The sequence below is a fragment of the Humulus lupulus genome, chromosome 1 (assembly GCF_963169125.1).
Source record: "Humulus lupulus chromosome 1, drHumLupu1.1, whole genome shotgun sequence".
In the NCBI taxonomy this organism is placed as follows: domain Eukaryota; kingdom Viridiplantae; phylum Streptophyta; class Magnoliopsida; order Rosales; family Cannabaceae; genus Humulus; species Humulus lupulus.
In genome coordinates this window covers 289,869,629-289,941,717 of record NC_084793.1, presented here as the reverse complement: position 1 = coordinate 289,941,717, position 72,089 = coordinate 289,869,629, and the positions used below count along the sequence as shown (strand labels likewise).

The 72,089-nt window shown below is 37.2% G+C and overlaps 3 pseudogenes; all 3 read right to left on the bottom strand.

The window, feature by feature from the left end:
• Positions 1–38,579: 38,579 nt before the first annotated feature.
• LOC133778541 (ureide permease 1-like) lies at positions 38,580–39,969 on the bottom strand (annotated as a pseudogene).
• Positions 39,970–41,250: 1,281 nt separating this feature from the next.
• Positions 41,251–42,711, bottom strand: LOC133778860 (rac-like GTP-binding protein RHO1; annotated as a pseudogene).
• Positions 42,712–42,730: 19 nt separating this feature from the next.
• On the bottom strand, positions 42,731–47,694 carry LOC133778855 (monocopper oxidase-like protein SKU5; annotated as a pseudogene).
• Between the last annotated feature and the right edge of the window lie 24,395 nt (positions 47,695–72,089).

Genomic DNA, 72,089 nt, shown 5'->3' with positions numbered 1-72,089 from the left:
TAACTATTGATGTATATACACCCTTTTAAACAGTTGTTTGTAATATTTTGGGATCCCATGTATGTATGTAACTTTTAAATGAAAAGTCAATAGTTCTTTTGACCAAATTTTTTAACCCTAACCCTTGACGTTAACCTTAGTTACACGTTTATAACCAAATGACTTGATTAGCAAGCCTGACACTATCTAAAGTACACAGTGTAGTAGTCCTGGATTAGGAGGACGTTACAATAACCTAGTCAAAACCATAATATAGAATCCCATCAATAATGAGTGAGTAAAGCTTTCGGATCGAGTCCAAGCCTCCGTGACGTCGAATTCTACTAAACCAGGTAGTAGATTTGATCTCGAGCCCTTAGGTTTGAGTTCCCGCACTCAAAACTTTCCCAGGGCTCAAAAGCCATTAGAGTGTCGTGGCCCAAGGCCCAAGATCCACCACCTTCCTTAAGTTAGAGAGCCTAAAGGCTCTCCTATGGACCACACACGCCGCGATTCTCCCTGTAAGCACCGTGGCTCAAAATGGATGTTTAGCACCTCCTACTCCCTGTCGTTCATGAGAGTCGCGGCACCCCAAGAACAAGGTCGCGGCTTGACAAGAAAACCTAGAATTTTCCCCGTTTTCTTCAAGCCAAATCCCACCAAAATCCTATCTAAACATAGCTAAATCCCAAAAGTAAGGTTCACAATCAATTCAGCACCTTGATACACATAAAACCCAAGCTTAAACTTGGCTAAAACCTCATTAATTCTCCATATTCAGCTTGAGTTTCTAAAAATATAAAAACTCAGCTAAAATTAGGGAAATCACAGAGATTTAGGGCTAAAAATCGTTACCTTTGTTGCCCCAATCGATGCTAAGCTTTTCCCTAAGCAATCCCGAGCCTAAACTTACTTCAATCCCCCTTAGATCGTGAAGAATTCCCAAGGAATTAGGAGAGAGAGAGTATGATGAGAGAGAGAGAGTTGAGAGTGTTTAAACATTCTAAGTGTTTAGGTGTTTTCGAGGTTGCTTAGAGCTCAAATAACTCTAAGTAAATCCTGAGGCTCGAGGTACCAAAAACGTCCCCGAGGGTAAAATGGTCAAAATCCCCGAAATTTCCTCCTAATCTCACTAACTCCAAATATATCCTCAAATATTTACTCCCACTACCCAATATCTCGGTAATGTACTAAATACCCAAAATACCCCTTGACTCACCCCGAGTCGGGTATTGGTCCCGTTGTGACTTTCCCGCTAACTTGCTCCTTAGGATCGCCTCATGTCGAGTAACCCAAATATATCCACATAATAATATGGTCTCACACATATATCACATATTTGCACATATATTCCAAATATACCCGTAACGGACCAAATTATGAAAATTTCCTTTCAGATAAGAAACATGCCACATGCTTATTTCATACACCTAAACATGCAAATATAGTCATATTATAATATAACTCACGTAATCATATAATGATACACATAAACACATATTTCATAATTAAATCACATAATTTCCATAATTTACTATCCTAGCCCCCTAATCAAGACTTTAAGCCTTATTAGGAAATTTGGGACGTCTCACTTCCTTGGCATGAAAAGATTGAATTGCCCCTAGTCTAACCACTTGTTCTTTAAAGTTGTCTTTCTCCTCCATTTCTCATAAATCTTCAAATTCCCTCATAGTTTCCCAATTAATTATAATATCCCAAAATAATCACCAAATAAATTCTCATTACCCAATAAATCCCGATAATGTACTAAATCACCAAAATACCCCTGGGCTCATCCCAAGCCAGGTATATGACCCCGTTATGACTAAACTGCTAACTTGCTCACTAGAATCACCTCGTGTTTAATAACTAAAATATATCCACATAATAATGTGGTCTAACTCACAAGACAAATATTTGCAAATATGCCATCAACGGGTCAAAATTACGAAAATGCCATTCTAATAAGAAACGAGCCCACATGCATGCTTAATACATCCTAAACATGCAAATATAGTCATATCATAATATAACTCACATAATTTATATAATCATAATCGTAAACATGCACATAATATTCAATTATTGCCCTCCTGGCCCCCTAATCAAGGCACTATGTCTTATTAGGGAAATTGGGACGTTGCAGGGGTGGGCATAGTTCAGAGAGGACCATTACAGATGTGCATAATCAGTATGTTACTACTAAGTGTAAGGTGATTACATCAAGTGAAACATTCAAATTGAGTGACCAAATTGTGTAGGAAGTTGGTAAGATTTCTGTAGAAACCACTGACCTGCTTCAAAGGCTCATATTACTTATAAAGAGAAGGAGATGGCTAAGTGTGACACATCTAATGATAAAGGCCAAAATGCAGAGGGTATAACTAAGATTGGTGAGAAGAATGAAGACCCTACTCCCACGACTACAAATAAAAGTTGTATCGAAGAAGAAGTTGACACTTTGGATGTTGATGGACCTATTCTACAGTTGATCGAAGTGTGCAGGATATCAATCATGTCAGACGGGATCACATTTTATCACCAACATACCAAAAGTGGCATGAGAAATTTCTAAGCTCGAAGGGTAAAGCTGTGGGGCCTTTTTCTTTAAGTCGTAGAGCCAGCGAGGAAGATTTTTAATTATTCGCATTTGTGTATGGAGATACACTAGATAAATGGTACGATTTGATTCCTTCTTTCTCTATTTGTATTGTTATATATGTTTAGTAATAATTGATTGTTCTGGCAGGTGAACATTGGTGGGATTTAAGAAGCTTAAATTGTATCATGGAATTGTTTCGTTTCTTAAACCAATGACGAAGGTGCTTTATATGGTAGCGTCTCAGTATAATTTAATGTAGGGATTTTTTTATTATCCTCTATATGTATGTACCTTAAAATACTTAATTCTTGTGTAGGTTAGAAGCTGTTACTACTATATGCTGACCTTAAGGGAGCGTAGGAAGGCACCAAAAGGAGTTTGTACTCACTGGTTTATGCCATGTAGAATATTGGTAAGTGAATAATGTAGTTTAAATAATTTCAAAATTTGAAACACCCTAGTAATAGAGCAAATCCCTAAGTAATTTGTTATTTTTTTTTTCAAATTTGATGTTGTGGTTGATTATGCTACTTATACACTACATGTTTCTTTTTGCTTAGCACGCCAATTCTTGATTTTCAAAATCCTTAAGTAAGTTTGCCATGGAACAAGACTGGTCCAATCTATTCTATGCAGATTTGGCGACCACAGAACATGTAATTATCTTGTTTAACTTAAATTAAGATGTTTGGTTATACCTTGTTTATTTTACCTATCATAATATAGCTAAGATTGTACATGCAGATGCTTATTCTGGTGTTGAGCAAGTGTAGGGGAAACCACTGGTTTCTTGCCCATATAATGATGAAACTAGCTAAGGTTTTCGATGGGATTCCATGAAGAGTCCAGTGAGGAATAATACCATAATTATTGAGACAAAGGAAATGGTACCGTCGTATTGATTGTATTGTGTTTAGGTTTATTGGTAGCTATTAGTTTAACCATGTGATTTAAAAAATGTAGGTTATCACTCTTTACACAATTTGAGAGCATGCACATATATGTCTGTTTAGTCTATGGCTAATTTATTGAATAATGGCAGCTTATAACTCTTGATACACTATTGGGGCTCAACGTAAAGATGAAACTTGGAGTAGAATTCCAATTTTCTGCCATAGAGGTTGACTTTGCGAAAGACGTTCCGCAACAGGACAACAGTTATGACTGTGGAGTTTATGTGATGAAATTCATGGAAGCCTTTTCAAATAGAAAGGAAACAATGGAAGTGGTATACTCTTTCTTAATCATGATTTTTTATTTCCCTTTTATTTATTGTGCTTCCAATTGTCATGTGATAGTGTGTGTATCAATGTGATTAATTATTGGTAATTTTGGCAGTTTGATGCAAAACAAGCGAAGTTCAACACTGTCATGAAATTGATTCTTTATGACAGCAGCGAGGCCAGTTTATGTTAGGGGTGCACACGGGTCTGGTTTACGAGTTTCGGGTGCATCGGGTTCGGGTTTTGTGGGTTTCGGATTAAGATATGGTGTATTGAACCCGCCCCGAATTTTTTTTCTTTAGTTTTTTTGGCTAATTTTGGGTTTCGGGTTTGGTCAGGTCGGGTTCTGGGTGGGATTGGGCCAAAAATGGGTTTTGGGCCAAAAATTGGCCTTGGTAAAAAAAATTCAAAAATACCAATTTTTTGACACTTTTTTTTTTAATTTTTATTACTTTTCCCATGTTTTTTTAAACTTTGTTGTTAGTTTGGTTCAATTGATTTTTTACAAATTGGGCCTTGGTAAAATTTTTTTTGAAAGGGTAAGGGGTTAGGGTTTTTTTGTCATCAAATTTCAATTAAAATTAAAATAATTTTTTTTTATTTGTTCGGGTTTCGGGTCTATACCTGAACCCACGAAACCACACATTCAAAACCCAAACCTGACCTAGGCCATGTCGAGTTCAGACCAGATTTAACTCGAATTCGACGGGTTTTGTCAAAAACCAGGTTTTCGAGTTACAGGGCGGGCGGGTTTGCGGGTTTTGCAGGTCAAATATTCACCCTAGTTTCTGTAGTGAAAGATTTATATGATACTACCGAGGTAGCAACACTGGCCCCTGCCGTAACCTCTAACAAATCCCAATCCACACTAGTGAAATCGCCTTCTAAATCAAGGAGTGACTCAAGATATTTGACCAAGAAGAATAGAGCCAAGAACATGGCATCAAACTTATCCAAAGCATCAAGCAAACGCAGAAGTAGTGGAGTTGCTTTTACCATGTCTGACTTATTATAAATAACTACTTTACGAAGTATTATAACCCTATTCTATTTGTTTTGCTTTAGTGACAATAGTGTTGCTTTTATATGGACCTTGTTTAGCATTAACTAGGAGTTGGAACTGATGGTGCTTTTATGAACACTTATTTTCAACTAGCATACTAGAGACTTTGTTATTGACATGTTATAGTAATTTGACATGAACACTTAAAAACAAAAATTAATGTCCGTTCTTGCCATTGTTTCTTTAGTGTAACGCCCTAATTTCTCATAATATTATCGAGAACACAACGTTGGATCATAAACATAAATATTGTTCCTTTATTTAAGAAAATCATTATAAGCAAAGGGATCCCGTGTCTTTACAAAAATAAAATAAGGTTTGTAACAAATAAAATGAGCAACATTAAGATATAAAAATAAACAAAACTTAAAAGAAAATACTTTGTAACTAAGGTCATAGGCTCGTTGATCATTCCTCGACTATATGGTCCCCACGAATACATCTTTAAGCTCTTTAATCCCACTCCCCACCAACCTTTCTATCCTCAATTGTCTGCACAACAACATAATAAGGAGTTAGCTTCTAAGCCTAGTAAGGAAAACAAAACAAAAGTCATATAACAAGTAATCATAACAGACATATCATAAATCATACAAAAGTTCATAACAACGCTAATTTATACTAATCATACAAGATCATAATATATTCTAGGTCATAGCATAGATCATAAGCATAGGTCATAATATGTCATAATCATAGGTCATAATAGGTTATAATAACAGAACATGTATAAGAAAAAGATAAGTTCTTATACAGGGGTGGCAATGAAGCCCCAGACATAAGTCTGTCATACATTTTTGAGCACCTTAGGTCCAGCCAAACTTATCTTCTTTTCGTGCTTGAAAAGTTATGGTCATACATATCACGAGCTAGGTCATAAACTAAACTACCTAATTTTCCTTACCTTGAGTGTGGAATGAGAAGAAGAAAAAGAGAGATTGTTGTTTCTATAGAGAATCGCCCAAAACCTTATATATGACATAAAATTTTAAGATTAGAGACTTATAATCAAACTATACTTCCAAAAATTCTAAATCTTATAAAGTCACACCTTCACCCTTAAAACGAAATCTCAAGACCTCCAAAATCCTGAGCCTCCACAAAAAATGTCTATCCTCAACAACAATGTATAGAGTTGATCTTAGGGTAATTTCGGCTATATCAAGGGTTGAAAAGTTTAGAGTGTTTCAACTTATGTAGGGGTTGTGTAGTGGCTATGGAGTTTTAAGGCTGTATAGAAAGTAGAAGGAAGAGATGAGCAAGAGATGAAGCTTTTCGGAAGCTATGGATTTCGAAATTTAGAGAGGCTTTGATGCTCTGATTGTGTGTGAAAATTGAAGAACTCTAATGCTCTATTTACAGGCTCTAGGTCTCAACTCCTTTCCTTAGTTTTCTCCACTATCCTTCAACAAGTTTTTAAATTTCAAACCTTCCCTCCACCATATAGTTTTGTCCAACCCCATTTTCACTCATTCATAGTGCTACAAACACTCACTTAATGCCACACATACCCATCTATAACTATAAGTAATCAAGGTCTCATCTTGTTCCTCCAAAAACTCTCTCACGCCCACACATGTACTATTTTAAATTCAACCTCTTCAAATGGTTTCAACTATCACCAACTTAATCACCTAGTTAAAGCTTAGTATGACACCTATTACATAAATTCAAAATGAGTAAAAAATCTAGCCTATTTCTATGCTACACGCCTATGACTATGCTATGTCTTACTTGGTTCTTCAAAATAAATCTTATTACTTAATAAATAAATTCACAAAAATCCCACCTAATAATACCATAGGACAATTTGGCGATGCAGTTTATATTTAAATAATTAGGACTAAATTTAATGCCACATGTATACTTCTTAGACCACTAAATAATATGTGCATTATTCTTTAGTAAAACTATATTCTAATTTAATAAAAAACTTAAAACTATATAATAAAAAATATCTCATAAATTACTAGCTATAATAATTATAATTTATCTAAATTATAATTATTTCTAAGTCATGAGATCATACCTTAAAATAAATAATTTAAACTTAAAGTAATCTTTTTAATTTCCACCACTCAAACTAAACTATAAACTATAATAAAAACTAACATATAGTGATAATTAAGGAGAAAATAATAACCTTGGTTATTACAATCTTCCCTCCTTAAAGAAATTTCACCGTCGAAATTTTTACTTACCAAATACCTTGGGATACCATTCACTCATATCTTCCTCTAATTCCCATGTTGCCTCTCTTTCAGTGTTATTGTTCCACAAGATTTTAACTATAGGGATATTTTTGGACCTTAAGTCCTTAGTTCCCCGCTCTAGAATGCATACTAGTCGTTCTTCCTAACTGAAATCTTGTTTCAACTCTAGAGCCTTATAATCGAGCACATGAGATGGATTTGATACATACCTTCTCAACACAGATATATGGAAAACATTATGTGTTTCAGCTAATGATGATGGTATAGCCAACCGATAGGCTACTTGCCCTACTTTGTCCAATATCTCAAAAGGACTTATATACCTCGGGCTTAACTTTTATTTCTTTCCAAAACACATAATCCCCTTCATTGGAGATACTTTGAGAAAGACTTGATCGTCTACTGAAAACTCAATGTTTCGCCTCTTAGCGTCGGCATAGCTCTTTTGGTGACTTTGAGCGGCAATCATTCTTTGTCTTTATCTTTTCTACTGCTTCTGTTGCTTCTCTTACAACCTCGGGTCCTAAGTATCGTCTTTCACCAACCTCATCCCAATGAAGTGGTGATCGACACTTCCGTCCATATAGCATATCATAAGGCGCCATGTGTAATGCCCCAAAATCCCTAATGAGTTTAATGGTTGTATTAGTAGGCTGAGAGGGCCATAATTGATTTATTATGCCATTAAATGATTATATGAATGTTTATGTGAATTATATTATTATATGATGTTAAATGCATGCATGTGGGTCCACATTTCATTATAAGGGCATTTTGGTAATTTGGCCCATTGAGGGCATAATCGTGTATTTTCATGAATGTTGGTGATTTATGATGAGGCCACATTATAGTGTGGATTTGTACGAGCTATTTGGCATGAGACGATCTTTTAATGCAGGTTAGCAGTTTGGTCATAACAGGGTTGATTTCGGGGCTCAGGGTGAGTCTCAGGGTAATTTGGTGTAGAGTCCAAGAACTTTACTTAGCTAATTATTTAGTAGTATTATAGTATGTATAGTATTATCTTTGTAACTGTGGATTTTTGGTTCAGACCGGGAATTATTTGGACACTCATAGTAGTACTTATAGATTTTCTAAGTTTAACCTATAGTTTAAGAATATTAATGTTAACCTAAGGTTTGATTATATGACTGATATTAAGGATAATATTTATTATACTATAAGGTTTAGATAAGGACCAATAGGATTTTAAGCACATGTTATGAATGGGTGATTAAGGATTAAGTATTTTGAGGATTTAATTTAATAAGGGTAAAAGTTTGAATACTATAAGGTCAGTCAGCAGCTTTGAATACGTTGAGGGCTTAGTCAAGGCTGTTTACTCCATTCAAACTTAGCTAAAAATGTGTAATTTCGTGTTTAAATAATCAGCGAATGCCAATATATCGCAGCTATAGGGGGCGATATATCGCAGCACGTAGATACGGAAAACACGAAACGATGCACGGTCGCCTCGGGCATACTGGCCCAGACGATATATCGCCTCCTTCAGCATAATTCAAATGTTTTTGAATTCTTTTTCCTTTCAGCCATTCAACTTCTTCATAGGTCCAGCATCTTTTGAACGTGTCTTCAGCCTCTGCTGAACAATTATTCAAATTATTTTCACCTAAAAAGCTATTATTTTTATTCAAGTAAAATTAAGATTCCTTCATTCCCAAACTCTATAAATAGGACCTAGTACCCAGCCATTATTCACCTTTTACTCTAAGTTCAGAAGCTGCAAGTGCTAGGAGAGTGTGAGAGTTAAACACTTGGGTGGGGAAATCATAAGCTTAATCATCATAAGCTTATCAAACACTTTGGGAAGTAAGATTTCATAGTATTTCGGTTCGAGGGTTAGATTGATCTACAAGTCCTCAAGGTATTCAACACACTCTAGTTCATTGGTTTTATGTTATGTTTCCCTTTCTCTTAGTCTTCTACTCAGTCTTCTAACCTCATTCTTATTTTTGGTTAGGGAATCTAAGTTCTTGAGCACATAAGTTTTGGTAAGTATGACTTTCAATGGTTTAGTCTTTCCATTCCTTTCATTTCATCTCTTTTTCTTCATTAGACTCACCCTGTTATATATGGTTTTAGGAGTGTTCCAAAAAGTCCCAACGCTGTCCTCTTATCCCGGTAACTTTGGTAAGGAAAATAGGATAGAATCTATATGTTTTATGCTTATGTTATCTTATTTGTTATGTTATGAAATATGTTATAAATATGTTATGATTATGTATGTTTGTAGGCTTGGGCATATGACCCATATGACTAACAAGACCCCAAATGGGTTATGGGATGTAATGACCCACTAATCTAGACTATTTGGACCATTAACGAAACTATACATAAAACTTACATTTTTACGAAAATACCATAATTTTCTTGAGTAACTTGTAAAATAATAGTTACTTACAAATAAATAAAATACTAAGAAGGATATGGGATCCCATTGTCTTTAAAAACAAAACATGATTTAAAATAAAAGACATTACATAAATGGTGCGGAAAATACATGTAAAAAGACATAAAACAGAAACTACATCCTCGAATCGAATAACGCTCGGCCCCTTGACTCCATTCACCATCGATACACATCCTCTAAGCGTTACGAATCTTTCCGCCTCTAAAGCTTATTTTCCTGCACATAAACAGAAAGGAATGAGCCTAATGCCCAGCAAGGAAAAATCTAACACATAGTCATACAAATCAGTTTCATTATAACGTAAAGACATATCATAACACATAATACACTTATTATAATGGCCATTATTACTTGGGGTCCCATAGACTAAACAAGCTTATACCCATGAGATTAGTGGGGTCCTACCAGCTAAATAGGCATATGCCCACAATCTTTTTGGGGTCTTGTTAGTCAAATAGGGCATAAGCCCAAGCCTACAAACAAACACATTTATAACATATTCATAACATATCATAACATAAACATAAACATATAGATTCTAGCCTATTTTCCTTACCAAAGTTACCGGGATATAATGGACTGAGTTGGGACTTTTGGAACACTCCTAAAACCATAATGAACAAGAGTGAGTTGAAAGAAGGAAAGAGATGAAAAGGAAATGAGAAGACTAAACTATTTGAGAGACATGCTTACCGAAACTTATGTGCTCAAGAACTTAGATTCCCTAACCAAAATAGAGATTAAGGTTAGAGATTGAGTAGAAGACTATGAGAAAGAAAATAACATAATACAGAAACGAACTAGAGTTTTGGTTACCTCAAAGACTTGCAAGATCAATCTAACCACAACCGAAATACTAACGAACCTCACTTCCCAAAGTGTTTGATAAGCTTATGGTTTTCCCAAACCAGGTGTTTAAACTCTCACACTCACTTAACACTAGCAGCTTCTGAACTTAGAGTAAAAGGTGAAGAAATTGCTGGGTACTAGGTCCTATTTATAGAGTTTGGGAATGAAAGTATCTTGATTTTACTTGAATAAAAATAATGGCTTTTTAGGTGAAAATCATTTGAATAATCGTTCAGCAGAGGCTGAAGACTCGTTCAAAAGATGTTGGACTTTTGAAGGAGTTTGAATGGCTGAAAGGAAATCAATTCAAAAGAGTTTGAATTTATGCTGGAGGAGGCGATATATCGCCCCCTGTAGGCGATATATCGCCTGGGCCAGTATGCCCGAGGCGACCGTGCATCGTTTCGTGTTTTCCGTATCTACGTGCTGCGACATATCGCCCCCTATAGCTGCGATATATCGGCACACGCTGAATATTTAAACACGAAATTACACATTTTTAGCTAAGTTTGAATGGAGTAAACAGCCTTGACTAAGCCCTCAACGTATTCAAAGCTGATGACTGACCCTATAACATTCAAACTTTACTCCTTATTAAATTTAATCCTCAAAAATACTTAATCCTTAATCACCATTCATAACATGTGCTTAAAATCCTATTGGTTGATGTCTAAACCTTATAATATAATAAATATAATCCTTAATATCAGTCACATTAATCAAACCTTAGGTTATACTTAATATTCTTAAACTATAGATTAAACTTAGAAAATCTATAAGTACTACTATGAGTGTCCAAATAATTCCCGGTCTGAACCAAAAATCCACAGTAACAAAGATAATACTAAACATACTATAATACTACTAAACAATTAGCTAAGTAAAGTTCTTGGACTCTACACGGGCATATGACCTACTTAGCTAGTAGGACCCCACTAATCCCATGGGCATATGACTTGTTTAGTCTATGGGACCCCAAGTAATAATGGCCATTATAATAAGTGTATGTAATAAGTGAATACAGAGTGAAGCATTTTGCTACGAATTCTTTTATGTCCTTTTTCATTCCCGGCCACTAGTACATTGTCTTGACATCATTGTACGTCTTGGTCAACCCCCGGTGAAGTGAATACAGAGTGGTGTGCGCTTCTTTCATAATATTATTTCTTAATTCACCTTTTTCTGGCACAGACACTCAGTTTCTATATCGTAGCATGCCTTCCTTTGTCAATGAAAAATCAACATTTTTCGAGCTTTGAAGTGTTGCCCTCTTCTTAAGAAGATACTCGTCCTATTGCTGTTTTTCCTTAATTTCCTCCATCGCCAACTTAATTACCTAGTTCAAGCTTAGAGTGACACCTATCATGTAAATTCAAAATGATCAAAAAATCTAGCCTATTTCTATGTTACACCCCTATGACTATGCTATGTCTTACTTGATTCTTCAAAATAACTCTTATTACTTAATAAGTAAATTCACAAAAATCCCACCTAATAATACCAAAGGGAAATTCAGCTATACACTTCATATTTAAATAATTGGGACTAAATTTAATGCCACATGTATACTTCTTAGACCACCAAATAATATGTGCATTATTCTTTAATAAAACTATATTCTAATTTAATCAAAAAATTAAAACTATATACTAAAAAAATATCTCATAAATTACTAGCTAAAATAGTTATAATTATTTCTAAGTTATAAGATCATACCTTAAAATAAATAATTTAAACTTAAAGAAATATTTTTAATTTCCACCACTCAAACTAAACTATAAACTATAGTAAAAACCAACATATAGTCATAATTAAGGAGAAAATAATAACATTGGTTTATACATTTAGTTATCTTAGACATAACAAATTAAAGCCATGAATGTTACTAATCGTTGAAAGAGTAAATATCATAGATTAAAAAGTTCTTGGAATGAAACACCCATGGGAAAGCAACTTAATAAAAATTGCACCACATGTTATAATATTACCCAGGTGGGCGATGAAAAAAAAATGTCTAAAAATAATAAATAGAAAAAGATATCAAAAGGTAACACGTTTAATAATAATAATAATAATAATAATTAACAAGTAGATTACTTTCAAAATAGGGAAGAGTTGATTATGAACAATGGTAGTTAATCGCCTCCTCTGTTCCTCTTCCTCTTCGGGGACATTTTGTCTAGCCTCAGCTCCAAAAAGCGATGGTATTAAGCCACAACCTCATGCTTAAGTTTAGAAATATTTAACTTCAATGCTGCACGCTCAAAATCCCATGCCTTCACTTTAAGCCCACAGTCTGCATTACTTGTGTGTGAATGGTATTACGTATCCATCATCTCCCCCTCCAAATGTGTTATTCTAGCCTTCAGAGAAGCAATCTCTGTTTCTAGGTGGTGGATGCGTATGCCTTTGCCCAAGTCTTCTTGTTCTATATCTATTTTTTCTCAAGATCATTCAGATAGGTTAGAGCATTCTCGGGGAGCTTGGTATGAACGTTGGGGAAGAAACACTCTGTATCAGTTTGCTCATCCACAGTTAATGGTTATTAAGCATTTCAAAGAAAGATACATGCTTGGAATCATTAGAGGAACCATCCTCACTAGCTATGGTGTCTAATGCCCTAATGCATAATGAACTACCCATTCATATACTCATTCTTGTGATTCGATGTGACTTGTCACATAATTTTCCCTATTCCCAAGATAAATTGTTGAATGATACTTTATTTTAAATGGTACAAATTCGGTTATGTAATAAGGAGAAAATATAAGTAATTCTGTCATATTAAGAGAGATTTAGGTCCTCACGCATGCAACCCATGCCCAGACAATAATAGTTGTCACGCACCAATTCATATAATATTTTAATGTAAATTGTGAAGTACGATTTGATACAGTTCATGAAGGCTACATGTACGTGACTTGTATGGTTAAATAGGGCATGTCTATATGTACATCATAGCCACCCTATAGTTGTAACACCCTGGTTACCCCAAGACAGTTACGGTGAACTTTGAACCGTGATTTAACTCGCTAACCGAGTACTTTGGTTAAAAACGTGCTTCTAGGTGTTATTAATAGGTTAAGGTGGAAAACCAATCAAAAGGAAATGATATATTTTATTTAAAACATAAAACTGTTCATGGGCCCATAAAAATGTTTACAAGTTATTTACAATGCAAAATGGTCATTACTGTATAAAATTTACAATCCGAGGATCTAAGCGGCAAAAATAGGGTAAATCCCCTAGTTCCCCTGAGAACTCCTTGGCCGTGGTGGTCAAGTGGCCGCATATGTACACATCACCACCTAAGCTCTCCACTCAAGGCTGGGTGAGCTTTTCTTTCCCTTTACTTGCACCACATAGCACCCATGAGCCAAAGCCCAACAAGAAAACTTAATACCGCATGAATATAATATCAAACGATGATTATAATATCCCTCCAGGACTTTTAGTCCAAAATAGAGGAGTGATAGTTGTAAAAGTCACTAAGGTGGGTTTCATACCCTTTATAGATAAGTGATCATTTCACTAGCTTAAACGAGATAGGCATCTGGTAAAATAGTCACCAGCATAAACCTACCAAGTGACCATAGAGTCACCAATGTGGGATTCTGTTCCCTTAGCCATGTGACAAAACAGTCACCTAAGCCTTTGGCCCTGGCTTTGAGTAACTAGTCATAGACTAGACAAGCGCTTATAATTTTCATCAAACTTAGGGTCAGTCTAGCATTAATACTCCATATGAGTCATTCAATGCCGATGTCGATTAGATCTAATCTTTTATCTGCTCTGCGTTCTTGACGCTTATGCCGTTTCTGACTCTTAGGTCAGTAACACACGACCAATGTCGATTCTGACTAGTCAGTGCCATACACAAGTAAGCAGGATTTGCTAAGCATTTAATATGCAATCAATGTTCACATTTAACAATCAACTTGCCTCTATAATAACCACACATGTCATGAACACATGGTGTAGTTTTCTTACCTCAGGTTCGAGCGAGAAATAGTAAAAGAACGACCCTTGAGAACGTTCTGTCTTTTAGTTCCTTAGCGGTCACCTAGTCATAACCAATTGGAATCCATTAATAAAGTAAATCAATAAGAGGTTCATAATCTAACATCTCACTTCTGGGATCAATCCCACACTCTCAGGTCCCCCAATCCACCCAAATGGGGTAAAGGAACCAATCCCCGAGCCCCTAAAGTCATCCCGAGCCCTAAAAACAGGACTTGCTGAAGTTGACCTAGCGTTGGGGCACTGCTAGGTAGCGTTGGGGCACTGCCCCAAGTCAGAGAGGCCCAGCTCCCTGCTTTGCCTAGCGCTGGGGCGCCACTGCCAGACCAGAAATTTTTCTGGTCTTCTCCCTTGCGACATCCCTTGAAATCTAAGCTTCCAAATCAATCCCAAACATCAAATTCAACCCCAAAACTTCATCCATATCACACCCTCATCAAAACCCAAGAAAACTTACTCAAAAACTTCCATTGATTCCCAACTAAACACTTCAAATTCCTCAACTGAAAAACCATAAGGAAAACAGAGTATAGCTAAAGTTCATGGATGAATTCTTACCTCAAGCTGGGTTTGAGTCCTCTTCAATGGATGAACTAAGTTTCTAAGCTCCAACCTTTGATTTCCTAGCTTGTTTCTTCAAATTGGGTTTCAAAAATTTAAAAGAAGAAAGGAGGAGGATGATGATCGTGAGAAGGAAAACCAGCAGCTCTGGTTGGGTAAGCTTCTACAGTCTAAAGGATTGATATATATCTTAGGGGTGAAATGACTATTTTGCTCCTAGGTCATTTAAAGGTTTCTAAAGACTCCCAAGGGTAAAACCGTCCTTTCCTGACAATTTCGTTAATCATAATTCACTCCTTCCAATTCCCGTTATTCTCGATATTCTCAAATACCAATAATTCATATCCTGTTACCCTTTAATTCCCGGCAATGCTCTAATCACCAAAATATCCCAAGACTCACCCCGAGCCTCGAACTTAATCCCGTTATGACTAAACTGCTAATTTGCACTCAAAGATCGTCTCATGCCGAATAGCTCGAACAAATCCACATTATAATGTGGCCTCAACAGTAAATCGCCAACATGCATACAAATATACAATTACTCCCTCAATGGACCAAATTACCTAAATACCCCTGTGATGAAATGTGGACCCACATGCATGCATTTAACATCATATTACAATATAATTCACATAAACATGCATATAATAGTTTAATGGCATAATAAAATAATTATGGCCCTCCCGACCCACTAATCCAACCATTAAACCACATTAGGGATTTCAGGGCATTACAATAGTACTTTCCCTCCTCTTTGTTTTTTTTGAAGCCACAAATCTTGAAAATTTTTAATTTTATTACTTACCCATTCAATAAAAATTGTAAAATGTAAAATATAAATATAATAATTGGATGCTAACAAAATTTGCAAATAAATCATCATAATTGAGTAAGTGTAGTTGGAATCGAATTAAGCACCATAGTTGACAAGTGTAGAGTACAATTTACTAGGCAAATAATTAGTTAAAAATGTTAAACACTAGTGTGAATACAAGTAAAATAATACAAATTTTTAACAAGTACACTTGGTTCCAAAGTTGACTAATTTGGTGGTTTTGTCTTTCCATGTTTCTTCCAATCTTCAAAATAGCCTAACAATTATGGCATCCACATCTGGGTCAATCCATTGAAAGAAATCACATCCCTTCAAAATATTTCGGACCTGAGAAAAATTGTTGAGAAAAAGTAGAACAAGATGTGAATCTCCTAAATCACTGGTCAAAGCAAGAAATCCATTAGAATTAAAATATGAAACTTACATAGTTTCCACACCCATAGAACTTCCAGTCAAGGTTGTCTTGGCTCCACGAGGTTCGAATCACGGCCATGTCACGAAAAATACAAGCTGGAGTGGAGCAATAGTTAGCATCTTGAGCTAAACTACCAGCACCATTGTCCATGGAGAAGTGTTTCGAACCAACTAGTTATTGCAAACCTAAACAATTTTTTAGTTGTCTCAGAATTTATATAGTTAACTAGGCTTGGGAAACACGATTATGAATTTACATGAGGGATGGACACATGGATTAATTTAGGGATATATTCTGATTATGTGAAGATTTTCGCACTATTGTAGAACTGCCGATAATGCCATTTCTTGCTTTTAAATATCACATGTAGTTACCAATATATTAGGTAAAAATATTATAATTATTTTAATATATAGAGGCTCAGTAATTCATTTCGCATAGTAGAAATTCAAAATTACGTGATATTTTTATTCCACATACTAGCAACCCTAATAATATATTAGTGTAATCAGCAGTCATAAATCACGTGATGTAGCAAAAAACTGTAAATTCTTAATGAAAATATTGTCAGCGTACATAAACTAAAGAAATAACCAGTTTTAACTCTACTAGATTAAAAGACAATACAAATAAAAATAGATTCTACTCCATCCATAATATAGTAATTTTATTCATTACGACATTGAGGCCTTGCCATAACTAAAGATTGAGGATCCTCACCAACCAACACCTCTAGGTATCTCCTATATTTAGTAATTGCTTTATGTTTCAAGTGTGCGATGCAAATATTCAGTCCAGCCCGTTCAACAGCCCAGTCACTTTCTTTCTTCTTCATCATTTCCAACTTTTCCTTGAGATCGCCAATATTATCTTTCAATGAAGCAACATATGCCTCCAACTTGTGTTTGTTGATGCTCTCATGTTATGTCTCCAATTCGGCCTCCCAATTTTTTTTTCAAGATCATTTAGATACTTCAAAGCATCATCTGGTAGGCTTTCGTGCTCTTTCCATTTTATAATCTTTTGTTTCATCATACACTCAATTTTCATTGGAATATGATGTTCCCTGAGTTACCATGGCTAGTTGGGATATGCTTTCTTCAAGAAAAATTGCACTTCGGGTTTGGAGGTGAAATATAAGCATTTTGACACTCATAAATCAACCCTAGCCAATGTTTAAAGTACGAACTGATGTGAATGTCAGGTCTCAAATCAAAGCGAACAGATAAATAATATATTTATTTATTCACATTAACCTTAATAAAAAAAGATAATATCATTAAATTAAATAATTATTACAAGTAAATATATATCTGCCCAAGCAATATAAACACCATAAAAACAACAAAGGGTATGATGAGGTATTGTCATTGTTACTAAATTGTGTGCATTGTTATATGTGTGTCACGTCAAACATTAAACACATAATTAATCTGATTTCTCTAGTTAGTACTTTGATTGAGATCACAAAGTACATGGGTTTTCAATTTTAAAATTCAAAATTTAGGGCATTTTAATTTTAAGTTCCCTCCAAACTAGAAAATTTTCTTTTCCACTTCCCTCCACTAATATAATTATATAGAAATATGTACAAATTAATTAGTAACACTTCAATATAATGTCCAAAATATAATACAATAGTATGCATTGATATTTATAATCAATCAATTTTTTTAGAAAAATTAATTATGATGATTATAAAAATCCAATTATTCCAATACTTAATATATTGTCTAATATAATTAACATGATATATACTTCTTTAAGAATATTCTTACTATTATACCACCTAATACAAAATACACCATATTAATTATTCTCCTTAAATATATGATGTAAACTAGAAGCATGTGATCATAATAGATAATTTGTAAAAAAAAAACATAAATTGAAGGGCAATTTTATTCATTATATATATATATATTGTATTAAACAAATTTAATGTAGAGAATAATATATATAGTATTAAACAAATTTAATGTAGAATAATGTAAATTTTCCTAAATTGAATCATAATAAAAAATTATTCTTAAATTATAACCCATAAATTCAATGAATTTATTTTAAAAAGTCAAAGCATTTTAGAAAAAGAATTCTTCGCAAAGTGTCTACGTGGGGTGATCAGGTAGTTGAGCCATGTGATCTTTCCAAACCGGGGTGGATCCCATCTTATTTCATCTTTAAACAAGCATTGATACTCAAACAAGACATGACATTGGTCTGATCGATCCATTTGGACATTTGGTCCCTATTTAAATAGGGCAGTCTTCACAAAGGGTCTCCGTGGGGTGATCGGGTAGCTGGGTCATGTGATCTTTCCCAACCAGGGTAGATCCCACCATATTTCATCTTAGGACAAGCCTTAGTGTTAAAAAAGACATGATCGTTGGTCTGATCGATCCATTCGGATAACCGGTCCCTATTTAAATAGGGAAGTCTTTTCAAAGGGTCTCCGTGGGGGAATTGGGTAGCTGAGCCATGTGATATTTCCGTATCAGGGTGGATCCGACCATATTTTGTCTTTAAATAGACCCTAGTTCTCAAATAAGGCATGATCGTTCATCTGATCGATCCATCCGGACATCCATTCCTTATTTAAATAGGGGAGTCTTCGCAAAGGGACTTCGTGGGGTGATTGCGTAGCTGAGCCATGTGATCTTTCCCAACCGAGGTGGATCCCACCATATTTTATTTTAGGACAAACCTCAGTGCTCAAACAAGACATGATTGTTGGTCTGATCGATCCATCCAGACATTCGGTCCTTATTTAAATAGGGAAGTCATCGCAAAGGGTCTCCGTGGGGAGATCAGGTAGCTGAGCTATGTGATCTTTCCCAACCGGGGTGGATCTCACCATATTTTGTCTTAGGACACGCCTCAGTGCTTAAACAAGACATGATCATTGTTCCAATCGATCCATCCTGACATCTGGTCCATATTTAAATAGCGAAGTTTTCGCAAAGGTTCTCCATGGGGCGATCGGGTAGCTGTGCCATGTGATCTTTCCCAACCGAGGTGGATCCCACCATATTTCATCTTTGGACAAGCCCCAATGCACAAATGTAATTATGGAAGATTGTGTAGTTTGAAGATCCAATTCACTCTCTCGTCATTACTCTGCGACATAAAGGAACAAGGGTTAAAGAGAGTGAAGGAATGAATCTTAATATCCGCTGCGTATAAGTAAGATTCTTAAACTCTGTTATTTTATTTACTTTATGAAATTCATTATAAACATGTTTCTAGGTTGTTTTATATGTTAATTTGTTTAATATATGAAACATACAAGAAAATATTTATGATCATGTAAAATATATTCCCCACATTAATTTGGTAACATTTCACTAGTATAGGTTACTAGGCATCAATTTGGTAACAAGTCACTGATTCTAGTTTCATTATTTGCACTAACATGTCATAATGTTTCACAACTTAATGAATCAGGAATCTTTTAGATGAGGAATCGAAATCATTTTTACACACTAATCGCAACCTCCAAGATAATGTGTCACGATTAGACAAATAATTTGGTAACATTTCACTAATATAGGTTACCAGGCATCAATTTGGTAGCAAGTCACTGTTTCTAGTTTCATTACTTGCACTAGCATACCATAATGTCTCATGATTTAATGAATTAGGAATCCTTTAGATGAGGATTCGAAATCATTTTTACTCACTAATTGCAGCCTCCAAGATAATGTGTCACAATTTGACAAGTAATTTGCAAACATTTCACTAATATAGGTTACTAGGCATCAATTTGGTAACGTCACTGTTTCTAGTTTCGTTACTTGCACTAACATTTCATAATATCACTACCACATTAAATAAATAAATTTGACTACCACATTAAATAAATAATTTTTTTATTTATTCAACCGGGGTAGTTGAATTGGATTTAACTCCACTGATTCTAAGATCATTCAGATGGAAGTTGTCATCCTAAATGATCAGTACCTAACTGTATATTGAATGAAAAGATCAACTCTACCACATTTGTAAGCCAAAGCATAAACAAACGGACATGGTGGAGAACAATGCATGAGGGTTAGATTTAGGTGTTCAGGTGCCTTGTTAGCATTGTTGAGCCTTTCTTACCACACTTGTAAAGGTATGTATTTCATCATTTCAGCTTCCCATTCACTGCCTCATACACATATTGCTTAAATAGCTTCTAACATTATGTGAAAAACACCACAATTGACCCTAAAATCACTCATCATATGTATGACATGCATCTTCCTAACTGTGAATGATTAATTGTACTATTTTCATGCAACTTGGGATGGCGGACATCGACATTGCCTTCAATCCAAAGTGGGAAGAAATACTAAATAACCTTCAACAAACTAAAACAATAGCTGAAATAGATACTATTGATATTTTAGGGAAGGAGATGGATTCTCTAGAGATTTGGAAGGTTTTCTACCAGACTTATTCCAAGTGGAGAGGATTTAGAATAAGGATTGATGATGGAAAAAAGAGGGATAAGGTTATTAGCATGCATCGATGGGTTTGTTCCAGGGAAGGTAAGCTTGCCAAACTGTAAGAAGCGTGCAAAGGAAGTAACTCGAATTCGATGTCAGGCTGCAATCCGATTGGTTCGAATGGAAGAGACGAACCTTTGGAGGGCTATGAAAGTTTTACCCATTCATAATCATGAATTGACAACTTCCTCATAAATGCAATTCTTGCATTCACATCGCAACGTTCCAGACGCAGTAGCTGCCCGAGTAATGATTCAAGAGCCCTACTAATGAGGAATCCAGATCATTTATACTCACAAATGGCAACCAAGATAATATCTCATGATTTTAGAAGTAATTTAGTAACATTTCACTAATATAGGTTACTAGTCATCAATTTGGTAACATATCACTATTTCTAGTTTTCTTTTCTAATTATTTGTAGTTTATGTAAAACAAATATCTAAAATTCCAATGGACCGCGCATATGAAACTTTTTTCATAATGGGTTGTTAAATAAGTTTTTTACTTCTAACCAAATAAGTTTAGGTCAGAATCATCACCGTATTATGATGTACTATGGTGCAATACGACTCTTTTTATCAAGAAATTATCTCCACGCTATTTGATCTCATGGGTGTACTACGTATATGCATGGATCCCAACACATAAACCAAAGTGTTGACCAAATTCTGAAAGATATCTTCCATTTCACAACTTGTCATTGTCATAGTATTTGGAGCTTTTAAATTTGTACTATCAACATGGCCTATTGCGTGAAAAGGTCAATGCATTTTAAATAAAAAAATTCATTACAATCAATTGTCATTTTCCCCATAAATAGTGTATGTGCAAATCATAATCGTGTTTCAAGATAAATAACATACCTAAAGTGAAATAAAATATCTAGCCTACCATAAGAGTTCATTATTAAAAAAAATTATTTAGTTGTCATCCATTTGAAAACAAACAAATTATTTGGGGTATTTTCTGAAAGGTGTTTGTTGGGTACACAACCAAAGTCCCACATTGGCTAGAAATGGGAAGGATCTTGGGTATATAAGGATGGACACTATCTCCATTGGAATGAGACCTTTTGAGAAGGTGCCCAAAAACAAATCCGTGAGGGCTTAGGCCCAAAGCGGACAATATCATACCAATGAGGAAATAGATAGTGTCCGACGGTCCTTACAAGTGGTATCAGAGCCAGATCCCAAAATTAGCCATGTGAATGTATCCTCGGATTGCCAAACAAAGGAGGTGAAGCTTGCTGCTAGAGCCATCAAAGGTTCAGATCTGATTCGAAGGGATTTCGAATTTAGCTGGTGAAGGGATTCATCTAGCTTACTCAAGGGGATCTTGAGTGTTGGATCTGAGGGATTCAGGTTTAGATCTGTAATCGTCTGAGGGGAGGCAATGTGGTCCTTTGTTTGAGGGGAGGATTGTTGGGTGTACACCAAAGTCCCACATTGGCTAGAAATGGGAAGGATCTTAGGTATATAAGGATGGACACTATCTCCATTGGAATGAGACCTTTTGGGAAGGTGCCCAAAAACAAATCCGTGAGGACTTAGGCCCAAAGCGAACAATATCATACCAATGGGGAAATAGATGGTGTCCGACGGTCCTTACAGTGTCAATTTTTGGACATTAAAAATAATTTAATTTATACTTCTAAACGATATTTCAAAAACAATTTTACATGGAAATCATTATTCATGGAGGTAAACTAACAAAAAAAAAAAAAGATTCTATCAAAGTCTTTTTTAATATTTCCTAATATTTAGTAGTAGAGTTCATTTCTAACCTTAATAATATTTCTTAATATTTAGTAGTAGAGGCTACTGCTAACATTTTTAATTTTTTTAATGTAAAAATGTAAGCCACACGTGCCATAAAAGGATGTTTGGCTTTCATTTTTAGTTCATATGTCCTTTTTTAGTTCATCTCTTTAGTTAATACCCTAAAAGGACGGATGAAGTGCAAAAAGTCATTTTTCTGTTATTATATAAAAAGGATATTGTACAAATTGACATGACAACACAATCCTATATTGGAAAAGAAAGTGGAGAAGATTTTCATGTCTCCAACATGGACAACCATTAATAATCATTATCCGTGTAAGGTCTCTATTGGTTAGAACATGAGAAACCCTAATGGAAAAAAATTCAAATAATGGTTTAGTTCCAATAACATTAGAGGGAAATAACATATTCTTTATTTCACCTTACAATACACATTACTTGTGGGTATAAATATTAAGTTCGCTTAAGCAACATAATAGGTTTATGAATAATGACAAAGAAATCAATTACTATTAACTTATTCTCTTCCTCCAAAAAATCACCTATTATAATAGATAACCATAGCCCAGACCATGTAACCCCAATGACCTCCGGCACCCCAGGTTCGTCTTGCAAAAAAAGCCCTAATATGTCGACTCGTTCCAAGCTACTTCGGTGTGGCTCAAGTAATTCATTCCCAAACTGCGTTGTTGTGGAAATGACATTGACGGTTGCTAACAATTCGAAGAGAAGATGCATTGAACTATTGTTCAACACTCGTAAGTATTGCATAGAGTTGGCATTGACTCAGTACTAGCAAAACAAACTCTAAACACAAGGAAATGACCAGGTGAAAACCATTGAAGCCTTTGTGGAGGAAGCGACCAACTACCTCTGTGGTGAGGCTATGCCCAAGGAGATCATCGATCTTGACTGAGGTTCATCCAGTGGGGAATGAAGATATTGGCACCATCTACATCATGCACTAAACTACATAGCCAACTTCTTCTTATTCTGTTTTTAAATGTATGGTTTAGCTTTGTTGTTTTACTTTTGTAGTTCTATGGTTTCTTCCCTTGTACTCTTCCCATTGTGCCATGCATGGTGGAAAATGGTACTGTTACTAATATGGAACTAATCTCATGTTTTATTTTAATGTACCTCTTTTGAAGATTCAATGTTAAGTAACTTTAATGAACACTGGCTTTTTTAGTTATGAAATTTCCATGCATGAACTTTAAACTTTAATGAACTAATCTTCTGTACTAATGAGTATTTTCACTCAAATCACTGATGTTTTTTTTTATGAAACTCAAACCTCCAAGAGCTCATAATTTGGTACAACAAAAGTTTTTTTGGTTAGTTATATTACGTTTGAAAACTATTGTGTTTAATTTGGTAACATGATCAGGTAAAATTTTCTACATGTACATAATGTGCATACAAATCACACATGGAACATAAATTGAGCTACACTTTTTTTCCCTTAGAAAATTAGTCTTCAGTACACATAAATTCTTTAATGTTCTTTACTCACTTGACATTAATTGGAGGTATCAAAATTTTAGCTCATGGGTCAATTTGGTAGACCCTTACTTGGGCTCACCTACACTTAGCCCATGTAATATCAAAATATGTACTCACCGATTAAACTTTTATAATTGAATACCACATTAAAGAAATATATTTTTTTATTCAAAATGCATGTGAATTAGATTTAAGTCCACTAAAGCTTAGTAAAATGATGGTAGTTGTCATCATCTATGCTCAGTACCTAACTATATATTGAATGAAAAAGATAAACTTCTACCACCTTTCTAAGCCAAAGCTCAAACAAATGGACATGGTGAAGAATAATGCATGAGGGTTAGATTTAGGTACATGTAGTGACTTCACACTCCCTTATTTTGTTGCCTTGCTAGCATTCTTAAGGCATTATGAAGATTGCATCTGAAGAAAATCTTGTGGATTCGTTTACAAAGACACTGTCAGAAACTACATTTGATATGCATATCAAGGAAATGAGATTAGTAGAATTAAGGAATTAGTTTCAATTAGTGCAAGTGGGAGTTTTTTTGGGTTTTTATGCCCAAATTATAACCAAATTTCTTTGTAGTCTCATTTTATTATCAATAAAATAGTTTATATCATTTTTTACTTAGGTAATCACTTTGCTCACATGTTTTATTTTCATGATTATTTGTATAATATGAAATTCTATTAAATCTCGAGCATATAACTAATCATATTTATAGTGACGTAATCACAGTGGAATATACATATGATTATATGTTCAAAATAAGTTAGTCCTAAGATTAGTTAGTGCACAGGATTTACACTGACTTGCCAATCTACGATATGATCTACTTAAAAATTGTAGTGTTTTGTTCTTTCCAGAACATTAGCAAAGTAGATAAGATCGGATGTATTTGTTACATCGCGCTGGACTGATATTGACTTTAGATAGATACGTAAATGTACCGTTATTATCTAATATAGTCATATCATAAAGTTGGCCATAGGTCAATTCAATCTCAACTCTGAGTGGTTAGTATTCTAACTGATTGTATTATTCAAGTCCTTTGATTTGTTTGTTATCAGCTTACCCTACGGACTAGCCCATACTTACATCTTGGGGACTTGGTAGCATAATTGAGTGGGAGTGTTAATCGTAGATATGAACATCTATAGCTTCTAGCAAGAAGTGAAATGAAAATCACATTATAGCTTGGTTCAACGAGTTAAATTATTGTGTACTCATTTCTGTGATTAAAGTTCACGAAAATATCATTTACAAGGAACTTAGTGGTATTTAAGGATAAAATACAATGAGGGGTAAAACGGTAATTTTTACCCGACTCAGTTGTAGATCATCTATAGAGGATTGAATGAAAAATTATGGTTGTAACAATAGATAACGTATTTAGTTTAAGTGTAAAGTGTTATATGAGTTCAAAAGTGCAATTCCGACTCTTTAGTGGAGTCACGAAGAATTAATAAGGTGGTGAAATTATTCGATAAAATTTTTACTGTAACTTATTGGAGCTTGAATTCATGGGTCCATCGTCCCCACAATGCCTTTGATTAAATCATCTAGATAGTCTCAATTAATTGATTTAATTATCAATTAGGATTGTCAAAATTGTTTTGTGCCAATTTTGGACAATTTTAGTAAGATGTGGAATTTAGAAAAGAAAAGAGAATTTGGGGCAAATTTATTAATTATAACAAATTGGTGTCAAATTGATAAATGGTATTAAATTAAGGTTAAAAACATAATTAGTTAATTTGAATAAATAATTTAATTAATTATTATTTAAATATAATTATAATTATATATATAGTTTTAATAATACAGATTTCCTATATATATAACGAAATCTATTTAAAAAATATATATATTATATTTATTTAATTAATTAATAATGATTTTATTTTGTTATATAATTATAGAAAATAATAGTATTTGAATTTAAAAGACTTTTATGCTTTGAATTTAAAAATAAAAAAATCTCAAGGCTTGACAAAATATTTAATATTAAGCCATATAAGGATTTTTAAGCTATTATTTAATCAAATTAAATTTACCCTAAAATATTGCTATAAATAGGGAATTAAGTCTAGGGTTGACAAGTAAGCTTGAAAAAGCAAAAACTTAGACTCAAAAGAGACCAATCATGGCCGCCCATCAATACTCTCTTCTTCTCCATAATTTTCCCATCTCATGTGTTGAGAATTGCCCACCCTAGTCTAGGTGATCAAAGTAAATTGAGGAAGACTGCGTAGTTTGAAGATCCAATTCACTCTCTTGTTATTACTATGTGATAGAAATTAACAAGGGTTAGAGAGAGTGAATGAAGGAGTCTCAATATCCGCTGCGTAAAAGTAAGATTCTTAAACTCTGTTATTTGATTTACTTGAAATTCATTAGAAACATGTTTCTAGGTTGTTTTATATGTTAATTTGTTTAATATATGAAACATACATGAAAATATTTATGATCCTGCAAAATATATTCCCAACAGTTATTAGCATGCGTCGGTGGGTTTGTTCCAAAGAAGGCATTCGAAGAGAAAAATTTCTCAACTTGCCAAACTGAAAGAAGCATGCAAAGGAAGTAACTTGAACTTGATGTCAGGCTGCAATTTGATTTGCTTCAAATGAAAGAGACAAACCTTTGGAGAGCTAAGGAATTTGTACCTATTCATAATCATGAATTGGCAACTTTCTCAGAAATGAAATTCTTATGTTCACACTGCAACATTCTGGATGCAACAACTTTCTAAGTAATGACTATTAACAAGGTTGTGATCAAAACTTGCTCTGCTATTGTAACGATCTACTGCCTTAGAGTCGTTACTAAGTGAGTTTAAAAACGTGCAATTAACTCGCTAATCGAGGTTTTAAGACAAAAGTGTAGCTAATCCATATACAAAGTCTCATAATTTAAAAATATATCAATTCATTGAAAATTATAAAGCGTTTTACATTTGGGATCCCAAAATACTGTTTAGATATATTTACAACTCAAAAATATAATTAAAGTTGACTAAATGACAAAATTAGGTTAAATACAAGCGTCTCCCAAAAATACCCCTGGTCGTGGCAGCCAGGCAGGCCAAACATGTACACGTCGCTTCACGCTCTCCGTACTCATGGTTGGTCGACTTTCCCCTTGCCCTTACCTGCACCATAGAGCACCTGTGAGCTGAAGCCCATCAAGAAAACTCACACAAACAGATAACATATGCATATCTTTCACTTAACACATAATCAAACTGCCAACGGGCTAAACACATACGGTCATGCCGTCCCAGGCGCTTTATCAGGCCCTGGGTTCACGGTCTACACCGTGAGGATATCCCAGGTATCCTTTAGGGTCTTGCCTTGGCAACTCACACTCTGCATGCTTAACGCTGCTCCCGGCCCCTTCCCATTCTCGGCCTTCGAAGTTCCCATCCCTCGCCATTCTCGGCCTTCACCGTTCCTGGCTCTTGCTGTTCATTCACACATATGCACACATAGCATAATTTAACAAATACTTAAACACGTATAAACATATTCAAGGGGGTTACGCCCTGCAATACAATCATATAGGGCCGGGCCCTGCAACACAAACTATAGGGCCTCGCCCTGCTCTACGGGAACAACAGTTTTCTTACCTGTGCCCCGAGCTTTCCAAGCACCGATGTCCCGAGCACAGTCCCTTAGTCCGAGCCTCGCTGAAAACCTAGTCAGAACACACAAGTAACACTCCCGTTACTAACCAATTTACAATTGTACCTCGGAACCAATCCCGTGCTCTCGGGACCTCCCGTTTCCCCCACACAAGGTAGCGAAAGCGTCCCCCGAGCCCTCTGAGCCAAAACCCTAAAAACACATATTCCCATTTCCTAAAATTGGCCTAGCGCCGCGACACAACCCTATAGGGGCCGCAGCACCCAGAATGGTTCTTGTGTCTTGATTCAACCTAGCGCCGCGACACGGAAGAATAGGGCCCCGACGCTCATACGCGAACCCAGAAAACTGGGTTTTTCCTACTATTTTTCCCGAGCCAAAACTTAACCAAATCAATACCCAAGTACACCCAAGTCCCCAATTCGACCTAAAAATTCATGTAAATAGTATAACAACTCATGAAAACCAGAAACACACTCAAACACTCATCCAAACTCAAAATCACAAAGTGGTTTAAAATTCACAAAAACCTAAACCACACCAAAAATTTCACCTAAAAAATCAATGAAATTCTTACCTTAAGTAGGAATTCGACCCTGAGCTGCTTCCAAGTCTAGTTCCAAGCTCAAATCCACAAATTCCTCAGCTTAATCTTGCCAAAACTTCATTCCAATGTCCACAAATCAAAACACATATCAGCTCCCAACCTTACATTTCTCAGCAGAATTCAATCATAGAACTGAATTAGAGCTTACCTTTGAACCTAGCTCAGTCTCCCAAGTCCTAGCCTTGAATCCCTTGAATTTCTGGCCTATAATCCTTCAAAATAAACCACCTTAGAGAGGGATAAGGAGAGCATCAAATGGGAGAGAGAGAGAGAGTTGAGAGAATTTGGTTCACTTTTCCTTCCTTTGTTTTGTCTAAGTGATTCTAGTATTCCCCAGCTCTTAACTGAGTATATCCAATTGCCAAAATGACTTAATTGCCCCTTAAGTTAACCTAAGTCTTCAAATATCACCAAGGGTAGTTTAGTCATTTAACACATCCTGCTAAGTCCTCGAGTATACCTAAGAATCCTTGTTAATCTCGACATACCAACATATTAATAAGCTACTAACCACTACTCAATAATTCCCGAACACAAGTTATATTCCCAAAATACCCCTAGGCTCCTCGCGAGCCGAGTATTTAACCCCGTTGTGACATTCTAGCTATACTGCTCCCTAGGACCGTCTTAGATCGTGCATCTCAATTATATCACCACTCACAAGTGGTATCAATCACAATATACACAAATATTGCATTTATCCCCTCAACAGGAAAAAATTACAAATACGCCCCTAACAACCAAATGGGGTCCATATGCATATTTAATTCACCTAAACATGCATTTCTAATCACATAATAATAAAATTCATATATTAACACAATAAACCATTTATTGCCCTCCAGGCACACTAATCAAGGCCCTAAGCCTTATTAGCAAATTTGGGTCACTATAACTATCCCCTCCTTACAGAAATTTCGTCCTCAAAATTACCTGAACAACTCGAGATACCACTCCCGCATATCTAATTCAAGTTCCCACGTCGCCTCCTCAACCTTGCTATTTCTCCACAGTACTTTCACCAAGGCAATGCTCTTGCTCCGCCAGACTTTATCCTTCCGGTTCAAAATTTGAACCGGCTTCTCCTTATAAGATAAGTCCTGATCCAGCTCTAAGTTCTCTATACTCAACACATGTGTAGAATCTGATACATAATTTCAGAGCATGGACACATGAAACATATCATGAACCCCTGATTAGGTTGGAGGCATTGCCAACCTGTAAGCTACCTCTCCAACCAGTTCCAGAATCTCAAAGGGGCCAACAAACCTAGGGCTCAACTTGCCCAGAACACCAAAGTGTTTCACTCCTCTCCAAGGTGAAACCGGAAGGAACACATGGTCACCGACCTGTCCTGTGTCTCAAGTTTGAGTAACTCTTCTGGCGACTCTGGGAGGCGAGCATTCGAGCTCTAATCTTTTCAATCGCCTCATTGGTCATCTGAACCATCTCAGGACCTAAGTACCTTCTCTCACCCGTCTCATCCCAATGGATGGGTGATCTACACTTCCTCCCGTATAACATCTCGTACAGAGCCACTCCGATAGTCGCTTGATAGCTGTTGTTGTATGAGAAATCAATCAAAGGGAGATACTTACTCCAAGATCCCCCAAAATTAAGCACACAGGCTCGTAGCATGTCTTCCAGTATCTGAATCGTCCTCTCAGATTTTCCATCTGTCTGAGGATGATAAGCGGTACTAAACTGCAACTGTGTCCCATAACCTTTTGCAGACTCTCCCAAAACTTAGAGGAGAAGGTAGGGTCCCTGTCGGATACTATCGACCTTAGAGCCCCACGAAGTCGAACAATTTCCTTCATATACAACTCGGCATACGGCTCCACGGTATAAGTCGTCCTGACAGGTAGAAAGTGGGCAGACTTGGTATACCTATCCACAATCACCCACACCGAGTCATGCTGTCCCACGGTCCTCGGCAAACCAACCACGAAGTCCATGGTAATATATTCCCACTTCCACTCCGAAATCCCTAGAGGCTGCAATAACCCTGCTGGCCTCTGATGTTCAGCCTTAACCTGCTGACATGTTAAGCACTTGACCACATAATCCACCACATTCCTTTTCATGCCTGACCACCAATACAAAGCTCTCAAATCTTGGTACTTCTTCGTCGTACCTGGATGTAAGGAATAGGGAGTGGTATGCGATTCATCCAAGATCTCTCGCCGGTTATCAAAATCCATCAGAACACAGATCCGACCCTTGTACTTCAGTAACCCCATCTCCAAGATAGAAAAGTCCTTAGCCACTCTGACTAAAACACTCTCTCTGTGCCCTCTCAGCTAGGAATCCTCCCCCTGCGCCTCCTTGATCCTCTGAAGGAGTGAAGACTGAAGAGTGATGTTGGCTAACCAACCAACCACCAACTCTATACCTACTCTAGTCATCTCCTTAGCTAACTTATGAGATATCTACCTCAAACTAAACAACTGTTCTGGGCCCTTCCGACTCAATGCATCAGCCACTACTTTAGCCTTCCCAGGATGGTATAGGATATCACAATCATAATCCTTTGCCAACTCCAGCCACCGTCTCTAGCGCATATTCAGATCCTTCTGAGTAAATAAGTACTTTAAACTCTTATGGTCGGTGTATATTTTACACTTCTCACCATATAGATAATGTCTCCAAACCTTAAGTGCAAATACCACCGCTTCCAACTCCAGATCATGCGTGGGATATCTCTGCTCATATTCCTTTAATTGTCTTGATGCATAGAATATCACCTTTCCAGCTTGCATCAGCACACACCCTAAACCTTGTCTGGAAGAATCACATTAAACCACAAACTTTTCACTGTCTGTCGGCAGACTCAACATTGGCGCAGTGATCAGTCTTCTTCCTTGTCAATTCAGTTAACAGTGTAGCTATCCTGGAGAACCCCTCAATGAACTGCCGATAATACCCTGTCAATCCCAGAAAACTCCTAACTTCAGGAACACTGCTTGGTCTAGGGCAATCCCTCACTGCCTCAATCTTACTTGGGTCAGCCCCCTCCTTACTAACGATATGGCCCAAAGATGTGACTTGCAGTAGCCAAAACTCGCACTTGCTGAAATTAGCATATAGCTTATGCCCTCTCAACCGCTGCAATACCAAATGTAGATGCTTCTCATGCTCTATCTCTGACTGAGAGTACACCAGAATGTCATCAATAAACACAATCACTAACTTGTCCAAGTAGTCCTTGAAAACCCTGTTTATCATGTCCATAAAAGCTACTGGGACATTGGTTAATCCAAAGGACATAACCAGGAATTCATAGTGTCCATATCTTGTGCGGAAAGCGGTCTTTGGTATGTCCTCTTCTTTGATCCTTAACTGATAGTAACCCGAATGAAGATCAATCTTCGAAAACACTATCTTTCCCTGTAGCTGGTCAAATAAATCGTCAATCCTAGGCAGTGGGTACTTTTTCTTAATGGTTAACTTGTTCAACTCCCTGTAGTCAATACACATCCTAAGAGATCCATCCTTCTTCTTGAAAAATAACACTGGAGCATCCCATGGCAAGAAACTCGGTCTGATGAACCCCAAATCAAGTAACTCTTGCAATTGAATCTTCAACTCCTTCAACTCCGCTGGAGCCATTATATAAGGTGTCCTAGATACTGGGTCTGCCCCTGGCGCCAACTCTATAACAAACTCAATCTCCCACTGCGGCGACAACCCTGGCAAGTTTGCTGGAAATAAATTTGGAAACTCACATACCAATCTGGTCTCACTCGGTCCAACCGACACCACCCTAGAGGTATCCACAACGTTCGCTAGGAATCCTATGCAACCTTCCTGCATCAGGTCTCTAGCCTTCAGTGCTGAAATCACAGGCACCATCGATCTTCTGATTGTCCCCACAAATACAAAGGGTACCTCCCCTTCTGGTTTAAAAGTCACCATTCAGCGCGTGCAGTCAATCGTCGCCCCATACTTCGATAGCCAATCCATCCCTAGAATCATATCGAATCATCCATCACTAGCTCAATCAGATCAACAGACAACTCCCTACCGTCTATCTCTACTGGCAATGCTCTAATCCATCTCCTAGAGACTACCAGTTCCGCAATCGGCAACAAAGTCTGAAAACCCCTAGCATACAAAACTCTAGGTCTACACATCTGATCTATCACTCTAGCAGACACAAATGAATGAGTAGCTCCTGAATCAATCAATGCAGTGTAAGAAGAACCAGCACTAGAAATCTGACATGTCACAAGCGAGGGGCTAGCCTTAGCCTCAGTCTGAGTCAAGGTGAACACCCTGGCAGGAGCGAGACTGTCGCCCTGCTTCGGCTCCTATTTCCTGGCTTGTGGGCAGTTCTTCTTCAGATGATTGGCACTCCCACATATAAATCATCCCCTAATCCTTCACTCACCCTGATGTCGTCATTTGCACCGGAAAACTCCTCCAGTTGTCACCTCCTCCCTAACGGCCGCCAAAAGCACCCCGTGCCCTCCTATCTGAGCTAGAAGGAACAAAAGGATCTGGCGCCTTTCTCTTCTATTCACTGGGGCCACTACCCCGACTAGATCCAATAAAAGGAGGCACCATCCTCCTGGCATCGCGCCTCACAACACTCTCTCTCCATATCTGATCCTCGGCCCTCTCAGCTGTAAGGGCCTTGTCCACTACCTGAGCATATGTAGTAGTCTATGGATCCAAGGTAATCTTAACATCACAGTCAATCATAATATTCAACCCCCATACAAATCTATCTCTTCTTGCCGCATCGGTCGGCACCAATTTCGGTGCGAACTTCGCCAACCAGTCAAATCTCAAGGCATACTCAGTAACTGTCAACTGGTTCTGGATCAGGTTGATAAACTCATCAACCTTCGTAGCTCAGACCGCTACACTGTAATAATTCTCATTAAAGATGTTTCTAAACTCTTCCCAAGTCATAACTGCCACATTCCTCCTCTGAGTCACTACATCCCACCAGATGCGGGCATCTTCTTTGAACATGTAGCTGGCACAAGCTACCCTCTCGTTCCCTACCACCCTCATAAAATTCAGGACAGAGGAAATCATATTCATCCACTACTCTACCTGCAGTGGGTCTAGTCCACCCTCAAAGGTGGGAGGATGTTGTTTCCTGAACCTCTCATACAAAGGTTCCCACCTATTCTCCATAAGAGGCTAAATCGGCGCTGGTGCCACAACCTGCTGAACTGACAACCCAGTGGCCTGAGGAGGGGCTTGCTACCTCAACTATCGAAGTTCTTCCTCAGTTCGTTGCAGTCTCTCTTCCATTTCGGCAAACATTTGTTGCCAATTCTATGGGGCAGGTGGAGGGTCTTGGCCCTGGTTGTCATCCTCGGCCCTACTGCTGCGGAGTCTCTATGATTATCGAGGCATCTCAACAATATGCTTGCAATCAATGACGGCGCTCATCAGGCATGATAACCACATCTAAAACCACCTTCCAAATCACATCAGCCAACCATAACAACAATCCACATAACACAAATAACATATAACACTCAACAGGCCATGCCCTGACATCATGCATATGTTAACTCATTCATCATGCTCTATATAGAATAAGCAGGCAAATAGGTCAGCTAAGAACATATTCAAGCATATAAGTCAATCATTACCAACCAACCCTGAGTTGAGCTTGTCATTGACAGCGAGCGTACATGTTTGATCAATCTCCAGGAACCATAAACCTTGGCTCGCTTTGATACCAAGTTGTAATGCCCTACTGCCTTAGAGTCGTTACTAAGTGAGTTTAAAAATGTGCAATTAACTCGCTAATCGAGGTTTTAAGACAAAAGTGTAGCTAATCCATATACAAAGTCTCATAATTTAAAAATATATCCATTCATTCAAAATTATAAAGCGTTTTACATTTGGGATCCCAAAATACTGTTTAGAAATATTTATAACTCAAAATATAATTAAAGTCGACTAAACGACAAAATTAGGTTAAATACAAGCATCTCCCAAAAACCCCTGGCCATGGCAGCCAGGCAGGCTAAACATGTACGCACCGCTTCATACTCTCTGTACTCATGGTTGGTTGACTTTCCCCTTGCCCTTACCTGCACCATAGAGCACCCGTGAGTCGAAGCCCAGCAAGAAAACTCACACTAACAGATGACATATGCATATCTTTCACTTAACACATAATCAAACCGCCAACGGTCTAAACACATACGGCTGTGCCGTCCCAGGCGCTTTACCAGGCCCTGGGTTCGTGGTCTACACTGTGAGGATATCCCAGGTATCCTTTAGGGTCTCGCCCTGGCAACTCGCACTCCGCGTGCTTAACGCTACTCTCGACCCCTTGCCATACTCGGCCTTGCCGTTCCTGGCCCTCGCCGTTCCTGGCCCTCGCCGTTCTCAGCCTTCACCATTCCCGGCTCTTGTCGTTCATTCACATATATGCACACATAGCATAATTTAACAAATACTTAAACACGTATAAGCATATTCAAGGGGGCTATGCCCTGCAATACAATCATATAGGGTCAGGCTCTGTTTTGTATAAGTGTTTCTAGTATTCTCCAGCTCTTAACTGAGTATATCCAATTGCCAAAATGACTTAATTGCCCCTTAATTTAACCTAAGTCTTCAAATATCACCAAGGGTAGTTTAGTCATTTAACATATCCTGCTAAGTCTTCGAGTATACCTAAGAATATCCGTTAATCCCGACATACCAAATTATTAATAAGCTACTAACCATTACTCACTAATTCTCGAACACAAGTTATATTTCCAAAATACCCCTAGCCTCCTCCTGAGCCGTGTATTTGACCCTGTTGTGACTTTCTAGTTATACCGCTCCCTAGGACCGTCTCGAATCGTGCATCTCAATTATATCACCACTCACACGTGGTATCAATCACAATATACACAAATATTGCATTTGTGCCCTCAACGAGCTAAATTACAAATACGCCCCTAACAACCAAATGGGGTCCACATGCATATTTAATTCACCTAAACATACATTTCTAATCACATAATCATCAAATTCATATTTTAACATAATAAACCATTTATTGCCCTCCAAACACACTAATCAAGGCCCTAAGCCTTATTAGCAAATTTGGGTCGCTACAGTTATAGCACATCTTGCCCTACAATCTATTGGGTACAAAAATTTGCTTTTCAATTAAGGGACATGTACAACATAGTGGAAAAAATAAGAAATGAACAGAAGCTAGAAAGTGACTCAGAGGGAGCACTAGGTTATTCGGTGAGGCAATTGCTTTTGATTCGACGTAGAAGACCAAAAAGTATAATAAGCCATTGGTAATTATTGTCGGCGTCAATCAACATTTCGAGACATGTGTTTTCTGATTAGCTTTGCTTTTTGGATGAGACAGAAGATGCAATTTGTTTGTTATTGAGGGTGCTCCTAGACTGCATGGGCAACAAAAAATCGAAAGTAGCACTCAATGATGGTGATGACAGAATGGCTCTCGCCATTCACTATTTCTTGCCGTCTTCAACTCATTAACTTTGTGCATGGCACTTGGGGAACAATGCAACAAAGAAAATTAAGTTGCTTGCTTTCACCACAAGGTTTGTTAAGTTAATATACCAATACAACACAGAGAAAGATTTTAAAGAAAAATGGGTTGTATTGTTTGAAGAGTTTGAGCACCACTAGACGGTCTACAATGATATGAGACTTAAAATACCGTTTTACCCCTCATTGTATTTTATCCTTAAAACACTTAATACCTTGTAAATGATATTTTAGTAAACTAATATTAATCACTGGAATGAGATCGTTATCATTTAGTACCTCAAACTAAACTAAAAGGAAACCATCGTTTTACTTCTTCATCGAAAGCTATAGATGTTCATATCTATGATTAACACTCCCACTCAATTATAGGACCAAGTTCCCAAGATGTAAGTATGGGCTAGTCTGTAGGGTAGGCTAGTAATGAGCAAGTAAAAGAACTCAAATAATACAATCAATTAGAATACTAACCACTGAGAATTGAGATTGAATTGACCTATGATCAACTATATGATATGAATAGAATAGATAATAACAATATGTTTACTAATCCTATCTACTGTCGATATCGGTCCAGTCCGATGTAACAAATACATCCATAACCCTACAATGTGTAAGTAGATTATATCGTAGATTGTCAAGTCAGTGTAATTCCTATGTACTGAATAATCTTAGGACTAACTTATTTTTTAACATGTAATCATATTTATATTCCACTGTGATTACGTCACTATAAATATGAATAGTTATATGCTCGACATTTAATAGAAGTTCATATTAAACAAATAAACATGAAAATAAAACATGTGAGCAAAGTGATTGACCAAGTAAAAAATGATTCATATTCTTTTATTGATAATAAAATGAGATTACAAAGAAAATGAGTTTTAATTAGGGCATAAAACCCCAAAAAAACTCCCACTTGGATAATTGAAACTAATGCGTTAATTCTACTAATCTCATTTCCTTGATATGCTTATCAAATGTATCTTCTGGTAGTGTCTTTGTAAACGGATCCACTAGATTGTCTTCAAATGAAATCTTCATAACCTTCACATCTCCCCTGGCCACATATTCTCAAATTATGTAATATTTGCTTTCTATATGCTTACTCCTCTTATGACTTCGAGGTTCTTTCGAGTTAGCTATCGCTCTTGTGTTGTCACAAAACAACACAAGCGGTTTATCCATATCTGGAATAACACCAAGGCCTGAATAGAACTTCTTTAGCCAGACTATTTCCTTAGCAACTTCAGACATGTAATGACCCAACTATTTCTAAGACCTTGGACCATTAAAACTACTAAACAGAGCTACTATTTTGGGAACATACATAGGAAATAACATAACTTTATTTAAAACCCCAAAATAATTATTGTGCAAAATACAAAGTAAAACATGAAATATAAAATATGGTATGGGTACCCATTGTTTAATACATAATAACAAACCTAAATTATTGAAATACTAATTGCAGAAATATATCAAACACTTATTTGCATTTTTTCAGCATATTTTGAATTGAGTAAAAAACTTTGACTGAGTCATAATACGATCCTAACAGCTGCTGGAAGGCTCTAGAGATTCTATATCTTTCTTTTAATTAAACTCACTACAAGAAAAAATACTTTCAATAAGACCGAAAAAGTATTATTAAATATATACCATAACATTTTTTGATGAAAGCAGTGTTATAGTAAGTCAGAGCACTTTGCATAACTCTTTTCCATAGTTATAGACATGTGTTATGGTATAGCCTACGATAACACTTTTGTTGTGTTATTTTAATAGTTAGATAAGTATTTCATTATGCTATTTATAAATAGATTATATAACACTTTTTTGTACTTATAAAGTAGCGTTATGATACACTTTATAATAACACACTTTCTGCATTATAGAAAATAATTTGCATAACATAATTTTATGCTTATAAACCAATGTTATTGTAAAAGATACAATAACACATTTTTTGTATTATTCTAATATTTGGATAAGCTTAAATTATTATTATATAAACCTGTACATTATAATTATTTTTTATTGCTTTAATTCAAACCTGCTTCATTTAATATACTTAAGACACCCTTAACATTGTACAAATATATTTTTGAGTACCAATTATATGGTTCAAAACACATAACCAAAAAATTGTGTCAAAATACATTCAAGTTTATCTAAAAAACAATCCAAAAGTCTTAAGATATTCAACATTGCCTAATTAACATAAAAAAAAATTCTCACAATAGTCAACAAAATAGTCATAAACAATTGCATATTCAAAAGTAAAGGTAGGAATTCATAATCTTCCAAATGTCAGCACACCAAAGCCTTCCAAATAAGATTTTCTTTTGCACTTCACTTGTTGAATCTGGTAAATAAAACATAAAAGAAAAACTTATGAAGTCATGAAATATCATATCATTCATCTAAAATAGTCAATAATATCATGACACAACCAAATTTACAATAATTGAGTTTGAATAATAATGAAGTTATTATATTACACACATTACTACAACTATCTATACTCAAGTGACCTTAGAACTTTAATTAAATGGTGCATAATATTAATTCAAATTGGCCCCATTATCATTTTGTCTTTCTCATCTTCCCTATCAAATCAATCAAATCATACTATAATAATCTGGGATTGCATATCGGTTAATGGTGAACAAACATTTATATAATCAAATAAAAGGCCATGCAACTGTTGAAGCAAAAGCTTCTCGTATAGTTTGTTAATGCATCCTCATCAGTATTATCAAACGACATGCCAACTTATTTCTTTACACAAAACACTACCCAAAAACAAAGGCAAAGGGTTGTGTATGCAACTGACTCCTACTTTCGATGCCCTGATGCTGCCATAAGAACAGCAACAGCCACCATAAACATAGACAACATACTTACTAGCAATATATATGTTCTTCTTGATGATTTTCTGTATTCTCCAAACAAAAGAATTCCCCATAAAGTGCTTACTAGTGGAAGTGCCTGCCAATCACCACTCCAAAAAAGTCCATATTAGTATGTGATGCACATTTTGGTTCAGTTGAAATTTTGCACTAACAAGTTTATCCCACAAAAGAGAAGTTTGGAATCAAGAAAAAATAATATATTTGAACCAACCTGAACATCATCTGCTCCAGCATACCCTGCATCTTGGCCTCCCATGAATTGGAGACCATTGCCAAACCCGCAAAGCAGACCGGTCATTAAGGCCCAGCCTCTGCCATTCTAGTCATTCATATAAGCCTTGAATGATGATTTGGGTAAGTCGAGCACAGGGTAGTAAAGGAATGTGATGTTGAGGATTATAGCAAGGACAAAACAAGATACTGAGAAGTAAAAGAATGCAGTGTAGACAACCAAGTGAGGAACCCCATCTTTCAATTTATGCCATTGATCATTTGTTGCCAAGTTGAATGCTGGTGAGAATAGAGAAAAGCAAACACCAGCAAAGAAACATATGGACAGTTCAATGAGAGTGCTTTTCCCAAACACATGTAGCAAGAGTTATAATAATTATTAAATGTGATAGAGAATCTGAGATGTTTGGATTTGAGTGTCAGGTGATGAACGTCCAAATATTGTTGTGTAGTATTTTTGCAACACAAGATTATCATTTTTCATCTAAATGTGAGAATTTTAATTGATTTTCCATACTGAAAATTATTGTCTTTTACAGTGCCGTCTATAGTGGTGCAGCTAGTTTTCTGATCATTCTCATTGCATCACTCAACAAGCTCGACGATTTTCTTTTTAGAAATGAATAAAAAAAAGATAATTCTTAGATAACCTTAACATTTAATGAAGGAAACATACCCTTCTTTAGATGAAAAACCTTCAAGCTTTTCTTTATTATCAGCTACATTAGATGAGTGGACAGCAGAAGCAAAGCAAACTGCAACCAAGAAGCAGCCAATGCCAGGGAAAAGGATCTTGGCTCTATTAATTCTATCGTCTAAAAAGTAATTCAAGATTGTTATCATCACCATTAAAGATTGCAACAGAAGCAAATGGTGACAGGAACAATGGTCAGAGACAAACATCAACATTTAGAAATGGTCAAAGAGAGAGAACGAAAGAAAGGACCTATAATAACTGTTATGCTTGTAGTGATCACTTCTGTGACTGATAAGCCAACAAAAGCCCAAGCATACTGAGTTGAGAGATTTCCAAGGCTAAGTATCACCCCTCCTGCTATTGCAAACATCATAGAAGGCCAATTGTCCTGCACCAATCACCCTAACATGAATCAAAACCAAATACATACAATACAATACAACTCCATTATGGCAAACAGATGAAATGTTCATTATACTGTGTTCCTTATCACTGGTCTCTCCAAACAACACCACATTCATCAGAGATAATAGAGAATGAATGAACTAAACTTTATCCAAATATATGCAAGTGTTGAATATTTGTGATTCAACACTTGTAATGAGCTAAAAAATATAATCAATACTGAATTATCATGAGAAGGAGCAGTCTCTGCAGATGCAACAGAGTAGTCTCTGCAGATGCAATAAATTTCTAGCAATTTTCTTTTTGCACTAAGAGTAGTCTATGTACATAATATCAAAATAATATCTTAACCAGTTAAATAACTTTGTGACATTAATTAATAATATACATATATATTGATATTTTTTGTAGTAGTAAGATATATATGTGACTAGGAGCCATTACAAGACTCCCAACAGTGTTGCTTAACTTCTGGAAAATCATGACGAGAAGAGACCTAGGAGAAATTAGTCAAGAAAAATATATCCATGAGAGAGGTTCATTATACCATTTGAAATAGAGATCAAAGAGAGATGGAGTTAAATCTTCTTATTTGGCTAAAATGAAATTATAATGAAAAATACAGTGATGTAAAACTTTTAATGACATGAGAAAGAATAAAATTTGAATTTATTTGAACATAAAACAAATTGGAAATGAATTGTTCCATACAAATCATAGAAGGACGAGAGTAAATAAACACTAACAATAATGCCCAATAATAGATCCCAACATCAAAAAATAAGTAAAAAAAAAAAAGAAATCAGAAATTAAGAAGGAAAACTAATGACTAGAACTTATAAAATAGATTTTTTCAAGGAAATCATTTGAACATATAAAAAGCCCAATCAGCTAAAATCTCACAAATCAAACTAGTACTACATATTATGTTATATGTTTATAGAATCACCAGATGCCACAAATCTAAAGCTAGTGAGCACCATGACGTGAGGTGGATATCATTTAATGAACCAAAATATAACGACCAAAAAACAAAAAATATAATATTGTCTCTGTACAGAACAACCCACTCATGGGTTTTGGAAGAGAAAATTGAAAAAAAAAAATGCTTAGCTTACCTTCTAAAGTTTTATCCTTTTAGCCCTTAATCTTTTTCTCTGCAAATCTCTTACTCAATCATCTTTACACATATCATTCAAAGCTTTAAAGTAGTATAAATCTACATAGAGAAGATAGGGAAGGTCAATTTTTCAAATTAAGAAAAAAAAGTCAATTTCATCAGAAGGGAAAAGCTAAGTTTACTGAGCAAGTGATACTACTACATACCTACTATGTCTTTGAACTGCATTCAATATAAGCAGGTGCTCCAATAAGCTTTCGCAGTTCCTCCCCCTAAATGTGATACAAAGGTCAATGTAAAGAAGGTAAAAAAAAGTGAAATTATGTAATCCATTAGAGCATGTAAGGAGTGAATTTTCACCTAAGCTGTAGTAATTGGCACGGTACCAGGATGGTCTATAAAGAACTGCTTATCATCTTGAAGGTCTAGCTCGTCAAAATCAAAAGGAAAGGGAAAAAAATGAAAAAAGGTTCATTCTTGTTCATGCTATTATCAGAAGTTCCATCAACTAAACAATATGGTACTTAATAAACAAGAATAATTGGGACACCGGGTGCATAATGCTTCAATTCTGGAATCCACTGGAGAAGAAACATAAAAAATGTGATGGGAGACATTAGCGCATTAATGGGATTACCAACTCCAAATGAATGTTATAATAAATTGTAACTGCCCATACGAAAACAAAGCCTAACCTTCTTGGAAACATTTTCATAGCTAGCTTCGCTAATGAGAGAGAATGCCAGTATAAAAACATCTGCCCCACAATAACTCAAGGGTCTTAACCTGTTATAGTCCTCTTGTCCTGTTCCACAGAAATAAATTCAGACCCAGAAAAGAAAATCTATATAACACAACTGAATAAATTAAATTGTAATCATGCATAGTTACCAGCTGTATCCCATAATCCCAAGTTAACAATGCTTCCATTCAAAACCACATTTGCATTGAAATTGTCGAAAACAGTTGGCACATAATCCTGTTTTCAACCAAAGAACGAAATGAATATGATTTCAATTGTAGAACAAACCCAGAATTCCTCTTCCAAAACATACAAAACAAAATGGAAACAACCCTAATTTTTTTGGAAATTTAAGAGCAGGGGATTGAAATTCCATAATCTTACCAATTAGCAGCACATTAATACAATTAAAAACAGTCTCAAAGGTTACAAAACCACAATCTAAATTTTAGTCATTGGACAAAATGATATGCAATCGCATATCAGATAATCTTTCCAAAGAAAGAGTAAACAACTAAAACCAAACAATTTTAGAAAGGGGACCAAAAACACGTTCGAAGCTTTAGTTTATTAGGGTCTGGTGGTTCTGGTAAACAAGCCACAAGATCCACTTCTATACAATCGGAATAGGCAAATTTGTATGCCTTCCTTACATACTCATCCACATCTAAGTCGTTTCCTGTGCAAATGGATAGAGACTTAGAAAAGGGGGAAAACAAACAACTCCGAAAATAAAAAATGATAGAAAATGATACGAACTAATAAACAGTAAGATTCAATTGCTACTGCAAAAGTAGAAAACATAGAAACAAATGACCAAAACTCCAGACTAGGGAACTGCATGTACCATTAAACACCATTCTACATATAAAGAGCATGTTAATTGCTAAGGCAATTTGCTGATACGCCAAAGAAGAAACCAGAAGGCGAATACCATTGAGATGCCTTTGAACCAACTGTAACATACACAGCACAAAGTTTGTACACACAAAGAAAAGCAACAACTAGAAGTAAAAGAACAGCAACAACTCCTGTAGAAGCAAAATTCAGGAGATGTGAGTGAAACTTTCTGAAGTTAGGTGGCCAGACATAAAAATAATATAATTCATCAAAAGCTTCATCACAATAATGTAACAGAGCTTTAACAGGGCCAATTAACCATTTAATATAATTTCCACCTAAATGGACCAGACACTGTTAACACATCACATTGATCAACCTTCATAGAGCATATCTCATTATTTAGCAATAATACCTCATATTATAACATTTCTCTACACTTTTCCTCCATAAGACCAACAAAGAACATTTTCTCCAGCCCCAATAGCAGGGGCAACTAGTGAGCTAAGAATCCATAATTAACCTTCTTTTTATTTTCACTAATAAGAAGATAAATCAAGAAAGAGAATACACAACTACAGTACAGATGTGCTCAACCTTAAATCCAATCTAAACAAAAATTTACCCAATGAAATAATTCTAAATGCACTACAGACTCCCCACCCTCTCTTCTATTCTTCTTACACTTAAGACTTGCCATTTGAAAAACTATTGAAGTTTCTGAATGGGTCTTTTTTATAAAAAAATAATAATAATTTCTAAAAGGGTCTAATTAAGGATAAGCTCCTTTAAGCCCGTCTGCTAAACCATACAAGACTGAAAAGGAACAAGAAGAGAAAGAACTGGAGTATAAATGAATTCAAAAATGTCATTTCAAGAATTAGAGCAGAATAATATAATACTTAGCCTACTTCAGAGTAACTGGTTTCATCTTTTGTCAACCTAAGCTTGTAGCATGTTTCATAAACTGTTGAAAAATCATAACCTCAAATTTCCAAACAGTGCATAAAATGACAAAAGGAACAAAAAAAAGTGAAAATAGTCCTATTAGCTAGAAAGCTAAAAGCACCAACTGATTTCTTTTGAATCTAACTAGCCCTCTAGCATCCAGGATATAACAAATATAGCACTAAGCTCCCAAAGCTCAAACAAGGCTACACCATAAATATCATGTCAATTTTCTTTTTTGTTTCATGATGATGAATCAAAGACTAGTATTGACTAGAAGAGAGGACAAGCACACTCCACCAATGCAATAAAGATATCCATTCTCTTAATAAATTGAAGAAGGAAACCAGCCAAAGGGCTACCCAATGAAACTTATAGGAAAATGATTTGCACATTAATTGAAAGGTCAAATCAAATTCAGCATCTACTTCCTCAGTTCACGCAATTAGAGGAGAGGATGATCGAAAACATATTAAGTTCAGTCTATTTAAGCCGACTACAAAATTACACTACTGGACAAAACATACTTGTTCTCATGTTCAGATATCAGATAAAAAAAAATGTATTCTCCGCTTTTCCATGCTAAGGCTAACTGCAACCCCTCACATCTGAAAACTTCTTATATTTCTTTACACCCCTCAAAGTTACATGAACACGTTGACATTCATGCTTGCACAATTGGGATACTTATCTTCATAACAAACCAAAATTTCAAGAAAGCATTGTTAATAGCAAGCAAAATGTTTCGTAGAAGAACCAAATATAAATGCGTACAAACTATAATTATGAAGTCAAATGATTAAGACCAACTTATTTCTAGGCACAGGACAATAAACTAATGGCCAGATACTTTTTTTAAAAACAAAATCTGAGCCTTTATTAATGATGTTGAAATAGTAAGGTTGTCACATAGAGAAATATAAATAAATTTCAATGAAATACGTACTTGAGCTTTGCCATTGTGTTCTCCACCAAAGCATAATTGAATAAAAAGACAACAATAGAGCAGTTCCAGCCATTATTACAGCCAGACCAATTATATCTCGACCCAATATTACAATCAGCCAGCTTCCTCATATGATAAGAACCACAACCAGAGATATAAAACTGCCCATGTGGAGAGAGACAGGAAACCGCATAATATATTTAACTGTGGTCCTTGCAAGATGTTCGGCCATTTTCTGACAAAGATCCAACTGAAACACATGCACATGTATGGGGAAAGAAAAGAAGACAAACATATTATTGTAACACAACTCTTAAAGAACACAAAGAAGGTTTTACAAGTCTTATTCTTTTCATCTACATAAATAGAAAGTACATAACCAGCATATATCATATCATCATATCTAACCATATTACTTAATTAAGAAAAGAAAAAAAACAACTTTCTTCAATTAAGGTGTCTGTCAATTTAGTATATATCCTTGTTAACACTTGACCATATTTGAAGGATCCTTGTGGGTTTGGACGAGCAGCACCAGCTGAGACATTCCATCTAAGATTGCACCACCATGACCAAAGTGTAATACTAATTAGTCCATAATTAGGTGAAGAAAAAAAAAGATTAAGGGAACCAAAAGTAAATTACTATTAAATCATAAGCCAGATCAATAATAACAATCAATGCTAAGTATTATTGGGCTATTGGATAAATATTTATTTGGCACCTCTTCACTTTACAGAATTAGATTTTAAGCACTTGAAATAGATTATTTTTAGCCTAGATTGTAATATTATAATACTCAGCTTCAACCTTATCGAGCTTGCTTGATTCATTGAGAAATAGGGGTCCAAATCATTAGGAGGATCAGGGAGAGGACCTGACGCAGGCCTCTGAGAGTTTGAGTAGTGCAAAACAGTAACTCTATTTACTTGAATCCAAGAAGATGAATTGACAAAACGAGGGCTGGCAACAATGTAATAGTCATTGCTGGCATTTTGATCCATTGTTACCAAAAATGAATATGACTGACCCACATGTATGTCCATGTTTGAGTGGTTCTGCTGAACTGTATATGATCCTTCAGTCTCAACAAGAAGTAAGTTGTGGTTTTGTATCCTGAAATTCTAACTAGTTGAGATACCGACATTATGCACCTGTAGACAGTATGTTTTTCCTGTTCAAGAGAAAGTTACAATGAGATTGACAGCCTACCTTCATAAATCAATTTAACAATCATAACTAAACCTTACATAGCCAAAAAGAAAAATGAAAAAAGAGGCATACTATTTACTTTTTACCTGGTTCAACATTTACTAGAAGTAAATGATTTCCTGCTGGAACAAGTGCCTCATCATATCGAAAGGGACCATGTCCACTTATAGTAATACCGTTAGGAACTCCAAGGGCAATTCCATTTTCAACATCTTTTCTCAGTTCTTGTTACCCCATAAACATCAGTATCATACCCAATAAAGCCAAGAGAAAGAATTCAGTAATAGATGTAGTAACAAGACATAAACTCACTTTATGACTCTTTGTATACCAGTCACTAATAAAGAGTGTAATATCTCCATCTAGCAGCAGAAAAGGTAGTGGAATAACTGCTCTATTGTTTATAATGACCCCCCCCCCCCCCACACCCTCCTACAGCTCTTTGAAAGTTCAAGGAAGGGAAGTAAAAGAAACTCCCTATCTGATCTTTCACCTGAAAATCATATGTCCAATTCCAACCGGCCGGGATTGGACAATTAGTCCCTGACACGCCATCTTGCCAAGAGTTTTTCCTGTGCTGTATTCCATTCCTGCATTTAAACATTATGCAAAAAAAAAAAAAAGTATACATTTGAATTTGTCAACATTAAAAACAACTCTCATATGTTAATGGCACACATACATTATACCATGTAATAAGCAATGGCTCATCGAGGTTATTCTTGACATTAACAACAACATTCCAGTTGGTAGTGACATTGAGAATCGGTCCTGGAAACTGCCCCTTTATCCCAATAACCTAGAATAATGAAACAACCAATGTCATTTTATCACTAGCCTCAAATGTTTAAGTCTTACACAGTAAAATACTGGAGCAAAAGGAGATAAACAGAGACTTAAAAGGTAATGCTGCTCAAAATGAAGAAAAAGGCCAGATTAATTTCTCGTACTCTTTAAAAAATAGTACACATAATCAAGTTGCTGACACACCTAAATAACAAACAAAAGAAAGAAAACATACCCATGAAAGGAAAATTGTTCAAGCAGATAAAAATACTATATAGGAATCTCATTTTAAAATTCTTTTTTCCCTATCTTGTAAAAAAAGAAAACACAAAACAAAAAACAAAATTCCAGATCTTCTGTGCCACAAAAATTAAAAATAGCTTACAAAGGGGTAGTGCATTCCCACTAAGCTCTGTCAAAATATAACCAAGAAAAGAAACTTAAAAGGCATCATAACCCGGCATAAAAAACAAAAAATTAAGTTGGATTTTGACAAACGAGGCATATCTCAATTGGGTACAAAAAAAAATTAGCCAAAAGAGAAAAAGAATTAAGGAATTGCATTATAAAAAAAATGAGAGAAATTGAAAGGGAAAGAAAGAACCTTCTGTTTGGGTCCAAGTGGGGAGGCATTGATGTACGAAACTGACCAATCATAGTAGACATAGGGACCACCAGCCAAACCAACACTTAACGAACCCAGAAGGAGAATCAAGTAGAACAAGAAGAAGCAAGGACAGGGCAGAGCTGAGGGCATTGGAACCCCCAAAGTCTCAGTCACAACTTCCCTTTTAGCCTTACCCTTGTGGGTTTTCTTTATCTTTTGCTAGAAAGAGAGTTCAAGCTTCAGATAACTCTATCAAAGCTCAAAAAAGAGTGACAAAGAGAGAGAAAAGGGGGTTACTTAGCTTTGTTTGCTGCAATGAGTGGTGACGTGGAAACAACAGAAGCAAACTTTGGTGGTAGAGAGAGAGAGAGAGAAAGAGAGATGTAATAGAATGGTGTAGGCACATGTGGGAGTGAGTTGAGGCGAGTTTGACTTCGGATACACCATAGCCGAAGAAGAAAACGGGGGAGCCGAATATAACTTTTACAAGTTATAGGCAGGCTACCAAAGTAAATTACCGCCACTTTTTTGTTTTACCACATATATATAACTATATCATAATACTTTTTCAGTAGTATTATATTCTTATGTTATGAAAAGGGATATTTGGTGTAGTGACTATTCATCAAAATACTTAAATCCTTAATAAAAATGCATATGACAAGTGTCACCATATTATTAATTCTATCTAAACTTTAAGTTATAATAAATTACATCTCTATAATCAGCTATATTAATCAAACCTTATCTTATAATTAATATTCTTAAACTATAGGTTAAACTTATAAAATCCACAACTGTTGCTATAGGTGTCCAACTATGTCCCAGCTTGAACCAAAATCCACGGAATCTAACATACTACAAACTAATACTAACTACTATTACTATCTAGCTAGCTAAGTAAATATTCTGGGACACTACAATTCTCCCATACTTAAAAGAATTTCGTCCCCGAAATTCACTTACCAAACAATTCCGGATACCGAGCTAACATGCTTCCTCCAACTCCCACATTGCCTCCCGTTCAGAACTATTACTCTGTAGGACCTTGACTATTGGAATACTCTTAGACCATAATTCCTTCATCCCTCTATCTAGGATGTAACCGATCGTTCCTCGTAACTCAAGTATTTTTGGAGTGCTATCGTATCGTACTTGAGGACGTGAGACAGGTGTGACACATATCTACGCAACATCAAGATGTGGGACACATTATGGCTATCTGCTAGAGTTGGCAGTAGGCCTAATCGATATGCAACTGTTCCCACCTTGTCCAATATCTCAAAAGGACCTATAAACCGGGGACTAAGTTTGCCTTTCTTCCCAAACCACTTCACACCTTTCATAGGAGATATCTTTAAGAAGACTTGATCTCCGAATTTGAATTCGACATCACACCGCTTGGCATCCACATAACTTTTCTGTCAACTTTGAGAAACGAGCATACGCTTTCTAATCAATGCTACTGCTTTCTGAGCTTCTCTAACAGCTTCGGATCCAAGAAGTTGCCTTTCTCCTACCTCGTCCCAATGTAACGGCGATCGACACCTCCTTCCATAAAGTAACTCGTAGGGTGCCATCCCAATTATGGATTGGTAGCTATTGTTGTAGGAGAATTATATAAGTGGCAAATACTTACTCCATGATCCTCCGAAATCGAGTACACAAGCTCGCAACATATCATTTAAAATCTGTATGGTAAGCTCAGACTAACCATCGGTCAGAGGATGAAATGTCGTACTAAGACTTAACTTGGTACCCATGGCTTGCTGCAAGCTTCCCCAAAATCTCGATGTAAACACCCATCCTCTATCGGATACTATGGTCTTAGGGATTCCATGCAGTCGTACTATTTCTCGGACATAAATGTCTATGTACTGATCTGTTGTGTACGTAGTCTTGACAGGCACGAAGTAAGCTGACTAGGTTAGTCTATCTACTACTACCCAAGCCGAGTCATGCTGCTTATTTGTTCGTGGTCGTCCTGCCATGAAATCCATGGCTATGTCTTCCCACTTCCATTCTGGGATACTAAGCGGTTGCAATAAGCCTGCAGGCCACTGATGTTCTGCTCTCACTTGCTGACATACTAAGCATTTAAACACATATTCCGCTACATCTTTCCTCATTCCTGGCCACCAATACAATGCCTTAAGGTCATGAGTCATCTTGGTCGACCCTGGGTGAACTGAGTATGAGGTATTGTGCGCTTTTTCTAAAATCTTCATCTTAATTCCATGATCATTCAGCATGCATACCCGTTCCTTATATCTCAAGAACCCCTGTCCTGATATAGAGAAATCTGTGGCCTTGCTTTCTTTGACTGCAGCTATGTAAGATACCAATGTGTCACCATGCCCTTGTCCGATCTGTATATCTTCTAACATACTTGACTGTATGGACAAGTTGGCTAGTTTACCAATAACTACTTTTATTCCAGCATTGATCAGCTCTCGCTGAAGCGACTTTTCTATTCCGGATATTACTGCTAGATTCCCATAACTCTTTCTGCTTAGCGCATCAGCAACTACGTTTGCTTTTCCCGGGTGGTATAGGATTTCTCAGTCATAATCCTTTACTAGTTCTAACCACCTACGCTGCCTCATGTTGAGCTCCTTTTGCATGAAGAAATACTTTAAGCTCTTGTGGTCCGTATAAATCTCACACTATTCTCCATAAAGATAGTGGGGCCAGATTTTCAATGCGAAGACCACTGCTGCCAACTCCATATCGTGCCTTGGATAGTGTTGCTCATATTCCTTCAGCTGCCTTGAGGCGTAGGCTATCACTCTGTCATTTTGCATCGGCACACAACCCAAACCTTGTTTTGACGCACTTGTTGTTGGGTTTCGGTACACAAATTACTGGTGCTAAGCATAGCTTATCCTTAAGCAACTGGAAGCTCTCTTCACATCTATCTGTCCTGTTGAACTTTTGTTGTTTCTAGGTCAGGTTGGTAAGCAGAGTGGCTATCTTAGAAAAGCCTTCTACAAACCTCCGAAAATAACCTGCTAGCCCAAGAAAACTTCTAACCTCTGACGCACTCTTAGGTCTTCGCCAATCCCTCACAGCCTCTACTTTAGCTGGGTCTACAGCAACTCCATCCTTGGATACTATGTGGCCGAGGAACACTACTTGCGAAAGCCAACATTCGCACTTCTTGAACTTGGCATAAAGTTGATGCTCTTTCAGTCACAACATGGCCATCCTTAAATGTTCCTCGTGCTCTACTTCATCCTTGGAGTACACCACAATATCGTTGATGAACACTACGGCAAATTTGTTCAAGTAATCCTTGAAGACCCTATTCATTAAATCCATAAATGTGGTTGGAGTGTTGGCAAGACCAAAAGACATAACTAAAAACTCGTAATGTCCATATCGAGTTCTAAACATTGTCTTAGGAATATCCTTATCCCGTACCTTGAGCTAGTGATACCCGGACCATAAATCAATCTTAGAAAACATGATCGCTCCTCGGAGTCGATCAACCAAGTCGTCAATCTGGGGTAGTGGGTACTTATTCTTAATTGTCACCTTATTCAGCTCGCGGTGATCTATACACATCCGCATGCTTCCATCCTTCTTTTTTCACAAATAGAACTGGTGCTCCGCATGGCGAATGGCTCGGTCTAATGAAACCCAAGTCTAAGAGTTCTTGTAGCTGCGTATTTAACTCCTTGAGTTTGGTAGGTGCCATCCGGTATGGTTCCTTTGAGATAGGCTCAGTGCCTGGTACTATTTTGATTGTGAAGTCAATTTCCCGAGTCGGCGGCAACCCTGGTAAGTCGTCAGGAAATACTTCTGGGAATTCTTTTATGATGCTTACATCTCCAACCTTTAGTGGTGTTTCCTTTACCACATCTGTGACGCTGACTAAGAATGTGTGACATCCTTTTTCTATCATCCTCTAAGCTTTGAGAGATGAAATAAGCGGTGTCTGTAGTCCTGAAACCTTTCCCATAAAGCATAGTCTATGACCGTCAGGATTTTCGAACATCACTTGCTTGCGTCTACAATCGATGGTTGTGCCATGCCTTGCTAGCCAATCCATGCCCAGTATCATGTCGAAGTCTTTAATCTCCAACTCTATCAGGTCTCCTTCTAGTTCTACATCCTCAATTTTGATCGGCACGCCTCGTACTATCCGTGATGATAGGACTACTTCACCCGAAGGCAATTTTATTACAAACCTAGTTCTAAATCTTTCACAAGGTTTGTCTAATTTATCTATCATTCCTAACGAGATATACGAGTGTGTTGCTCCCAAATCAAATAATATTGAACATATATTATCGAGGATAGGAATCTAACCTGTGACCACTTTATTACTAGCTTCAGCTTCTCCTTGGATCAAGGCAAAGACTCTGGCAGGAACCATCTTGTTGTCCCTTTTCTCTTCTTGCTTGAGCTGTGAACATTCTTTCTTCTGATGACCTTCCTGGCCACAATTGTAACATCCCTTAGTGTTTGCATGACACTCACCAAGATGTTTCTTTTGGCATTTGGAGCACTGCAGGTATTCTACATAACCCGACCTATTGTTTCCATTGCTAGTCTGTGCTCTTTTGTCATTGTCAAATTGATTGTTGTTAGGATGCCTTCTCTTCTGACCATTATTGTTGCTATGTTGATGGTTTTTGTTGTGGTTCCGACCATTCTGAGGTTGATTCTACTGTTTAGGTTCAGGCTTACTGGCTTCCTCCTTACTAACATTCGCCTGAAGCCTTTCCACTTCTATAGTCGTTTCTAGAACACCGTAATAAGAAGTAGTTCCATGAGTTGCTAGCTTGACTCCTAGCTCAATCTTTGGTCTGAGTCCTCTAACGAACTTGGTAACCCTCAAAAAGTCTGTTGAAACCAACTCTGGTGCAAACTTGGCTAGTCGGTCGAACTGATGAGCATACTCTACTACCAATAAGTTGCCCTGCTTCAAACTGGTGAACTCTTCTACCCTTGTGACGATGACTGCAGAGTTATAATACTTCTTGTGAAAGAGCTACACAAATCTAGTCCATGTCATGGTGGCGACGTCGTTAGTCTATTGTACTAAGTCCCACCATATTCTAGCATCCTTCTTTAGAAGAGAAGAAATGCAGGATATGCGGTCCGCGTTGTCAAGATTCATGTGTACTAGGATCGACTATACATTCCTGAGCCATTCTTCCGCCTCGAAGTGGTCCGTTGTCCCTTCAAAGTTTAGAGCATGTTGCTTACAAAACTGCTCATAGATTGGCTCCATGTACTGAGCTGGGTAGGGCGCATAGTTTGCCATTGACCAACCCCCATAAAAACCTACTTGTTGGGGTGCTTGAGCCATTTGCTGAGGCTGCGGTTGCAGCTGAGGCTAAGGCTGAGCCTATTGGCGTTGTTGCTGAAGCAGTTCTTCCACTTGTTGTCATAGTCGGAAAATTTCTGTGGTGTTGTTAACCAGAGGCGGCGGTGCACTTCTGTTAACAGCAGCATTGGTAGTAACTCGGACCTATTGGCGGCGGTGTTGTCAACGCGCTCCCCTTCTTCGAATTGGAGGGGCTTCACTAGTCTCATGGGCGGTGCTGGAGGCATTGGCATTTGTGCGTGTAGACCTTCTGAGCGACATCTTCAGCAAAGCTCTAACAGTCGAGAAAAACATGTTAGAACTTACCCTAATAGGCTCTAAGGCAAAAACTTAATCTAAGCAAACGTAACTCGGACCTATTAGTTATGATTTCTTATGAAAAAAAATTATATAAGCCTTCTTTATAATTAGGGTGTGTTTCTATACTTAGAAAAATAAGTCATCTTTATTATTTTCTAAGTCTGTTTCTAATCATTCTATATGACTTAATTCTCAGGCTCGAAACTCGTCACTGTCCCAAAGTTAACCATATTGAGGGAGGGCTGGGATCAGTAAAATCGCTCCCACTACTATGGCCCCCTAACTCTCAATATAGAACCCGGTCCATTGATTTGTATCCACCCTCACTGAACTTGGTCTTTATTCATTAAATTTATTACTTATTATGATTGTAAATAAAATCAAACTCATACATTCCATTCAAAAATAACAATAATATTCATTTGGAAAAAGGTTTTCACTAAATACAATCATAAATGCAAAGATAATAAAGAAATAAAGAAATAAACTAACATAACTAGGGTGAATCTAAAAATCAGGACCTTCTACATCTGACCCTTCATCTAACATATCATCATCTATCTCCTCGTAATCATCATTATCTTGAGCCTCAAAATTTCCTCGAGGAAGATTCATAAAGATTCTATGCTTTTGCTCATTAGTAAATTGAAATTCCAACTTAGAGGTGAACCTAAGTATGAGAAAATAATATCTCATGGCTACCGGTAAATCATCTTCATCATCTATAGTCTCCCATATTTCTTCTAATGTTGAAATTACAGAAGGAAAATATTTAAAAAGCCTAATTACTGAGACATATTGCTCCGTAGCTCTCATCATAATTTGCTTAGTAGTTTGGAGGTGAACTATCTCCTTGTGGAATAAAATCAATCTTCGAGTGATTCTTTGTAACACTCCTACGGTATTCCTTAGCTCTCTAATCCTTTTTAATGCCTTAATGGCTCGGATATCCTCATAGGTCAAGGCTCCATCCATTCTTAAATGAAAACATAAGGGCTAAAACGTTAGCTATAAACATAAACATAAGCATAATAAACATAAACACTTACATTGGCGGTTAGATTAGGAGCTTGTGCGTGTGTATCAAGGAGAACTTCATGCATATGAACCGTTTTCTCTGATAACAACTGTAATGACCCAACTATTTCTAAGACATTGGACCATTAAAACTCCTATACATAGCTACTATTTTGGGAAAATACATAGGAAATAACATAACTTTACTTACAACCCCAAAATAAATATTGTGCAAAATACAAAGTAAAACATGAAATATAAAATATGGTATGGGTACCCATTGTCTAATACATAAAAACAAACTTAAATTAACTAAATACTAATTGCGGAAATACATCAAAAAACATAATTCTAAAGGCTTAAAAATAACGTCATCCTCAATCGTTCACATAATCCATTCATCCTCAACACACAAGCCAAGCTGCCATGAATCTTTCCGCCTTCCTTATTCATTTTCATGAATCAAGCTAAAAATACAGGAATAAGCTTAATGCCCAGCAAGGAAAATCTACTAACACATAAGTCATAAATCATAAACATATACTATAAAACATATGACTATAAAAACGTATATCATATAGGACTACAATATTAATGGCCATTAACTCATTAACATGGCATGTGATAAACCATTTAGGTTCTCTGTCTACTAATCAAGGTAGGTTAGATCACATGGTAGTATATGATAACCCATCTAGGTCCTCTGTCTACTAATCAAGGTAGGGTAAATCCTAACTCTAAACCATGAAAATGATAAAAAAAAAAATTGGGGTTTCCTATCTAAGCAACTATAAGCCCCAAGCGACATAAAAATATCGGGGTTTGCTATGTAAGCAACTATAAGCCCCAAATGACTACAAGACATATTTACATATATATATATATATCATAGCATAAAGCATATCATAACATAAACATATAAACACATAAAATCTATCTTATTTTTCTTACCAAAAACTGGGATATTTGAGAACAATAACGGAATCGGAACAATCCTAAAAACCAACAGTAAGAATGGTGAGTTTCTAAAGAAAATAGATGAAAAGAAAACTAAACCATCAAAGAAGGAACTTACCGAGAAGAACCTTAAGTTTTCAAGAAACTTAAACACCTAACCAAGAATCATAAACAAGAGTTAGGATTTGAAAAGAAAGAAAATAAAGAAAACTAAAGAACCATAAAGAATTGAACTTAAGGATAAGAATACCTTGAATGATCTTATGAATTGATCTAAACCTCGATACCGAAATCTCACTAAATCTCACTTCCCAAGTGTTTAGAAAAGCTTAGAATTAATAAGCTTTTAACCCAAAAACCCAAGTGTTTTTCTCTATAGTAACACTAGCAACTTGAAGGCTCTGAAGACTGATCGAAGAATGAAAAAAATAGTTGAGTACTAGGTCATATTTATAGAGTTCAAGGAGTGAAACTAACCCCTTTTAATTTGAATAAATAAATGAATTTAAAATGAAAAAGATTTGAATTTTCGTTCAACAAACGCCCAAAACTCGGTCAAAATCATTCAAAGGTAGGTCCATGTAACGACCCAAAATTACTAATAAGGCTTGAAGGCCTTGATTAGTGAATCGGGAGGGCATAATTGGAAGTTATGTGAATTAATGGTGAAAATGCATGATTATGTGATATGTATGATCCTATGATTATATGGATATGTGGAATGCATGTTTATGAGGATTAGATAAGCATGCGGGCCCTGTTTAGCTTGTAAGGGCATAATTGTAATTTTGGCCCGTTAGGGCATAAATGTGGTTATTTGTGATAACTGTTGAGACCACATTATTATGTGGATATATATATATATATATTTGAAGCCTTCGACACGAGGCGATCCTAGGGAGCAAGTAGCAGGAAAGTCACAACGGGACCCAGTACCTAACTCGGGGCGAGTCAAGGGGTATTTTGGGTAGTGAACATTTATTTGGGTTATTGAGTTGTGAAAATAAATAATTGGAGATATATTTGAGGTTAGGAAGCCTAGGTGGGAATACAGGGGAAATTTTACCATTTTGCCCTCGGGGACGTTTTTCGGTACCGCGAGCCTCGGGATTGACTTGATTAATTAAGGATAGGTTAGATAAAGCTGAGAAAATAGTAGAAGATACCCAAATTGACCTTTCTCTCTCTCTCTCTCTCTCTCTCTCAAGGGAACCACAGAAACAAAGGATTTTTGGGCTGGAAACTCATGAATTTGAGCTGGGATTGTGGGGAGAATTTTAGTAGCAATCTGAGGGTTCAGACCAATAGTTTAGGTAAGTATTGAATTTTGGTTTAGCTAATTAAATTCTATAGTTTTGGCTGGGTTCTAAGAGTTTTTGGGTTTTGAATTTAGAACTGAATGGAGGCTAAAGACTTGGGAGATAGCTCAGCAATCTCTTGGAGGATTGGTTCTTCAGTAAAGGTAAGTTCCAATTTATGGTTTAGTGTTTGAATACTGTGATTTCCTGGCTGGTTTTGGTGTTCTTGAGCTTATGGGTTTCAGAGATTAAAATGTTACTTTGATGAGTTTCTAGACTAGGTTTTAGCTAGGTTATGTTGCTGAAAACATGTTAGAATGTTGTGATAACTGGGTTGTATCATTGGGATGAATTTGGATGGGTTTGAGTGTGGTTTGAGCGTTAAAATGGTGGAATTTCTGGGTTCGAAGGGGTTAGGCCGCAGCTCAGTTCTTGGTGAGTCGTAGCCATTCGAAGCTTATTGGTGTTAAGGAAGATGGGCGGGCCGCAACATGGGGAGTGCTAAGTCGCGGCCCGTGTCTGTTTCTAGGTGAGGCTGGGCCTCTGGTTGGGGGCAAGCCGCGGCATAGGGAGCTTGAGCCATGACCCTTAAGGGGATTTTTTGGCCTTTTGGAGTTTTTAAGCGTGGGAACCTAACCTAGGGTGCTCGGGATCAATCCCACTACCGTGTTTGGTGGAATTCGATGTCCCGGAGGTTAGAACTTTATCCAGAAACCTTTATACAACTATTGATGGAATCCTTTATCATGGTTGTGACTAGGTGTACGCTTGGGCTCGGGGCAGGATCGTGCTTGGGGGTCGTCTTTCCTAATCAAAGCACTTGCAATTAAAGGTAAGAAAATTGCACCCGTTTATGTGGATAGGATGGGACTAAGTGTTCCCTATATTTGTATGCACTGTTATATGATTGTGATAAACCATGTGAATATGTTGGGACTAAGATCTCCCTATAACTGTATGAATATCATGGGTGGTATTATGCCATGGGGACATGTGATAAACGACCTAGTGTCGGAATCAATACTTATGCACAGGGTGCGGCTCAGCTACTAGTAGCTGAGGACAGCTTAATAATCACTAAGCTCGGTTTAAGCGGGCTGGAGTTAATGGGGTGAACACTGGGTTTAGCCTAAGCGAGCCAAAAATAGTGGATTAAATAGAGGGTGCGGCCTGGATTGTTACTTGGCCTAAGCAATCCTAGTTGTTGCTTGACTTGTATACTATTGTTAAATTGATGTATATGATATGTTGAATATCTGGAAACTAGATCATTGGTTATTGAGTAATGTCCTGGATTGAATGAATGCTATGTCTTCCTAGGTAATTTAATAATGTCTTGTAAATCATTTGGTTATGCTCTATGAACTACTTGGTTATAGATATCGATTATGCTATGATATTATGTTCTCTTGTTGGGCCTCGGCTCACGGGTGCTACGTGGTGCAGGTAAAGGTGAGGGTAAGATGGTTCAACCATGGGTTGGAGAGCTCTGGGAATGAGGTGTACATTGTCAGCTGCTCGGCTGCCACGGTCGAGGGTTTGTACAGGGACGGAGACCTAAAATATGTATTTTTCCATTAGAGTGGCATTGATTGTTTATAACATTTGGAAACCGTGCAAAATATGTCATTTAAACCCTGATCTGGGATCCCATGTATCAAACATTTGTTTTAATGAAACTTATTCATTTTTAACCAAAATCTTGTAAACCTAACCTATTTATGTCTTTAGACTCACGTTTTTACTTAAATGACTTGGTTAGCAAGTCTCACACTATTTTAAACACATAGTGTAACGGTCTTGGTTATCCAGGGCGTTACAACTTGGTATCAGAGCGTCCTAAGTTTAAGGGTTCCTAAAGATAGGCTAGACATGTACGCTCGCCGCTAAAGAAAAGCTCGACTCAGGGTTTTGTAATTGAATATATAAGATTATATGCTTAAGTTCTTGATTAAAATATGAATGTATTATGTTGTATGACTGTAGGGAGCATGAGAAACTGATATGGCCTGGCCCTTGACTATTGTGTGATGAGATTGAGGCGTGTTGATTAGCATTGTTATTGCATGTGAATGAATATTTGGATAATGGTTTGCATACTAATTGTATGTGGTTAACTACCTGAATCGAATTTATATGTTGTATCTGTTTATTGGTATGTAGGAAGCATGGTAAAGTGTGAATATACGTGGTAGCAATAAAATTTGGTAGCTAATGCATAGAATTGTGGATTAGTGTTTATTATGCTTTATATGTGCATGATTATTGTGGTTATTTGGACCTAGTTATGGATTGGTTCTAAGTGTGAACCACAGGGCTGAGGAGTTTAGTCAGCAGTGGCGGATGAATTCAAATTGTTTGCGTCCAGAATGGTTAAGTTGGCTTGGACAGGGGGTTGCAGATGATAGTCAGGGTTTGAAACCTCCATCTGCCCCTAAAATTTGCAGCAGATGTTCGCTAGTATGTGAGTAAGCCGTGGGGTTTAATAGTTGAGACTAGATGGCAGGTCAGCAGACTATTCTAGAGAAGGAGCTACTCTATATACTTTGACAGTGAAGTTACCAGTGTTGGTTTAATATAAGAATATAGACATATAAGAGCACTAAATGGAAGGCTTAAAAGGCATTATCCTCTAGTTTTGAGGAAAGTTTGGGGTTGCCTAAGGACTGGACAGTGGATGGGCAAAGTTAATTCCATCCTGGGTTATATGAAGATGAGAGGTCATGACTAAGGGGTTGTGCTAAGTATTTGTGGCAGAAGGATGCCTGTAAATGGTACGCAGATCGAGACATTGGCATGATGGGTTGGAAAAAACTCAGATGGTGATTTGATAAAAGAGGTTATAAAGACATAGTTTGAGCTGTGGAGACTAATAGGTTTATAAGCTTGATTTGGAATAATAAGGTAATGACAATGTATGTCAATGAGTTTTTTGAATTTGGTAATTCATTTTGGGAGATTGATACGGGAGGATGTAGCTGGAAATGATGACTCATTTAAGGATTAAACTCTGGAATAGACCAAAGCGCCAAGGTCGCTCCAATGTATGAGATCTTCGTCTGTATTTTGACATCAGGGAAGGCCATGTTATTTGAGATTTGTGGAATGAGGTATAAAGAATGAATGTTGTAGGGCAAGAGATGCAAATGACAGTATTTTCATTGGTGGAATTTTGTAAGGATAGATTCTCGGTAATCGAAGCTGAAGAACCCCAGACAGTTCTATGGCTTCTAGTTTTGATAGGAAGGGGCCTGATTTACAAGATAGTCGCTAGGACAGTGATGGGAACCAATGAGGTTATTTAATATGCACCTGAGGTAGGATACGCCACCTGGAAGGATGTCAGGTGAGGGCACGACTTTTACATGAAATGATTTGATATGTTAGGATGGATTTCCCATGATTTGGGAATGGAAGACTGGAATGCCTTGTTGCATTCAGAGCCCAAGGCTAGCTCCTCTGAGATGATCAGTTACTGAATAGTTCATGTTTTTGGTTATTTAACAAGATGGAAGAGTTCGATGTTAAGAATGTCTCGGGAAGGATTCAAACATAGAGAATATGCCTCAAGGGTAATATATGAGGGACTGGAGATATTAGTAATTGTTGAGGGGGAATTAGAAACTTTAGGAAGAGGAATTTGGATACAAGTAATAAAGGGGTTCGTAGTGAGAGTTAAATTGTTAGGAGACAACCATGGATTGTAGGGGATTCAGATGGGTATATAGGGAAAGATTGGGTACTCTTCAGGACTGGGCTACAGAAAGGTTCAATATCAGGGACATTGTAGAAGATGGTAATGGTTTGACAGAAAGAACTACTAAGTAGTCGAAGAAGTTTGACCTCGGGGTGGATCAGACAGAGCATCATATTGTGGGAATTGTTGGCATCGTCTGTTAAGAATGAAGAGTTTAAATGCCCAGTTACAAGACAGGACAATGTCTTCAGGAATTGATCTACGATCTGGTTATTACCAGCTGAGGATCAAGGAAAGAGACATTTCAGTAATTACTACTTGTACCAAGTAGGGTGTGATGAATTGGTAACAAAGGTTCTTAATTAATTCAAGCGTTAGCAACACAGGTAAGCTCTACAAGCAGAAGATATAGGAACAGTATGGACAAGTCTCCTTCAAGGTTATTGGCGGTATGTTAGACTACTCTCCAGTTAGAAGTGGAATACAAATGACTACTATGCTGATGATGTTGATACTAAGGAAGCAAGATCACAGGTAAGGCTTCAGGAAGTGTCAGTTTCAATCTCGCCAGGGGTATTCAGAATAATGCTACAAGAAGAAGAGGGGATAGGTATGAAGAGATTTGACCTGAAGCCACAGAGAAGCCACTGAAGAGCATTCACAACAAGATTGGTAAACACGTCATCTACTACGTAAGTATCTTCGCAGGCAGCTACACCAGAGATCAGAAGGACAGTAAAACTTGAAGTTAGACTGAATGGATAGTGTCAAATTAGAAGTTCAGAAGACAGAGTGAGAATTTATTAGTGCATGGTGATGTAAGAATATGCATGTTAGGGTTGAATATAGAAGGGTAGCACGAAGGACCTAACTTTTGATAAAGATGTGAACCGTGAGTGGTATATCACAGGTTGAGAAGCGCCCAGGCACAGACTGACACGAGGATGGATCGAGCCTCACGGGAGGTAAAAGAATGGGAACATGGTCGATATACATGGAACGTTGAGTTGGCGGTGTGTGCATAGCGTAAGGTATTTGAGCGTTTGATCATTTGTAAGAAAGATAACCTTGGACCAAGATTTAGTGAAATATAATGGGTGGATGGTTGACATTAGAAATCCTCGACTGTACGAGGAGAGGATTTATATGGAGGTAGATCTCTTATTTGGGAGGTGTGTGTGTCACTTGAACAGAACACCACGGGCTACAATGGAACAAACAAGGTAACGATTAAGGTTGGAATATCATTGGTGTGTTGTGATGACTAATTACGTATCCCTTTGGACAATAAAATCCAAAGTGATGGTTTTGTGGAGATGGGGAAGAACCCTATGAATATAATACAAGTTAAGGTTCAAGGGTCGGATGAGTGGTCCGATGGGAGTTTGGCATGGAGATGAGAATTATAAGTGGATGTCATTCCACCTCCCAAGGTATGTTGTACCAGGAGGTTTAAGTGGGTGACATAATTTAATATGCTCGGATATTGGAAAGTAAAGTGTTATAGTGGTGGATCATAGGAGTGGACCACATTAGATTACAAGTAAAGTGATTGGACAGGGAAAATTATAACTTAGCTGAATGAGTTAATGTAACTTGGTTAAGGTGAACTAGTAATGGGGCAGAGCATTTGTAATGCTGAGTTGAAATCCTATAGTCTTCCAAGTTGAGGAAAGAACTAGAGAACGAAGACAATAGAGTGGGAACCTAGAATTATTGGTTGATTGCAGATGGGATGGCAATCTGAAGACTTAACGGTTAACTAAGAGAGTATGCATTGAATGTACATAAATTTGAGATATCCAGGAAGGTATAATCCTTTGATGGAATGGTCACAGTGATGAATGCTAGAGTACAGCTAAGGTGACATGGCATAGGGCATGACAAGATAAAAAGTAAGGGGTACTACTCTAAGTAAAGAAGTAAAGGGTAGTGGATACTACGGTTCAATATTAGTTCCAATGAGTAAGATATCATCTACATAAAGAACCAAGAATACCACTATTTGATTTTCCTTCAGATGGTAAACACAAGGCTCATCAATATTTTGTTCAAAGCCATAGGTTTTGATTATCTCATCAAACCTAAGGTTCCAGGAACTAGAAGCTTGCTTAAGTCCATAAATGTATCTATTTAACTTGCAAAATTTTCCTTCTTTTCCAACTACTTTAAATCATTCTAGTTGATCCATATAAATGACTTTGTCAAGCTTCCTGTTAAGAAAATTTGTCTTGACATCCATTTTCCAGATCTCATATTTGAGAGCGGTTGCTATGGATAGGAGGATGCGAATGGACTTGAGCATGGCTACCGGACTAAAAGTTTCCTCATAGTCCACGCCTTGACTTTGGGTAAAAACCTTTGCCACTAATCAAGCTTTATAAGTTTCGATCTTTCCATCAACACCTCATTTCTTCTTGTAGACCCACTTGCACCCAATGACCCATAAGTGTACAGATGGATACATGATTATAACATTTAGCACTTAACATGTATCAAATAATAATTCCCAATGAACAATACTAATGAGTATGTTCCAGCAATATTAGTACTATTTAGCACACAATTGCTGAAGATGCAGTATTTAAGGCATAGCCTTAACATGGTGTCTCATGTAAACAAGTAAAGCATTTATACCATATTTAAGCAGTTAAATATATAACTACATAAATAGTTACCAAACCATGAGTCGAGCTTGTCTTCAGTGGTGAGTGTACATGCCCAGCCAGTCTACAGGAACCCTAAACCTTGGCATACTGTGATACCAATTTGTAACGTCCTGGTTACCCCAGGACAGTTACTGTGAACTTTGAACCGTGAATTTAACTCGCTAATCGAGTTCTTTGGTTAAAAACGTGCTTCTAGGTGTTATTAATAGGTTAAGGTGGAAAACCAATCAAAAGGGAAGGATATATTTTATTTAAAACATAAAACTGTTCATGGGCCCATAAAAACATTTCCAAGTTGTTTACAATCCAGAATGGTCATTACAGTTTCAAATTTACAAACATGCTGACCTAAGCGGCAAAAATAGGGTAAACCCCCTAGTCCTCAGAGAACTCCTTGGCCGTGGTGGTCAAGCGGCCGCATATGTACACATCACCAGCTAAGCTCTCCACTCAAGGCTGGGTGAGCTTTTCTTTCCCTTTACCTTCACCACATAGCACCCATGAGCCAAAGCCCAGCATGAAAACTCAATACTGCATGTATATAATATCAAATGATGATCATGATAATCATACAGAGCTTATAACCCTGAACAGATGAGTGAATATTACTTTATGGTTACATAACCATGAAGGAGCTTATAGCTCTTAATCAGATAAGTGATTTAACACTTAAGGTTCTGGTAAACCATAATGAATGAATGATGGGTAAGTCACTATGTTAAACAGATGAGTGACTAATGGGTAAGTCACTAGCACAAACAGATGTGTGACTGATGGGTAAGTCACCACGGGGCTCGGAACCCATAGCCATGTGACTAAATAGTCATCGGGGCTCGCTGGCCCTGGCTCTAAATGACTAGCCTTTGGCTAGACAAGCGCTTTTAATTTTCATCGAACTTGAGGTCGGTCTGACATTAATGCTCATTTGAGTCATTCAATGCAGATGTTGATTAGATCTAACTTTATTGGCTTGCGTTAGACACGCTAAGGGCGTTCTTGACTTAGGAGTCAATACCATGTGACCAGTGCTCAGTACCACTGCCGAACTTGACTAATGAGTCACAGCTTCACAGTTGATACTGACACCATTATCAATTTTGACTATTCAGTCAGTACCATGCACAAGTGAGCAATATTTGCTAAGCATTCAATATTAAACCCATGTCCACATTTAAACATTCAACATGCCTCATGAATAACCATGCATGTCACATATGGGGTGCAGTTTTCTTACCTCTGGTTCGAGCGAGAATTAATAAAAGAACGACGGTTGAGAACGATCTATCTTTTAGTTCCTTAGCGGTCACCTCACGATGGTTTTGAGTCCTCTTCAATGGATGAACCAAGATCCTAAGCTCAAACCTTTAATTTCCTAGCTTATTTCTTTAAGTTGGCTTCAAAAATTCCAAAGGAAGAAAGGAGAAAGTTGATGAACGTATGAAGAAGGAGAACTCTGTTTTGGTTTCAGTTTTCTACAGGTTACTAGAGTCATATATATCCTAGGGGTGAAATGTCTATTTTGCCCCTAGGTCAATTAAATGTTTCTAAAGACTCCCAAGGGTAAAACCGTCCTCTTCCACTTATTTCGTTAATCATAATTAACGCTCTCCAATTCCCGCTATTCTCGATATTTTCAAATACCAAAAATTCACATCATGTTACCATTTAATTCCCGGCAAAGTTCTAATGATTAAAACATCCCGAGACTCACCCCGAGCCTCGAACTTAATCTCGTTATGACTAAATTGCTACTTAATATTCAAAGATCGTCTCATACCGAATAGCTCGAACAAATCCACATTATAATGTGGCCTCAACAATATATCACCAACATGCATACAAATATACAATTACACCATCAATGGGCCAAATTACCAAAATATCCCTGTAATGAAATGTGGACTCACATGCATGCATTTAACATCATATTATAATATAATTCACATAAACATGCATGTAATAGTTTAATGGCATAATAAAGCAATTATGGCCCTCCTGGCCTACTAATCCAACCATTAAACCGCATTAGGGATTTCAGGGAATTACAATCTCCCCCAGCGCCAGTCGACCAGAACCCTCCTTCTGCAACTGCCAACCAGACACCTCCTGATCAAACTAGAGATGCCTTGATGAATGTCGTGCTTAGCTCAGCTAAGGAGAGAATGACCAAACTCTTGAGGCACCGACGCAGCCAAGAGGCCATCATCAGCACCGACTCCATGGATGTTGACCAGATAATTAACCGCGCGCTGAACGAAATAGCTAGCGTAAGCTGCTGTCTATTGCTGAGCTTTATTTATTTATCTTGTCATTTTCTGCCATCACCTTATCTTTTTGTCTGATTGCAGGGAAGGCTAACTATGACCGCCAGCAGGCGCCGCTCGAGGGCTTTGATTACTTAATTCAAAGAGTCTGAGGCCAGGCATATTGAGGAGTCCAAGATGGATGAGAAGAAAAACGCAGAACTGCTCAAGCAAAACACCAAGTTGGCCGAAGAGCTAAAGCAGTTACAGGCTGCCTTGACCAAAGCCATTGGAGAAAAAGAGAAGTATAAGGAGGCTTCCTTGCTCAACTTCAAGGAAGCCACTAAGCTTCAAGATGACCTGGTCGCTAGCAAAAATGAAATTGAGGGGCTGGAGGGGCGCATTAAGGAGCTCGAGGAGACCAATGCCAACAACTTGGAGAGGTATAAGGGAGCCACCTCTAACTGCTTCTACACATTTTGGAAGCACAACCGCGAGGCAGACTTCAGCTATCTCTTCGAGCGCTTGAGGAAAACTAAAATAAACTGGTGCCTCGCTCGCTTGGAGGAAGAGGAGAGAGTAAAAATCCCAGCCTCCCCCGAAATCTCCTTGGCTACGGGCATTGATAGCATGGAAGAGGAAGTTGGGGCCTCTGTTGACCAGCAAACTCCTCAAGACCCTCCTGCTACTTCATAATTTTACTTGTTTTTCTTTAATTTTAACTTGTAGTTTAAGACACACGAACTACGATTTGTGATGTCAAAACAATTTATATTTTTATTGCTGCACGGGCAGCTTTCCTTTTAATATACAATTACATCCGAGCAGTAACTGCTCGCGGTGTAAAGGGTTTTTCTTTTGACATTATAATATTCTTATTATAACATCTGTTCGCATGACCGAACTTAGCATAGCACTTTGGTTTGATTTAACAAAATTTAAACAAAATTTTGAAAAATACTCTAAGTACCGTAGCATACTTTCACTTATTTTGCTAGTGTGTTTACATACCTATTGATATGCTTTGCTTACTAGATACCTTATATGCCCCCCAAGTGATTGAGGAGCTTTAGGTCCTCAGTCACTTGCCTTGACCAAGACCTATTCGAACATTTCTGCTCGTAATAAAGATATATAAAAAATAATTATTATAACAAAACAACACACGTAATGAGCAAATACTTGTAATAAATACAATAGTTGGCAAGATTGACTGACTGCGCACAGTCCCTTTTATTTCTCGTAATAAATGGACAACCGTGTCTGTACGAGTGATCAAAGATATGATCTTACACTTATAAGCGATCAGTCATAAGTTTAACTAACCCTTGTTCATAAACTTGTAAAAACTAAAATTAATACAAGCCAATTCTTTAAGAAGAATTGTTTATTGGTAGTACTTGCGCAGGTGTTCTCCATTCCAATAACGAGGAATGAGATCTCCATTTAAGTGAGAAATTTTATAAGTGTATGGATGGAGATCTTCTTTGATTTGGTATGGTCCTTTCCAGTTAGGTCCGAGTACTCCAGCAACTTGATCGCAGGTGTTAAGGAAAACTCTTCTAAGTACCAGATCTCCCACATTAAATTGTCTTTCACGTACTTTAGAGTAGAAATTCTGAGCGGATTTTTGCTGGTAAGCTGCTACTCGGAATTGGGCTTGCTCGTGCCTTTCATCGACCAAATCCAAAGATTCCATCAATAATTGGCTATTGGTGTCTTGATCGTATGCCATCCGTTGATGTGATGGCGAATCTAATTCAACAGGTAACATATCCTCATATCCATAAGCCAAGGAAAATGGAGTATGACCTGTTGCTGTTCGATGGGATGTTCTATACGACCAGAGGACTTTAGGCAACTACTCTGGTCATACCCCTTTTGCCTTTACAAGCCTTTTCTTCAGAGTATTTTTTAGTGTTTTATTGACATCCTCGACTTGTCTGTTTTCCTGCGGATGAGCTACTGAAGAAAATATTTTGATAATTCCATGTCGTTTGCAAAAATCCGTGAATAGATCACTATCAAACTGAGTGTCGTTGTCTGAGACAATTTTTCTTGGTAATCCATAGCGACACACTATGTTCTTGATTACAAAATCCAGCACTTTTTTGGCCGTTATGGTTGCAAGTGGCTCAGCTTTGGCCCACTTTGTGAAGTAATCAACAGCCACCACAGCGTATTTGATGCCGCCCTTTCCTGTGGGCAAAGACCCGATTAAGTCTATTCCCCATACTGCGAATGGCCACGGACTTTGCATCTGCTTTAGTTCGTTGGGTTGCTCGCGGAATCATGGAGAATCGCTGACACTTATCACATTTTTGAACAAATTCCATCGCGTCTTCATTCATTGTTGGCCAGAAGTATCCTTGCCTTAGGATCTTTTTCGATAAACTCTGCCCCCCAGCGTGATCTCCACAGAAACCTTCATGGACTTCTCGCATTAATTATATGGCCTTTTCCTTTGAGACACACTTTAGATGTGGCATTGAGTACCCCATTCAGTATAGAATTCCATCGACCAGGATAAATCGAGCAGCCTACCTCTGGAGGGTTCTTGCTTTGTTTCTGTCCGTCGGCAACACTCCATGCTCCAAGTACTCAGTGAAAGGTGCCATCCATGTATCTGCCACCTAAATTACCAGAGAATTTTATTCTGTGATGATGCTTGGTGCAGACGGTCGTTCAACAGGCACTATATTCAGCGTGTCTACATGCTTTTCACTCGCAAACTTGGCCAAGGCATCATCATTTGAGTTCTGGTCGCGAGGTTCTTGCTGTAGAGTATATCTTTCAAATTGTGCCAACAAATCCTTTGCTTTGTTCAAATAAGCAACCATCTTCAACCCCCAAGCTTGATACTCTCCAGTAATCTGATTAACCACCAACTAGGAGTGTAACGCCCTACTTCCTTAGAGTCGTTACTAAGTGAGTTTAAAATGTGCAATTAACTCGCTAATCGAGGTTTTAGGTTAAAAGTGTGGCTAAACCGTAATAAAAATCATACAATTTGAAAATATAAATCATCAATTGAAAATTATAAAGAGAAATACATTTGAGATCCCAAAATACTCTTTAGAAATATTTACAACTCAAAAATATAATTAAAGTCGATTAAACGACAAAATCAAGTTTAGTACAAACGTCTCCCAAAAATACCCCTGGTCGTGGCAGCAGGCAGGCCAAACATGTACGCATTGCCTCACGCTCTCCGTACTCACAGTTGGTCGACTTTCCCCTTGCCCTTACCTGCACCATAGAGCACTCGTGAGCCGAAGCCCAGCAAGAAAACTCACAAAAACAAATAACATATGCATATCTTTCATTCAACATATAATCAAACCGCCAATAGGCTAAACACATACGGCCATGCCATCCCAAGTGCTTTACCAGGCCTTGGGTTCGTGGTATACACCGTGAGGATATCCCAGGTATCCAATAGGGTCTCGCCCTGGCAACTCGCACTTCGTGTGCTAAATGCTGCTCTTAACCCCTTGCCGTACTCGACCTTGCCATTCTCGGCCTTCGCCATTCCCGGCTCTTGTTGTTCATTTACATGTATGCACACATAGCATAATTAAACAAGTACTAAAACACGTATTAACATAATCAATGGGGCTACGCCCTGCAACACAAACATATAGGGTCATGCCCTGCAACACAAACATACAGGGTCGTGCCCTGCAACACAAACTATAGGGCCTCATCTTGCTCTATGGGTACAACAGTTTTTTACCTGTGTCTCAAGCTTTCTAAGCATCGATGTCCCGAGCACAGTCCCCTAGTCCGAGCCTCACAGAAAACCTAGTCACAACGCATCAACAATATCCATCCATCAAGTTCTATTCCACTAAATAACTTTGAGTTACAATTCTAATCTCTGGGACCTTGAATTCTAATCTCCTGGCCCCATGAACCCATGCTGCGGCCCGCCTCAACTAGAAACCCCCAACCCCAAAATAGGACAGGCGCGCTGCGGCCCAAGCTAGGGTGTGTCGCGACCCGCCCCTCTTCCTGGCCTCCAACTTGTTCTAGAGGGACGCGACTCAGCAAGAATAATGTCGCGGCTTGACCCTTCGAACCTAGAAAAATCCTCCATTTTTACCTCCAAATCCAAGCCAATTTACCCCAAAATCAACCCAAAAATTCAAGTCAATCATCACAGAAGCTCTACTAAAATCTCAGCAGCAAAACCTAACAAGAATTAACCCCAAACCTCATCTAAAACTCAAGAATGATTCTTCACCCAACTCACATGAAAAACCTTAAAATATCAGCAGAAAACTCAACATAACTCAGACAATTAAGTGCTAGAATCCTTACCTCTATCTGATAACTTGACCCTGAGCTAATCCTTAATCACAGCCAGCTTCAATTCCAAGCTTGATCTTCAAAGTTCCCCCCTTAGTATGGTTTGGAGAAAGAGAGAGAAAAGAGGATGCTTGGGTCAGCTTCCTTTAGTTTCTGAACACTTCTTTTGTTTTTTTTCTTTCTTAACTTAAGTCTCTAAGGTTACCTCAAAGGCTAGGGGTACCAAAAAAACGTCCCTGAGGGCAAAATGGTAAATTTCCCCAATATTCCCTCCTAAACATTCTAACCTCAAATATATCTCCAAATATTTATTTCCATAACCCCATAAAATGTCCAATGCCCGAAATACCCCTCGACTCGCCCCAAGTCAGGTATTCGTCCCCATTGTGACTTTCTTGCTAAACAGCTCCTTAGGACTATCTCGGATCATGCAACACAGATATATCACAAATATATCACAATAATTACATTTATGCCCTCAACGGGCTAAAATTACAAACATGCCCCTAATAACCAAACGGGGCCCACATGCATATTTAATTCACCTAAACATGCATATCTAATCACATACTCATCAAAATACACATATAATAATATTAAATCAGTTATTGCCCTCTAGGCACGCTAATCAAGGCCCCAACCTTATTAGAAAATTTGGGACGCTACAGGGAGTCACTATAGATTTCAAGTGACTTTATGTTCATGTCCTTGGCTAATCGTAAACCTGCGAGTAGCGCTCCATACTCGGCTTCATTGTTGGCGTTGTGAAGTCGAATCTGATCGCGCAGTGGAATCGATGTCCTTCAGGTGTTACCAAAATCACTCTAGCGCCAGCATGATGTTCATTAGAAGAACCGTCTGTAAAAAACTTCCAAGAGGGAGTTTGGCTTTGAGGTTCAGCCTCTTCTTTCTGTTCACGGTCTGGAAGCCCAGTGAGCTCTGCAACAAAGTCGGCCAAGGCTTGCCCTTTTACTTCTGCTCGTGGTAGGTAAGAAATTTCAAATTGCCCAAATTCAACCGCCCATTTCAATAATCGACCAACGGCTTCTGGCTTCTACAGAACTTGCCGTAGGGGCTAATCGGTCAATATTGTGACGGGATGGGCTTGAAAGTATGGCCGCAGCTTTCTGGAGGCTAAGATCAAGCAGTAGGCTAATTTTTCAATGGGCGGATACTGCAGTTCTGCTCCTATTAGCCTTTTGCTTACATAATATATGGCCTTTTGCACATTTTCCTCCTTTCTTGCCAAGACAGCACTAGCAGCATATTCCGTGACCGCCAAATAGATGAACAAAGTTTCTTTTTCAACCGGTTTAGATAAAATTGGTGGCTGCGACATATGAGACTTTAGTGCCTGGAAAGCCTGCTTGCACTCTTCCGTCCACTCAAATTTCTTATTGCCCCTAAGTAGATTAAAAAATGGGGCACATTTGTCTGTTGATTTGGAGATAAATCTACTTAGAGTGACGATGTAAAGACCCAACTACTCTAGACTTTGGACCATTAACGAAAACTATACATAGACCCTAATCTTTAATAGAACTTACAAGTGAAAAAGATCATACTTAATTAAATACTTGTATATGGGATCCCATTGTTTTAAAAAGAAAACATATCTTAATTGAAATGAAAAGAGATTACATAAATAGGTGTGGAAAAATACACATAAACCATAAATAAAAGACTACATCCTCGAAAATCGAACTCTCGACTCCTTGAATCCATTCATCACCGATACACATTCTCCCAAGCATCCACGAATCTTACCCGCCACTATAGCTGTTTCCCTGCACATATAAACAAAAAGGAATGAGCCTAATGCCCAGCAAGGAAAATCTACCCCATAGTTCATATACATAAATTTCATAAGAAACATAAAAACATAACATAACACTTTTATCATACACATACTATAATGGCCATTATTACTTGGGGTCCCATAGACTAAACAAGTCATATGCCAATTAGATTAGTGGGGTCCTACTAGCTAAGTAGGTCATATGCCCATAATCTATTTGGGGTCTTGTTAATCATATGGGTCATATGCCCAAGCCTACATACACACATATCATAACACATTTCATAACATAAAAACATAAGATAACACATATAAAACATATAACATATGAATTCTATCCTATTATCCCTACCAAAATACCGGGATAAGAGGACAGAGGTGGGAATTTGGAACACTCCTAAGGACCATTTGAAAAAGAGTGAGTATAGAGAAGAAGATAATTGAAAGGAATGGAAGGACTAAACCATTGAGAAAATACTTACCAAAAACTTATGTGCGAGTTCTTAGATTTCCTAACCAAAATAAGAATAAGGTTAGAATAAGTAAAAGACTATGAGAACTTTTAAAGAAAAAGTACAGAAACGAACTAGAGTTTGGGTTACCTTGAAGACTTGTAAGACCAATCTAAACCTCGAACCGAAATACTATGAAACCTTACTTCCCCAAGTGTTTGATAAGCTTGTGATGATCAAGCTTATGATTCCCAACCCAAGTGTTTACACTCTCATACTCACCTAGCAACTTGCAGCCTCTGAACTTAGAGCAAAAGATGAATAATGGCTGGGTACTAGGTCCTATTTATAGAGTTTAGGAATGAAAGGATCTTAATTTTACTTGAATAAAAATAATGGCTTTTTAGGTGAAAATAATTGGAATTGTCGTTCAGCAGAGGCTGAAGACTCGTTCAAAAAGATGTTGGAATTATCAAGAGGTTGAAGGGTTGAATGGAAAATGATTTCAAAAACATTCAAAATATGCTGAAGGAGGCGATATATCGCCCCCTATAGGTGATATATCGCCTGGACCATTATGCCCGAGGCAAACGTGCCTCGTTTCGTGTTTTCCGTATCTACATGCTGCGATATATCGCCCCCTATAGCTGCGATATATCGGCATACGCTGATTATTTAAACACGAAATTACACATTTTTAGCTTAATTCAAATTGAGTAAACAGCCTTGACTAAGCCCTCAAACGTATTCAAAGCTGCTGACTGACCTTAGAGCATTCAAATTTTACCCTTATTAAATTTAATCCTCTAAATACTTAAT